We start from the raw sequence: 72,089 nt of genomic DNA on the forward strand, positions 1-72,089 counted from the left end.
ATACTAAGGGAACTCAGAGGCCGATGCCGGCGTGGGTCCTCTGTAAGCACAGCGCAGGTCCCCTGGGTCCCGCTTTTCTTTCTCTATACTTTGTCTCTGTGTATTATTTCCTTTTCTCAAGTCTCTCGTTCCACCTAATGAGAAGCATCCACAGGTGTGGAGGGGCAGGCCACCCCTTCATGCTGCCCTTCAGGCCCCCGAGGACATGGCAGGACAGGCTACAGTTGTTGTGCGGATGACTTACCCAATAGCAGGATGGGTGCGTTCATGGATAACGACCTCTTGGATGGAGAAAGCAGTTAGTAACTGCATATGCCACCCTTCAGACTCATGGGAGCATGATGGGATGGGCTACAGTCATCGATAGTGGGATGCATGTATTCATGGAGAATGACCCCCGAGACTGGGACACCTCAGGCATTCCACTTTAGCAAAGTGGGGCGCCTACTTAGAGCAGCAGAGTACGCTGAGTACAAAGTCCCTTAGCAGAACAGTTGCAAGAGGTCTTGGGACCTGTAGTCCTAATGCAAGATAAGGCCATGGGGCCTGTGGCACCCCTAGACCCTGAGTCTTTACCATTTAAGAAGTGTTCTCCCATTCCCAATGGGGTGTGGTACCCAGATGGGTCTAGCCAAGGTGCTACTGCTGCCTGGACCACTGTTGCCATCCAACCTAGTACTGACACCATATGGTTTGAAACCAGGGGTGGGCAAAGTAGCCAATGGGCTGAATTTAGAGCGGTATGAATGGTGATTACTAAGGAGGTGACACCTATAATGATCTGCACCAATAGCTGGGCAGTTTATCGAGGCTTAACCTTGTGATTAACTACCTAGAAGTTACAAAAGTGGCTAGTTGGCTACTGGTCTATGTGGGGTCAAGCCATGTGGCAAAACCTATGGGAGGAAGAATGACTTCCTCTAACCAGGTATGAGAATGAACCGTAACCTGTTGTTGCCTGCCCCAGGGCTTCTAAGGTAGGGAAATAAAAACCTGGCTTAATGTATAAAGCAACATTGGGGTAACATCACCATGAAGTGGTTGCCTGCCATAACCTGGAGCTGTTGCTGTCTGTATTGTTGTGGGTTATGAATTCAGGACTCTACCCTATGGGCACGTGTCCCTGTCTGGAGGATGCCCTTGGCCTAGCAGGTGGAGTGTAAGGAGGATGGCTGTGCTTTAGTCAGGAGTAGTCTGAGGTGGCTTTCTGGCACATCATGACTCAGTGGGTTTGGAGCGCAGGGGCACAACTCCACATGTTATGTAACCATGCCATGTGAGGCATGTCATGTAACTTTACCACATAAGATGCATTGGGTGATGACTCACATGAGCTTATGCTTGGCTTGGAGTCATTATTGTCTGTAAAAGATGTAATTACCCTGCTGATACTGTACATATGCCTTGTGCCCATGGCTTGCTTGTGCCCAGGCTTACTTGCACCTAGAGATAGAGTAAAGCCATGTCAAAACTCTCTACGATTCTTTGGTGTTTTTCCAGCTACCCACTACTCCACTGACTCCCCTTGGACCTTAGTTGGAACCTGACACTTGGCATGACACCATATAACCTAGGTGTGTAGTAGGCTACACTATTCAGGTTGGTGTGAGAACACAATGACAAAATCACCTAACAAAGTGTTTCTCAGAGCATATCCCATCATTAAGTGAAACATGACTGTATACTGAAATTACTCCTTTTGCTCTTCTGGAGGTTTGTAAGATCACATATATAGGATTTTATGGAGGCAAAATATTACACATAGAATGAAATGCGGTACTAATGTGCCTTGAGTTCATGACATCTGTGGCCCATATCACTCTATAGAGTTAACATCTCATTTCCTGAGAAGGGGAGTTGAGCTCATTAACTGCTTAGATACACGAGGCGATGAACTAGACCACGATTAGCACAAAAGCCCTTGTAGGGATAGTATCAAGTGACTCCTGTTTGCTAAGCTGTTAGAAAAGTTGTTATTGTTTTGAAAATAACATTTCACATGGTGTAAATTCAAACAGTATAATTCAAACTGTATAATAGTGAAGGGTGATTCTGTCTTCCACCCCAGACCCCCAGTTCACTCTTCGAGGGCAAGTATTTTCCTTAGTTTCTTTTTGATTCCTTGCAGAAATCTTCTATGAATATATTGGTTTCTTTATAAATAGTTTTGTTTGAAAATTAGGTAATTATTAAGTAATATTTAAGGCAAAAGTATGAAGATTAATGTCACAAGCATATGTGTTCTCACCCTCTAATAAATAAAGCCAATACGGTTGAAGCCCCTTCCTGATTCCATCTTCCTCCAAGAGGTAATTGTTCTTCTGAATTTGGTTCCTATGCTCACTCCTGATACTTTTATGATATAGTTATGTATCCTACACAATATGTAGAAGGTCATGAGTTGCTTAACAATGGGAGTACGCTCTGAGAAATGTATCATTAGGTGATTTCATCGTTGTGCAAACATCATAGAGTGTACTTACAGAAACCTGGATGGTATGGCCTACTTCACACCTAGGCTACATGGTACAGTCTATCGGTCCTAGGCTATACAACTGTACAGCATGTTACTGTACTGAATACTACAATTGTAACAAAATGGTAAATGTGTATGTATCTAAACATAGAAAATGTACAGTAAAAATATGGTATGAAAAATAATGAAACACTTGTATATGGCACTTACTATCAAAGGAGCTTGCAGGACTGGAGGTTGCTCTAGGTGAGTCAGTGAGTGAGTGGTGAGTGAGTGTAAAAGTCTAGGACATTATTGTACACTACTATAGTAAACACTGTACACTTAGGCTACACTAAATTTATACAAATATTTCTTCAGTAATAAATTTAACTTAGCTTCCTATAATTTTTTTACTTTATAAACTTAATTTTTAACTTTTGATTCTTAGAATAGCACTTAGCTTAAAACACACATTGTACAGCTGTATGAAAATATTTTCTTTATACTTTTATTCCATCATTTTTTTTTTTTTTCTTGAGACAGTCTCGCTCAGTCGCCCAGGCTGGAGTGCAGTGGCATGACCTTGACTGACTGCAACCTTTGCCTCCTGGGTTCAAGAGATTCTTCTGACTCAGCCTTCCGAGTAGCTGGGACTACAGGTGTGTGCCACCACGCCTGGCTAAGTTTTTGTATTTTTTAGTAGAGACTGGGTTTCACCGTGTTAGCCTGGATGGTCTCGATCTCCTGACCTCATGATCCACCCGCCTCAGCCTCCCAAAGTGCTGGGATTACAGGCGTGAGCCACCATGCTCGGCCAGCTTTTTTTCTATTTAAAAATGTTTTGTTTTAACTTTTTAAGCTTTTTTTTTGGTTGTTAAAAAGTTAGACACAGACATACACATTAGCCTAGGACTACATAGGGTGAAGATGATGAAGAAGTCACTAGGTGATAGGAAATTTTTATCTGTATTTTAATCTTATGGGACCACCATTGTATGTGTGGTCTGTCATTGACCAAAATGTCTTTGTGGTGCATAGCTGTAATGTTTTAAAATAACATATTTATGGAATCATATTATATATTATACATATTGTACATATTCTAATCATATTGCATGTGGCATGGAAAATCATGGTTTTTCATTCAGCATTACAAGAGTCATTCATGTAGATGACACCATGATAGAGGCAGGAGGGTGATTTCCCAGCGAGGGCCCCACTCTCAAGCCTGGAACTGTGGCCCAAAGTAAGAACTATCCCTGTTTTTCCACCTGAATGTTGCCTTTTGGCCTACCCTGCCCTGCCCCCTATCCTGTGCCCTTAAGAGTCCCAGACCCCAGACTCAGGAGACTCACACAGAGGAGAGAAGGGTCTGAATGCTGAGAGGAGAAGCAGCAGCTGGATGTCAGAGACTATGGTTGGAGAGGAGTTTGGCCAGGGAGGGCTAGACTCCAGGAAAAGATTATCTTCCTACTCCACCCCCTTTTCAGCTTCCCTTTCCACTGAAAGCCAGTTCCACCATCAATAAAGTCCTCCACATTCATAACAGTTCAATTCATTCATGTGACCTGGTTTTTCCTGGATGCTGGACAAGAACTCAGGTACCAAGAGGGCAGGGTGTAAAAGGCCGTCACCCTGAACTCCACTGAGCTGGTTAACACTTAGCCATCTGCAGACAGCAAATGCTAAAAGAGCACTGATTGTAACACATGCCCTCTGGGGCTCTGGGGGTTGCAGACATTCCCTCCTAAAAGAGCATCCTAACATACTTGGAGGCTGCCATGGGGCCCACATAGAGCCTGCTCCCACCATAGAAGTGGCCGGTTCCAGCATTGGTTCACTCTGGTTCTCGCACTTGTCCACTTGTGTGCTCCCTTCCATACGGAATTGAATGTGGTGGCAGAGTAAATGAGCCACCCCTATCGTAAGTCCTGTGGAGGGGTCAGAGAATTCTCCCATTTCATAGATATATACAGTCTTTTACTGCATTTGTTTGCATAGTTATATGGTATTTAATTATATGAATATATCATAATCTATACATTAATTTTCTTTCTGATGGATGATTATGTTGCTTTCAGTTTTTGCTACCATAAACAATACTGTAATGAACAGTCTTATATGTGCCTCCTGATGTAAATGTGTGAATTTCTCTAAGGTATTTACCTAGGAAGAAAATCGCTTTGTCACAGGATGTGTATTTATTTTAACTTCTCTAGATATTGCCAAACTGTTCTCCAAAGTGATTGTATGTATCCTTTCAAAATGTATTTATTGACTGAGAATGGTATGCATGTATAATAGTCAGGTTTTGGAATTGTATTGATTTATTTATCAATGTCCTTTTCTTTCCAAAGGTGTGATTCTGGCAAGAGGTGGGGCTGGGATTTGAACCCAGGACTTCTACTTCAAACTCTGTGCACTTTCTGTTGCTTCATATTTTGTCTCCTCTACCTGAAGGTATTCTCCGTCCTTGCATATGAGATTTGAGCCTAAGTGAAAGTATGAGTTCATGTATAGCTTGGGTGGTACTTTGTTTATGTGATTGTGGAGGAGACCCTAATCCTTGGCTCCCTTTCTTTTCTAGTGATGGGGTTCGGGACATACTACACCAAAATATGGCATTTTGGCATTTGACAAAACAGCAGAAGCTGGAGGGTCACTCTCACCTTCCCCTTCCCTTCTCTTCTGAAACAAATCATAAACCTAGTAAGGATTCTCTGACCTTTCCCTGAAACAAGTCATAAGACCCTCATGTGAGAGGCAGCCTCCCTATATCCAGAGGAAGGGAGCCCCCTTATTTTTAAAGACACAGGGACACAGAAGAATCTAACCCCTAGGTCTTGCTAAGTTTCCCCCAGTTTGTTACCATTAGATCATACCCTTTGTCCAATTGTATTTCTCTACAACTGTCCACTTCATCAAACCAAGCATAAAAAACACATGGGTTTACCCATTTCTTCAGGTCTTCATTTCCTTATGAAGGCTCCCATGTCACGTAAAACTTACATTAAATTGATTTCTATGCTTTTTTCTTGTTAATCTCTTTTGCTATAGGAGGCTTAGCCATGCATCTAGTGACAGATGAGAAAATATATTTCTTTCCTCCTGCACTGTAATGGAGCATTTCTTTTCCTTTTCCTCTTTCTTCTTCTAAATCTTATCTACATTTTTTTTTTTGAGACCCAAGTAGTATGTGTCTCCTGTTCTACTCTCTCCACTCCAGTCTCATTTTGCTCACTAGGTTAACTACCCAGTAACTTTTTGGTGGGTATCTTTCTTGTAGGGACATTTTTTAAGACTATGTAATGCCCTATTTCTCATCCAAGTGTTACCCACTAGTTTTAGCATCCATTGATGATTACCATTGAACACAGTTATTACTCTGGTGGTTGCCAATTAGTGATGTATAATCTTATTTAAACCTCAGAATAACTTTAAGAAATATGCTTTATTGTCATTGTGAATATAGACAGCAGCAGGGGAATTAATATAAAGGGTTAGTTGTCATATGTTACCATATGTTAAATAGCTTGATTTAGCCATTCCATAAAGTATGTCAAAACATCATATTATATACCATAAACATGTAAGCAATTTTTACTTGCAAATTAAAAAAAGTTAAATTTGTAGAAGGAATACTAAAGTCTCTTTATCCACCTCCAAGAACAGGATTCTATGAACTTTTCAATACCTTATTCTATACCTTTAAAAAAAGGCAGCACAACTCAGAATAAAACTGCCCCAACAACTTGTATTTCATCTAAGGGAATCTATTTGCTAAAGCTGGGGGAAAAAAAACCAAAACCAAAACCAAAAAAAAAAACTTCTCCTACAGGGTATTCTAAGGGCCTGTAGCAGCTTCTGGGCCCAAATTGATGTTTTATTCTAATATAACCTGCAGGGGCCAACTTCTCTTGTAAAGGAAGGCTAAAATTTCACTGTGCATCAGGAGATGTGTTCCTACTTCTAATCCTCATGTTTAAAAACATGTACACTGGGGGAAAGAATGCTTCACGTCCTTATCAAGTAGGGCATAACAAAATTGGAAATTGGTTCGTGATTTATTGCACCTCTGGTGACACAATGAAGTGTGTAGTAAAATTAACTTTTGGTATATACAGTAGCTGCTTGCACAGCATGACTACAGAAAGACCCTATGAGTAGGAGAGGTCACAGATGAATGCGGCCAGAAATGGAAAACTTCCATGGGTTCAAGCAGCACAAATGTGTGTTGTTGGAATTTGCTAGTTGGATTCGATCTTTGTGGCTAGTGGGAATATAGACTCAGAAGGCCCTGCAGGTCCTCCTCAGTTCCTTCCTCCAGCCACCTGGACCTGTGAAAGTCCCTTTGATAACAAGGGTCTCTTTGTTTGTAGTTGAGTCAGGGCTGCTACCAGTCGGCAAGCAGAGAGTTGAACAGAAGTCCAGACTGCAATTGCACAAGACCATATTGTTGCAGCCTCAGGGTTGTGAGGCATTTTTGGCTTGCAAGATACTTTGAACACCCACAGGAGCTCAGAGTTGTGGACATAGCCATGGACAGGGAAAATATTTGATAGCAGAGCGCTTTCTGGAAATTCCCACGTGGTGAACAAGAATGTGCAGTGTAATTTTGGTTTCATATTAAAATCCCTTGAAGTGGGCCCTAAGACTGTGTGGGGTTCTCAGATCTTTCCCTTAATGAAATCGCCAAATGCAACACTTTAGCATTAGGACCGCCTTGCAGTAACATAAACCAAAGACAGGCTAATTTACATTTGTGCCCACACCATTAATGTAAATTGCTTATTAGCTATTTATGCTAAAGAGCAGCAATATAAAACATAAAGGTAGTTTTATTAACTACATCTTGCCCTCTGAAATCTGCTGTGCATGGAGTTTACAATCAGTGATTTTCTTCCCCTCTCCATGCAGTCTGGCATTTACTCTGCCTAATTAACATATTTATTAACAAATTACTGCCCCTTTTCTGCAATTTGCATTTTATAACACATCCCTACAATGAAGTTAATAAGGCAGTCCCATGCCCTGCTTTTGTGATTCTACTGGAATGTTGCATTAGCCTTTTTGTCTCCTCTTGCTTTCGTTTCTCTGTTAGGCAGGGGTAAAGAAAAATGGCATTTACAAACAATGATAATGCAGGAATAATGGGGATGTAAATGAGTTTCAGTCATCACATCCTTTTTTGAGACTATGGACAGGTGTGAGCAGGAATGTGAGTAGGGGAGGAACCTGTCATCCCAGATGCCCAGACTCCTAACTTTACTAGGGATGGCACCAACTTCAAGAGGCTGAAAAAGAGACTTGGAGCCAGCAAACAAGACGTAAGGTTTTATTTGTGGGAACTTACATACAGGGAATATATAGGGATGGTGGGCTGCACAGGAGAAACAACCACTTGTGAAAAGCACACAGTTTATGTAGCACCTTCACTTAGCACCCTCTTCCTAGCAACCTTCTGGTGGCAGCCCTAATTTCTTAAATTGTTGCTGTCAGGTGCATCTGCCATAAGGGTCATTCTCAGGGTATGCTGAAGTTATTGTTGACAGGTGTTTCTACTCTATAGGACCAAATCATGCATTTTATTCTCCACCCCTAGGTCATCTCCTGCCTCACCAATCTGGGAAGGCCATACTTCTTATTTTTTCTCTCATACTGATAATTTCAGGATGTAGACACCTGCTATAAGGAGTCAAGAGCAAAAAGAATGTGGGATCCGTTCTTGGGATATTAAAAAAAAAGTACATATTTGTTATAACAAGTTTCTAGAACTGGTTCTCAACCTTAACAATACTAATGCCTGAGTATATGGCATAAAAATTCAATAAAACTTTCTAGGAGTGGGTCCCAGGAGGTTCTGTTATGCCCAGACCGTTTATTCCCCGAAGAAGACCGCCAGAGTCCAGAGTCAAAGCCAAGCGGCAAGGATCTTTAATGCAAGTTCGAACTTGGTCCCTCCGTTTCACAACATACAAGAGGGCCTCGAACAATGCGCGCGCTCGCTTTTTATAGCCCGATGAAAATAGGACTTGTAAGGTTACAGAGGAACAGGGAACAAGGGAATTCTTTAGGTTACAGCATTACAATTGGTTAACATATTAAGTTTATACATTTAGCAGTTATCTATTGGTTTCCATGCTTTTAGTAAAACTACAAATGGCGGCGCCCTTATCGGGGATTTCCCAGGATTTCCCAAGCTGAGATATATGGAGGAATGTATTTGCACTGGGCCGTGTTTGCACTGGGCCCAGGAAATTGAGAGATATATGGTGTCTGTATTTGCACTGGACCGTGTTTGTACTAGGCCCAGGAAATTGAGAGATATCTGGTGTCAAGCTGAATGTATTTGCTGGGCCCAGGACTGAGGAATGTGCCTGATTTCTTTCAGTTCCAATGTGCAGCCAGGGTTGTGATCTACTTCTCTCAAGGGTTTTCTAGACCTGGAATTCTAAAATCTTTGGGTGTGGCAATACCCTTTTTTTTGTTTTGTTTTTGGACATCATCTAAATGAAAGTATGTAAAACTTGGAAATTTATTCTTATTAAAATTAAACAATGAATTCACTTTTGACAATTTGGGGTGAAATTTAACATGTGGCTTGGAAGTAATTGGAGTCCATACATAAGAATCATCAATTCTGGTTAGGGAACGACTTATTGATGTGAGGGCAGGTCTTATTCTTTCACAAGTGACTTCACTTTAAATCCAACCCTCAAAGCAACATTCACAGCAGGGCTTTCTTAATATCACCTGAACCTAAGAGGAGCAGGTTGCTTCCTGCAATCCTGTTGGTCTCACCTGCGTTTTCCCTTTGAGCTCTCTTGTTGCTTTTTTCTCTTGTTTTATGCCTTAGACTTACACTGTAGGAGATAAGGAAAGCTTTCCCTCCATCCTCTGAAGGTTTGTTGAAAATACTGGCAATGGACAGATCAATAGGAGAAAAGGTGTACCAATTTATTTAATGTGCAGAAGCCCAGGGGAATTGCATGAGCATGAGTCCCCAACAACCCAATGGGGCACAAATGTTTACATACCGTTCTTCACAGGGGATGGGGAAGTTGGGGAATGTAGGCAATTCTTTTAAGGGGTAGTAACTGCCTATTAGGGAGAATGAATGAAGCAGGGAGACAGAAATCAACTTGTAAATGATTCTTTTTGCAATTTGAATGAGCTCAAGAGGCAGGCATTATCTTGTGAAAAAGTCCATCCAGGTGTGGTTGCATTCCTCAGTCTTCCTTTCTGTGATGGACAGTGAGATTTCAGAGCGGGGGATGGAAGACAATTGCATTCACTTTGTCAGATCGAGTCTTAATGTGGAAAAATATCAGAGGAGAGACTCTTTCAGCATCTGCTGACCTTCAAGGGCCTTTAATTTAAAATATCAGTGTACCAGGGTGCTATATTTTGGAGTGGAATTCCCTGGGCTACTTCACCTATACATATAGTGTTGCCTTGCAAACAACTTGAAATGCTACAAAAAAGTAATGTAAATAACTGGAGTTATTTGGAGAGATCTAATGGTTAAAAAGGGAGACATTAGCAAGGATGCAATATTAAGGAATCTTGTTGGTAGCTATGCTTGTTACAGTAGGTAGATAGACATGAGCAGAGCAGGAGAGGGCCCTTGCCCCCAACAGGAATGGCAGGCAACCATCAGGTGATGGTCAGGCAGTTGTTAAGCTGTCTCTCTAAAATAGCAATCGGTCACAGCCAGTGCCAGGGAAAGGCAGTTTCCCAATAATTTTTGTCTCCCTGGTCCTTTCATTCTCCCTAATAATCATTTACTACTCCTTTAAAGAACTGCCTACATTCCCCAACTTCTCCATCCCCTGTGAAGAAGGGTATATAAGCTTCTGTGCCCCATTGGGTTGTTGGGGAATCATGCTGGGTTTATGTACATTCAATAAATTAGTATGCCTTTTCTCCTATTAATCCGTCCGTTGTCAGTATTTTCAGCAATTGAGAAACTGTTTTTCAATCACCTGAAACTGGTGATCAGCAGCTTTCCAATAAGATCTCAGGAGCTGGGCAAATGGGCTCAAGCATGAGCATTAAGAGGCAAAATGGTGGAGTTTAACTGGTATATTATGACCTTCCAGAGGCCATAAAGGGAAGAACATCTCAGGTAGGCATGCATACAACTCCAGTAAACACACTGTACATGCTCACCTCCCGAATGCTAGCAGGCTACTGCACATGTGGGCAGCTCACCCCAAGGGAATAATCAAGAGAGAAGGGATGTAAGACTCTGAAAGAGTGGCAACATATAAAACCCCAAGTCAAAAGGTCAAACCTTGCACTTGTCCTCCAAGATGGCTGCTTGGCCCTTTTCCAAGTGTTTACTTTCTTTTCATTCCTGTTCTAAAGCTTTTTAATAAACTTTCACTTCTGTTCTAAAACTTGCCTCAGTCTCTTTTTTCTGCCTTATGCCTCTCAAATTCTTTCTACTGAGGAGGCAAGAATTGAGGTTGCTGTAGACCTGTATGAATATGCTGCTGGTGGCTTGGATATTCGCCACTGCTAATGTGCTTTTCCCGAGGACCCTCTCTTCCCCTCTTTTCACAGTTTTAGCCTGGGCTGAGAAATTGCTGTAGAGAATGGGCACCACAGTCATATCTTCTCACTCTACCCTTTGTATGATCCCATCACTCGTGATTTCTTTGTCAGTAGCTTATGTCTGTGTCAGGACAAGAGGAAGAGAACTGAAGTGGACTGCTGAAAGATATGTGTAAAACCAAGGTCCACAAAGAAGGGAGAATCAATTCATGGTTTTCCATGATTTCTTAGTTCAGAAAGAGGCTCTAGGTGAAAAGTGCCTAACTTGTATATGAATTGGCTCCATGACACTCAGGTGCAATAAGAAGGCATTTTTCTTTATATTTTAAACATCAAATTAGACATGGCTTATTATATTTATTTTTTAAGAGCCTGTAGTGTATCCAGTTCTTCATAAAGCACTCTTGTCATTGAAACTGCCTTGCAAAAATTGTAACAGAGAAATCTGACATTACTGATTCCATCTTGTAGTTCTAAACTCACAAGCTAACTGCCTTTGTTAACTTTAAAACAAATATGGTAACAGTTTCTTCCCAAAACTAACTCCCTCCTTGCTTGGGGACCAAAATTGCTTTTGTGATACTAATGAAAGGCAATAAGATTAGCATTTTGGGAGGGGCCTGAATTCTGCTGAGATGTAGGTGTAAACAATAACCAGCTATTTTTCCCTAGCTTGCTTTTCTAAAATTGTTTACTGTCAAAAGTCACGTAGCCAGAGATCACAAGATTTGTAACTGTCCTAATTGTTCCTATCTATAACATACTTGAGGTTGGTCTTTGAAATATTTTTCAGGCTTTTGCATTCTGGCAACTGACTGACTCCACCTGGACCCATGACTCACCTGGTCTTGTGACCACCCCCCGCCCCCCAGAAATTGACTTAGCACATAAAGATATTTGGGACATTCCTATGATTTCATCTCTTAGCAATCAGCACCACCCATTCTATAGCCTTCCGGCCACAAAATTATCCTTCAAAACCCTAGACTCTGAGCTCTCAGGGAGGTGGATTTGAGAATTATCTCTCATCCTTCTGCTTGGCTGGCCTTGTGATTATGAAACTCCTCTTTGCTGCAAAACCTGCTGTTCTCAGTGCATTGGCTCTCCTGGGCAGCAGGCAAGAAGAAACTGTCAGGGTGTCATATCATGCTTCTGATTCTAGAGTGAGAGGACATCTTAGAGCACATGTTCTCTATATATGTGTTTTCTCCTCTCTCTGCTAGGTTTGCTTAAGACTAGTTTCAGGAAAAGGCATCAGGACAGTGCATCCTACTTCACTGGAATAAAACTTAAATGCTCAGTCCAGTGACAATTCCATAGAGCTATTTTGTTTCTCTTCAAGCTCCTATTTGTTCAAGAGTGATCCCAGACTAGGGGCCAGATATCTGACTGTCTTGACATGGCCCCAAATACATAATAACATTAATAAGCAACAACCTTACGAGTTTAGCATTTTAATTTCTTACTTCAAATTAAGCCAGTTAATTTTAATTCTGAGTATTAAGGAAATGCAAAAAGACCCTAAAGGAAGTTTCTTAGCTTGGGATTAATTCATAGGTCCCCTGAGGGTCTGGCTGGGCTTTAGTAGGCTTGTGAAGCTGCTGAAATTGAATGAAAAAATTTGAGTGAATTTTGTGTACTTTTTTTTTGGTGAGAGGGTTTGAGACATCTATCAGATTCTCAAGGTGATTTGTGGGCTTAAATAGATTAAGACCTATCATTGATTCTGGATTTTAGGATTATGAAAAATGTGCACTATATTGATAGGGTGGAATCTTCAGGGTAAGTCCTTAAAAACAAATATTTATAGCTTTCTGTTTTGTATTTTGTATACTTTTTGTATACTTTCTTTGGTGAGAGGGTTTGAGACATCAGATTCTCAAGGTGATTTATGGGCTTAAATACGTTAATACCTATTATTGATTTTGGATTATGAAAAATGTGCATTATGGTGATAGGGTGGAATCTTCAAGATAAGTCCTTAAAAAAAATATAGCCACCATGGGTGTGCTAAATTATACAAATCTGACTTCTCAGTTCTTTTTCTTTGAGACAGGGTCGCACTGTGACCCAGGCTGGAGTGCCATGGTGCAATATTGGTTCAGTGTAACCTCTGCTTCCCAGGCTCAAGCGATCCTCCCACCTCAGCCTCCTGAGTAGCTGGGAATGCAGGTGTGTGCCACCACGCCAGGCTAATTTTCATATTTTTTGTAGACGGGGTTTCGCCATGTTGCCCAGTCTGGTCTCAAACTCCTGAGCTCAAGCAATCCTCCCACCTCGGCCTCCCAAAGTGCTGGGATTATAGGTGTGAGCCACTGCACCCAGCCTGACTTCTCAGTTCTAAAGCCCCTTCTGATTCTCATTCCCTTATGTGTCAGGTTACCCAGGATAGGGATCCACAAGTGCCAAATGAATGCAGGGGATACGTGGAACCATAGGATCAGGCATTTCCTAGGTTCAGTCTGCCCTGGCTTCAAAGGAAATGAAAAAACATTTTTTTAAAAGAAGACACACAAATGACCAGCAAGCATATGAAAAAATGTTCAACGTCACTAATCATCAGAGACATACAAATTATAACCATAATGAGATATCATCTTATGCCAATCTGAACAGCTATTATTAAAAAGTCAAAAAATAACAGATGTTGACAGGAAGGAGAAAATAGAATGCTTATACTGTAAATTAGTACAACCTCTATCAAAAAAAGTATGATGATTTCTCAAAGAACTAAAAATACAACTACCATTTGATCCAGCAATCCTTCTCCTGGGTATCTACCCAAAGGAAAAGAAATCGTATCAAAAAGATACCTGTATGTTTATCACAGGACTATTTATAATAGCAAAGATATGGAATCAACCTAAGTGTTCATCAGTGGATGATTAGATAAAGAAAATGTATATACAATGGAACACTATTCAGCCATAAAAAAAGGAAATCATGTATTTTGCAGCAACATGGATGCAACTGAGGGCCATTAACTTACATGAAACAGCACAGAAACATAGTAAAATACCACATGTTCCCACTTATAAGTGGGAGCTAAATAATATATAGATATGGACATAGAGTGTGGAATAATAGACATTGGAGAATTGGAAGGGTGGGAGGAGATGAGAGATGAGAACTTAATGAGTACAATGTGCATTATTTAGGTGATGGTGACACTAAACACTCAGACTTCACCATCATGCAATATCTCTATGTAAAAACAACTCCAGCCGGGCGTGGTGGCCCGTGCCTGTCATCCCAGCACTTTGGGAGGCCGAGGCAGGCAGACTGCTTGAGGTCAGGGGTTCGAGACCAACCTGGCCAACATGATAAAACTCCATCTCTACCAAAATACAAAAAATTAGCCAGTCATGGTGGCACATGCTTGTAATCCCAGCCACTTGGGAGGCTGAGGCAGGAGAATTGCTTGAACCTAGGAGATGGAGGTTGCAGTGAGCTGAGGTGGTGCCACTGCACTCCAGCCTGAGCAACAGAGCAAAACTCTGTTTCAAAACAACCCGAAAACTCCCTCCACTTGTACCCCTTAAACGTATACAAAAAAACCCAAAACAAAACAAAACAAAACAAAAAACAACCTGCCCTGGCTCCTGGTAGAACTGCATAAATCAAGTGAAGCTGAGGGGGACTGGGTGTCATGGGGGGAGCTGGAGAGGCAGTAGCCACGGCTGTGTGATGACATTTGGTACATTTCCCTATTGGAGCAGGTGAATCCTTAGTCCAGTCTTCTGGAAAAGGCAAGCAGTGACTACTGATTCCTTTCATCCCTGCAAAATAATAGACTCGGGGGTTTCTCTGAGGAAACAGGGCCACATGGTGGTACATAAATTTCATTACTCTTATTATCATCACTCTGATTTTAATTTGATTTAAAAATTTTATTGGTTCTAATTGTAGCAGTTATGAATGTTTATGTTATTTTCTGCCATTTCTAATTTCTGCAAAGAATACAGATCTCTTCTTGATAACTGAAAATGACTTCTGCTTAATGGATTCATGCATTCATGTGGGATCTCAATCTTTGGCTTTGACATTAAGGGTTAGTGCATATTATTAGCTCTTTTAAAAATTATATTCTTTTCTAAACCCAGTAATTTCTGATCTGTATGATCTAATAGTCTGATTTTTTTTATTATGGAGGAAAATTAGTCAATTTGGAATGTAAGAGAAAGCTAAATAAACATATTTTTATATGCAAAATTAAGAATAGTGCCTAATGATATTTTGCTAAAGATTTTATTTGAAAAATTTCATTTGAAGTAAGGCCCAATGGGGATCTCTGTAGATAATGGGTAAGAGTGAGTGTTTGCCTTTGTACCAGGCACACTTCTAGGTCTTAAAGGGTTAAAAGATATTTGGTCCACCCTTGTTAGAACAGGCTGTTATATTAGGAAGATTTGGATAAATACTCAGGAAAGGCCTTGTAAGAGAATAACCTGCTGCAGTCTATTTGTGTTATGGTCACCGTACGCATAAGCTAATTTTAAATATTAAAACTCTAATTATAAAAGACTACTTCCCTGAGGGGCGGACCATGTGGGGAAGGGGGAAGGGTGCGGCCCTGAGGGATGAGTCACAGAGCCAGGGAGTGGGTGGGTAGAGTTGATAACTGACCAGCCTGTGTAGGATCATTCCTTGGGGTGCCCTGTGTCCCAAGGGAGAAACTCAAATCGGGTTTGCTCCTCTGTAATTGAGAAGATGGTGTCCTTAGACGGAGGACTTCCATAGATAGCCCTCACATATGGAGAAATAAAAATAAGCTGCAATTTTGACCTGAGGCAGGGAAGTTAGAGAGAAGTACCCTAAATAACATGGTGCACATTGCACTAAGTGGTCTGTGGTTCGAGAGCAGTTACTGGCAGGAGATTTGGGGTTCAGTAAAGAGGTCTCAAGCTTTTACTGAGATTCTTGAGATTAGAGTCGTTTATGTCTCTGTCTGATCCTATTTGCATTTTCTTTACTCATTTTCACCAGTTTCTTTTTTTTTTTTTTAAGAAATGCTGCTTGAACCCAACTGCTTATCTCAACTATATTAAGGCAAATAAGGAAAGGATGTTGTTTCTGGACTTGGACTCAGAGAAGAATGACAGGAGAAGACCCAGGGGCTGTAGATATGGGTCCAAGTGGCCCTTTTCAATTGACTGAGCACCTGCCCTGCTTGCTGTAGATGCAGGTGCGAGGCAGTACTGGGTTTTTGATCTGGATTTGAAGCCCTGTGCTGTCACTTTATAACTGTGTGACCTTGAGCAAAACCACTAAAACTCAGCATCTCAGTTTTCTCATCTGTATAATGGAGATAATAATACTTGCCTCATGAAACTGATGCTACATGAAATGAGATAATGTAGTGAGTACTCAAGCAAGGTGGTTGGTGTGTTGGTGCTGACCTTGGTGTTAATGTTCCTGTGATTCCTGTGTGGATACATTTTCAATTCAATGCTTTAAATGCTATTTGTAATGAAGATGCGGCAAGATACTTAGATTTAAATGGTGTTTTCTCTCTCTATTCCCTGACTCTTTCAAACAGAAAGCTGAGCCTTTTTTTTGTCCCTTTGTCTCAGGAACGGTCCTCTTTTTCGTGAAACTCTGAATAAGGAGAACTGGGAAGGAGGGGTCACACAGAGAAGTCTTAGAAGACACTGGGAATGGGAGGAGGAGGGTGGGTCCTGGAACAGCAGGTAGCAGAGCTTGGCTTGGAGGCAGCTCCCATGTGGAGGACAGGTGTCTCAGAGGCTGGGCTGAGTGGTGCACCTGGGGATGCCTGGGCCTTGGGCTTGAGGCGTCAGGATGTCCATCCAGTCTGGCTGCAGATTTCAGGACCCCAAACATGGCTTGGAAGAGGGGCCATGAGGACTGGGACCACACCCATATGGGTACAGTGAAGATAATGAGAAGGGTCTCTTGACGGTTTGCTAACACTGTGGAGGGCAATTCCTGGCCGGAACAAAGGCTGAGGCTTCTGCCAGCCCGCTAGGGTGCATGCTCAGAGTTAGGCTTCATTTCGTGTAGGTACAATGAAGATAGAGATATTTTTGTATACTTGATTTTGGTTGAAATTCACACGTATTACAGAGCTATGCATAGATTTCAAGAGTATGGAAAAGGCACACCCGACCTAGGCCAGGGTGTAGTGAAAGAGTTCCTTAAAGAGCTGACACCTGAGTTAAATCCCAAATGATGAACGGGGGTTATCCATGGAGAGGGTTGGGAGAAAGGAGTTCTAGGCAGACGGAACAGCATGAGATTGCATGATTCGTGTGGAGAGCAACAGATAATTTAGAGTTGCTGCATGTAACTAACTGCATTGAGGATGTTGAGAAATGATTCTAGACTAGCACTGTCTATTAGAAGTTTCTGCAACAATGGTGTATTTGCTTTCTCTTGAGGCTGTAACAAATTACCATAAAATTAGTGACTTAAAATAACACAGATTTATTGTCTCACAATTCTGGAGGTCAGAAGTCCAAAATGGATCTCGCTCTGCTGGGCTAGAATTAAGGTGCCACCAGGGATATGTTTCTTTCGGGAAATTCTCGTGGAAAATCAATTCTCCTGCTTTTCCAAGTTCTAGGTGGCTGCCTGAGTTCCTTGGCCTGCACCCTTTTCTTCCAGTTTCAAAGCCAGCAATGCTGGCCGAGTCTTCCTCACACTGAGTCACTCCGACGCTGACTCTTCTGCTTCCCTCCCTCACATTTAAGGATTTTTGTGATTATACTGGGCCCAGGCTGGTAGCCCGGGATAATCTATTTTCAGGTCATTTGATTAGCAATCTTAATGCTGTCCACTACCTTAATTCCTCCTGCCATGTATCCACATATTCACATGTTCTAGGGATTAGGACATGGACATCTTTGGACAGCCGTTACGCTGCCTACCACAGATAGAAACATTCTATATCTGTGCTGTCTAATATAGTAGACACTAGCCACATGTGGCTATTTAAATTTAAACCAATTAAAATAAATAAAACTAACCATTCAGTCTCTCAGTCACCCTAGCCGTAGTTCACGTGCTCAGTAGCCACATGTGGTTACTGGCTACTGTATTGGACAGGACTGCTCTAGAAGGTGGGCGCTGCCAGATAAGGTAGGCCCCAGGACTTCTCAACCTCTTCCACTGAAGTACCCTTGAGAGTAGATGAGCCTGCACCCGTGGCATCAGTAGATGTGGGGTAGCTAATGAGACCTAATTCAAACACCAAGTTTCTTGAGAGAAAGACATTTTTATTTTGTCTGATAATATATTCAAGTTTATGTTATTAAACAAGTATCTATATTTCCATGTCTTCAAGTAAAACCAGCATTCTGGGAAAGTCAGCATGTTTATTCTGGAACTCTCCTGGCACACTGCCATACATTCCAGTGTTGATACGCATACTGACAGAAGCCCAGCTGTGGAGATTTCTGGGCAGAGGAGGAATATGGTCCCATTTGAAGAGGGATCCCAGGGAGCAGTGAGAGCAGTGGATGGGAAACGGCTTTGACAGGACGTAGACTAGAGGTAAAGAGACCAGCTAAGAGGCTGTGGGAGGACAACTACATATCCTTGCCCTCTTGAACTCAGGTGGTGGTGTGTTACTTGCTTGGGCCAATGAAATGTGGGGCAGAAGCTCTAAAAGTCAGTTCCTGCTTTGTGATACTCAGTTTTCCCAGAGTTCAGACAGTGTGGGCAGCGCTGCACTTCTCATGGTGGACATACCATGTGAGCAAGAAATTAGCAGGTATTATTGTCAAGATTTTAGGATTATTTGTTAGCAAGGCAGAGCTTAGCTTATCCATATTGGCACAGAGATGGTGCAGGACACTTGCACAGAGGCCTTGGCTGTATACAATGTCTATTAGAGAGATGTTGACTTAAAATGGCTAAAGCTCGTGGGTAATTCCAAGCCTTACGGTAGATTTATACTGTTTGCTTGTCTTTATACAACAATAATTCTTTTTTCCAAGTTAAGATTATTTTTACTATTTAGTTTATGCTCTTAGACAAATCAAATTACGTAGAGCCAAGATCATTTCATGAGAATACTGTCTGATTGGATTTGGGTAGCAAGAACAGAGCATGGAAACATAATTTAGCAGAGACAAGATTTTTCTGTTCACTAGAATTGTCGGAAATTGAGAAGATGGGTTCACATCTTTCATATGACTTTCTTCCCTGGTTTATTCCATTGAGTGGTCATTAGTTTGAGATTACCCTTCTAATACCAATAGATAGAATTTTGGTAGTAATATTTAGAAAGAATTGAGCAATAAAAACAAGTTAATGCTTGACTTGAATATTTTTTTCATTTACCAAACCAGTAATAAGTATACTATCTGTTTCCTCAGAGCAGTAAATAATGGTACTATCACATCTGATAAACAAAACATATCATATACCAGACCCAAAATTGGAATGCATGTCTCACATACCGTGAGTCTGCCTCTGAGGACAGAGATTTTAGTAGTCAGAAGAGACCCAGTAGCAGCATTGAAAAATGCTGTGAATTGCCCACTGTGGTTATGACATTTTTCTGTCCAACTTTGAGGAGTTTATGTTATTGTTACCTGGCCTATTTGTGTGCATAAATGAAGGCTTGGAAAGTAAGTGGAGTTACTGGTGGGGAGGAGAACAAGTATATTAAAATAGGTGGCATTAGCCAAAAGGTGTATAATGAGTTGACTGAGGCCCACTCTTCACCTGGATGGGCGTCTGTTTCCTTTTTTGTTTCTGGTAGGATAATACAAAAATACCCTTTGTTGCTCTTGTTGGCCAAAGCATGAATCTTAAAAAACAGAGGAGCCACAACGAATGTGCTTTTCGTGGGCCCTTCAGTGGTGGTGGTCAGGGGAGGATGGGGGCAAATAGGGTTGGTGTGCAACCTCATCAGGACTCAAAATGTTGTGGGCTGTTTGTTTCTTCTGCTTCTATTGACAAAATTATCCCCTTGTGAAGGGGAAAAATGTCAGCGAGGAAGATGTATTAGGTGGTAACTTTGTTCTTTGTTCTTTTTTAACGTTCTTAGGCTGTTTTTAGAAAGGGACAGGAAAATTTTCATACATTTCCTGAGGATATGGATATGCAAAGACATAAACTCTATATTTTTGATGGGTATTAGTATTTACTCACTCTACACTCAATGCCTAGAGCAGAGTTGATGATTTTTTTCCCTTGCCAAGGAATGAGTTTTGCCAATAGAAGCTTTTCTATGTAATGAGCAAAAAAAAAAAAAAAACTATATAGTAAATTAGAGTGTCTTACGTAAATTGTGAAGTGACTCACATTTGCCCCTAGGAGATGTAGTAAAATAAAAGATTGCTTTTCTGACTGAAGAGTTGACAGTAAGAAAATCACAGCTATATCAATATATTGTAAGGGAGAGATTATAGGTGTAGAATTCTGTAATAGATGATAAATTAATAAGTAATAAAATGAGTATAAATCCACAAGGAGAGGCCAGTGTAATGTAAGGTACATGTAAGAGACAAGAAAACGCATGCATCATGAATTTGACCCCAAATTAATGATAGCTGTAACAAATATTGATTAAACATTAAATTATCTACAATTTTGCATGCCTCCTTAGGAGTAATTTAAACACCCTGGGCTTTTAACAGAGGTAAGCCAATGAAGTTTTAACTTATGTTTTCTTTTTCTCTTACAGTAAATTTCCACGTAGAAGACAGGCACTGTTGACCTTTATCACTGACCTTAAAATAGCAGATGTTTCATAAGCGAGTGTTATTGTTGATTATGAGGCTTCTCCCTCCAAAAATTATTTTCTAAAATGAGACTGATTATTCCATTTGCAATAGCACAAACATATGAAATGGGGATAATCTTAACAAGAAATGTTTAGGTTCAATATGAAAATAATTGTAAACTTTACCAAGGGAAATGAGAGAAGACCTTATGTTCTTTGGTGGGATTGGGGTTAAAAGTTTTAAAGGTGTGAATTCTGTTCATACTTTTAAAAACATGTTTAATAGAATTCTAATTATTATTTGTGTAAGACATTTTGGGGACTTACACATAATAGCAAAATTGTTCTTGGAGAAAAAAATAGAGAACGGCCAAAATATTTTTTGACAAAGAATTATAACGAGGAGCAGCTGTATTTTAACTGGATTAAAATGTATTATGCAACTTCACACCCATTATAATGCATATTATCAAAAAACAGAAAACAAGTGTCAGTGAGAATGTGGAGGAATCAGAACCCTTGTGCATCGCTAGTGGAAATGTCAAATGGTGCAGCAGCTCTAGAAAACAGTATGGCAATTCCTAATAAAAGAATTTTATTTGCTTTACATATATTATTTTTTTCTAAATTTACGATAGAAAGTAAATATTGTCCCTCCCATTTTTTAGAGTGGAAAATTGAGGACCAGAATGACTAAAAATAGTGTAGTGCTCAAACAGAAGAATATTTTGCCAGCTATTTTCTTCCCTTCTTAAAAAATGAAACATAGATTTACCATTTGACCCAGCAATGACACTTCTGGGTATATACACAAAAGAACTGAAAGCAAAGACTTGAACAAATGTTTGTACATCCATGTTCATAGCAACATTATTCACAACAGTTGAAAGGTAGAAATAACTCATGTCCATTGACAGATTAATGAATAAACAAAATGCAGTATATACATGCAATGGAATAATATTCAGCCTTAAAAAGGAAGGACATTCTGACACATGCTACAACATGAGTGAACCTTGAAGACCTCATGCTAAGTTGAAATAAGCCAGACACAAAAGGGCATATATTATATAACTCCACCTATATGAGGTACCTAGAATAATCAAATCCATAGAGACAGTAGAACAGAACAGAGGTTGGGAAATTGGGAAATGAGGAGTTATTGTTTAATAGGTACAGAGTTTCAATTTGGGAAGAATGGGAAGATGAAAAAATTCTACAGACTGATGGTGACAGTGATTTCACAACAGTGTGAATATCCTTTTCTTTTTGTATTTTTAGTAGAGATGCGATTTCGCCATGTTGGGGAGGCTGGTCTCGAACTCCTGGCCTCAAGAGATTTGCCTATCTTGGCTGCCCAAAGTGCTGCGATTACAGGCATGAGCCACCACGCCCAGCCACAATGTGAATATACTTAATGCCACTGAACTTTATACTTCAAAATAGTTAAAATGACAAATTTTATGATGCCATATATTACCAAAATAAAAATTACTACAAATTGTATTACAGAGTTATAGTAGATAAAGTAGCAGAATAATTGCTCAAGACTGCTGCTCAGTTCAACATAACCACATAAAGAGACTCTATTATGTTAATGGATTTAAATCTGGTATAAATAGTCATCATAAGGAAGTTGGAAAAAGAATTATTGAATGATTGGAGTTTGTGTTTCAGTTCAACTGTCTGCTGGCACTGTGAACTTGAGAAAATGCCCTAATTACTGTTAATCTGTAAAATGGGAAAAGAAACAGGAAAAAGAAAGGATGATGCCAAAGAATTAAAATGATAAAGATGATGTTACCTGTCACTGATCTATTCTGGGCTGGAGTGGGAGTGGGAGTGGGTGAGGTGGAGTGGAGTGGGAAGGCGTGGTAATCTGTGGGTCTTTTCTGGGTGGAAAGAAGAAGTGGATCATGAAAATCCCATTTACCCTGGTCAGGTGATGGCTGTGAATGACTCTCTTTGCTACTGAAGATATTCCAGGTGCTTCTGGGATTGGGGGCTGTAGGGAATCATGGGGCGTGGACTATATCCCTCTCCCTGGTGAGCTAACACAAACACACAAAACCCTAAAGAAATTTCTTTCAGTTCCTTACTCCAAGTTCATGATAATAGAGTATCCAGAGTATAAAGAAAGAGCATCGTAGGGGTGAGAATAAAATGTGAGGGGTTGCAGCTTTATTTTGGTTAAATTATCTTTGTGCTGTACAAACAAGGAGGGCTTCCCTGACCAGACATTTGGGATGCTCCCACAAGGGTACTCTCTTAGGATAGAGTATTCTGCCAGACCCTCTTCTCTCTTTTGTCTCCAGAAGTCTCCATCTCTCTTTGTCCCCACTCCTTGTATGCCTCAAACATCCTCATTCCCTTATCACAGGGTGTGAGTCCAGGTAGTCTTTCCAAAGCCCTCCTTTTGCTGGGTAGAGAGAGTAGAAGCTCTAAGACCTGGGGAGAGAGCAGAAGAGGAAGGATGATAGATGGTCTTGACTTCAGGGGCAGCTTATCTTTTCCCTTTTCTGCTTTTTAAAAATATTTCCTCCAGATATTAAAAAAAAAACCCAGATTTTACACTGTGAGAATTTTCTTACTGGATCTCCTTGAAGAATCATTTGCTAGCATAGATCTTGGTTCTCATGCAAAAAGAGTGGATATCTTCTTGCTGACCTTGAGTTATTTGACCAAACCTGCTTTTATTACTATTTATTTTGCTGTAGGAAGCCCACATCCATGTGCTGTTCCTGGTTTATTCCTTTTCTTTCTTTATTGTAGTTGGGAGGCAGATGTCCTGTAGGAGCCCTGCAGTAATAGTAGTAGTTATAATATTGATGTGGTTGCTGCTGTAAAAGAGATGCCAGCTTTTGTCTAAGAGGAATCTGAACAGGTCTGGGCTTATGTGTTGAATTGGTAGAGCAGGCTTGCCAAAAGACTGTTATAAATTAAGGATTCTTTGGGGAAGGGATTCTTTAGGAAGACAGGAGCAACCAGGCATGATAACCAATCTTAGATCTCCAAAGGGGATGGTGATTTGTGCCTCCAATCAAAGTTCCCTCCTCAGAGAGACCTTCTCAGATCATCTTATGTGAACTGATGCTCTCCCTACTCCATATCTCTTATAAAAAGATACTTCGTCACGCTTTAACATTTTTCTCTGTGGCATTTATTATCTAAAATGATCTTACTTATTGCTTTGTTTGCTTATTTATCATCTTTTCTCTCCTTGGCTAGAAAGGAGGTTTTACAACATCAGGGACTTCTGTCTTCTTTATTTCTACTCTAGGCCCCATGGCTAGAAGAGGGCCTGCCGCAGAGTTGGTGTGCAATGAGAGAATGAACATTGTCTGGTGAAGAAGCTGTCTCGAATTTTTCCCTAACTGAGCCTCATACAGGCTGTATAGAGAGAAGTTTATAAGCAAAAACTAAAAGACTGATTTCATAAACTAGGAACCCTGACACCCATGGACCTTAACAGATCCTGGTCCTCATTCAACAGCAGGACTATTAGCCCATACCCTTTTTTCCCTTTAGCTCTTTGGATCTTCCAAGTGTCCCAGCTCAAGCCAGCATAAGAGCCACCTGAAACGTGTCCCACTGTGGGAGCCCGAGGCTTTAAGGCCTGTTCATTCCTTTAGGAGCATTTAGGAAGATGGTGTTTCAGGGTTTCAGAATCCTCTGAGTATGAAACCCCAAACGTGACCTAAGTACCTCCTTTGGGGTTTCATGGCCCCTTTTCTCAATCCAGACCTTGACCATAAGTCAGAGAGAATGACATAGTCTCCATGTTGTCCTCTGGAGGATCTAAGAGGGCCAAAGTATTATGCAGACAGCACATGACTACATAAGGAGGTTGTAGGAAGTAGCGAAAACATTAGACTTTGATCTTAGGTAGGTCCTAAGGTAGGTAGAATGCTAGTTCTTTCATTTGATAACTTTGAAACATACTCAAAGTATTTAACTTTTCTAAGCCTCAATTATCTGTCAAATGTAAATAATATGTTAGTAAATTTGGAGTAATTCCTTATAGTCTGAGTCTCCTTACTGAATTGACTACAGTTCATTCTTTGTATCTGCAGGGGTTGCATCCTTGGATTCAATGTACCAAGGATTAAAAATGTTTTTAAAAAGCCCCAATAAACTACTACAAAAATACATTATAACATCTATTTATTGATCGTTTACACTGCAGTAGGTATTATAAGTAATCGAGATGATTTAAAGTATGTGGGAGGATGTGTATATGTTATATGCAAACTCTGTGCCATTTTATATAAGAGACTTGAGCATCCCCTGGTTCTGGTATCCTCAGGGGTCGTGGAACCAATCCCCTGTGATTATGGAAGGATGAGCATATATGGATTAAGTTTTCTTCAAGTTCGATGATGAGAGTTACTCTGTGTTTCAAGCTATATATCTTACTGGGCAAAAGATTAAGCAGTTCAAACCAGTCAGTTGCTGTGACTATGTTTACAGGTACCCAGAGATGCTTTCAGGGGGTAAGAGTTGGGAGGACAATGGTCAGCTGACCTATCCTCACCTCCCTCTGCAGCCTCATTCAGGTGTCAATACCCACCACTCTACTCTAAGCCCAGCGACTCAGATTCAGTGAACAGCTTTACTGTCAGTTACGTGATATTAGGAAAATGCCTGGTTTTAGCTCCAGTTCCTTTATCTGTACACTAAAGGATAGATTTCAAAGGTCTCTTCCAGCTCTTAAGTTATACGGGATGACTTTTACTATCCAGAAGTGAATCCCCAGGGCAACATAGTTATAGGAAGTTAGAGGTAAGGTTTCCACTGCTATTATGTTAGTTTTAGGACCAGGGAAACAGGAATACCTGAATCTACTTAGCACTCTTCCCCTCAGTTTTCTAGGTGAGGAGCTGTTTAAGAACCGTAGCTAAATGGATATGAAATCTCTGCTATATTAATAGCTAACCAGTGAACACTGACCTCCAAAGCATGCCTCTGGCAGAAGCTGAGTTGGAGAATCCGGCTAAGGCATGAGGACTTAAGCGAGGCTGCTATGCCCTCCTTCTCGATTCTGATATGGCCGCCATTTCTGCGGAGGGGTCCCTACCTTAACCTGGTTAGATGATGAGAAGACCACACAGAGATGTAGAAAGCCTGGTGAGGCCATCTTCTCAGGCTTAGGCCTAGAACAGAGGGACAGTTTAGGTGAGGATTCCAGAAGCAGACTCTTGGGCTACGATACAGGTGCAAGTGACTTATTAAGGAAGGGCCCCCAGGGCAGACCTGCAAGGGTGTGGAGGGAGAGACTAGGGAAGGGGCAGAGCCAAGCAAGGGTACATTCCAGATGAGCTCCCAGACTCAGCCTGATATTGTGGGGGAGCTCTGGAGTGTCACTGACATCTCAGGTTGTTTTCACCTGAGGTGTGGACATCGTGCTTTTCAATGTGTGTGTTCAAGTCACTGGTTAGGCGGCGACTCAGGGGCAGGGGTGGTGGGTGGGACGTCAACTCTTGGGCACTCATGGCTCTATGTACATCCGGGTGGAGTGGCTCCAGGCTAATCCTCTGAAGAAGGTGGTGGACTCCACCCCAGGAGCAAAGCAGCACAGAGAAACTGGAGGATGAGGCACAGAACTGATACAGGGGACCCAAGGTGATCTGGGTGGAGAGGAGGAGCCACAGAGAAGAGGATGTTTCGTATGGACTGCCTGCACAGAGCAAGGAGCGCAAAAGAGTGTGCCTCATGTGGTGTTGGCTGTCATCAGTGACTGTGCTGTGTTCTGACCTATGTGACTGTTTCTCTCCTTGGGGAAGGAGTTCGATGGATGGGAGGGAAGAAAGAGAGGGAGGCAGAAGCATGGGGAGGGAGGATAGAGACACCCCTGTCTCCAAAAGCCATCTCTGCCTTCATCAGAGAGTGGTTGTTGGGGCCTGAAAAGCATGAATGTGAGCATGCTATGGAAAGCACAAAATTCTAACTCATGTAAGCAGTTGTTAATATAACTGTGGCAGAGTAGAGGTCAGATTTTGTGCCTGTAAGTTTAAGGATACTCTTGTTGGATTATGTGATCTGCTTGTAGTTAGCACAGTTCTTTGTAAATTAGGATAAGGGAAATAAACTTTGCAGTGGTTATTTTATGACATAATTCTATAGTTCCTCCACCCCCACCTCCAAAGACTAGTCTCTCAAAAACTCAGCTTTCACTGCTGATGGAGTAATAATTTTGCCATAATATAAGCAGCTGGGTGTTTTTTTTTTTTAAATTAACTCTGATGCCATAGGGCTTGGGACCATTGAACATAAGAACTGGCACTATCCCAGGGACAGGTGATCAAGGCAGAAGACCTCTGGTTTATGATTAGTGGCAAGACTGGCATCATTAGTGACACTAGAATATATGACACAGGGACCACATTTCCTGAGCAAAACAGTACCTCATATGGCCTGATGGTATCGGGACAGTTGCATGGAGTATTTGAGATTGGAATGAACCTAGGATACGCATTATGTCTAATCCCCTTAAATTGGTATTTATCAAACTTTTTTTTAAAAAAACTAAAACTCATAGCAAAGAATACATTTAGGTGAGGCAGACTGGTGCAGTGGTTAAGAGAATAGACTCTAGCACCCAACTGCTTAGGTCTGAATCCTGTCTCTGCCACTTGCCAGCTGGATGATCTTGGTTATGTTACTTAAATTCTCAGTGCCTAGTTCATTGAACTGTAAAACTAGGCTAAAAGTAGTCCCATCTCATGGATGATCTTGAAGATTAAATGAGTTAATACATGTAAATGCACTTGGCGCAGTCCCTGGCACATACTAAACATTACATGAGTGTGCTAATAATATTTTCATATTTGACTCAGTACACATATACTTCCACACACATAACATTTGAAACAGAAATTTATTATGTGTAATACATGCTAATATGTTCTATTATTATATTCTATTTCATTAAAAACATATACCTTACCTGGGTTTTCAATTACAATTTCAAAATATATTCAATATATATTGAATTGAAATATATACAATTTCAGAATATATTCATTAGCATCTTATAGTCTTATGGACAGCAGTCAGCAATGGAGACATTGTTCGATTTTTTATTTTAGTCTTTATCCTTGGTAAATTAACTATTTAAGATTTCTAGACTCAGAGGAGGAGATAGACTAAAGCTTAAGGGCTTGGTATGGAACACTGGGTATTTGAAAGCTGGAAAATGATGGGACTTAGTTATTGGAACTTTGGGCTGGGGAATTCTGAGGGACTTGAAAGAAAACAAGCGAGACTTTCCAAGATTCCTGCTGTGTCCTTTGAACTCCCGCTCTCAGAAAGTACAATGAATAATATCACTCTCCAGCCCCTCTGTCTCCTGTCCTTTCCTGAGGAAATACATTGTTGGCTGAACCTCAGTGAGTTGAAATGGCAGATAAATGAAGACCTTGTTCCCATCCACCCTCCCCCAGGTAAATTGTCTAACTGTAAATAAACGCCTTTGTGTTTGTTAGGGTTGGGTGATTTGTTTCCAAATGGGAAAGAGGTTATGCTTTCATGTGTGAAATGTCTTCTTTCTCTTCTTTTGATGATTGTAAGTGTGTCTAGAGATGAGGTGAGGCCTATAAACCTAGTTCATAAACAGTGTGAATCCACAATAAAATTATATGCGTCTTTAAAACTGGCTCCCTTCATATAATTACCCTGACGCAATGCTATAAACTTTGGACTTGCGGCATTAAATCGGTGAAAGGGAAACCATGTCATACTAACTCAAATGTGTTAGACTGATTAAAAATGAATTTCTAATGAGGAGGCATGTCAGTAAAATAATAATTAAAATAGTGCTTCAAATGATTAGGATTTGCTTTTATTGTATATTTTGTGGCACAGTATTTCCCAGAAGGTTATGAGTGCATATGGCAGAGATGGAAAATGGAGATGTGAAAATGAGGTCACGCCCAAGTGGGTAAGAGGCGATCACCATCAGCAGCCGAGCCAAATCTGCTTCCTATGCAAATGATGGCCCAGGGCTGGCAGAAGAGCCATTAAGGTCTTTGTTAAATCCTGACTCATCGCCATCTGCTCTCAAGTAGCGCTGCACTAAATGGGCAATGTCGTAACATCTGGGGGAGAAATTTTCTCCAGTACATTCTGATTTGAGATGGTCAAGCAGGTTCAGTTTGACTAAAAAATGGTTTAAAGCTTGCTCATCTCTTGAGTCACTTTCCTCCCCTTCCTTTCATGCCCAATTAAAAAAAAGTTTTGCTTACTACTTCTGTTTATTTTTCAGTGGATAAGGAGGGTGGTTGAAATAATGCTGGTCAGAACTGAGGTACATGATCCTCCCTGTCTTGTTTTTAACATGAATCTAGGGACTCTCTTGGGATTCCCTGTGCATTCCTTCACTCATTGACTCATTGCTGATTTATTCAACAAATATTTATTGAGCCCTTCTACTTAGTGCCAGAGATTGTGATTGGGCTGTGGAATAACTGGGGAACAGAATTGAATAGGCCCCTGGTCCTCATGAGGATATTCCAAGTGGGGATAATGGAAAATAATAAAGAATCACAATTATTTTGGGTTTTGATAAAACTATGAAAGAAATAAATCCTCTGATAGAGAATTTTGGTGGGGTTGAGGTGATGGGTAGGGTAATGGCAGATCTGTTTTAGAGAGACTGGTCACGAAGGCCATGGATCAGGTTGCTAAAAGCCAACTAACGGAAAGTCAATTTGCTGAAAGCTAGTTTGTTACCTGGCCCAATTCACTGAAAGACAAATTCACCAAGCTTATTTATGTTATCTATACTATTTAGTTTTGGTTTTCATTTTGATTTTCTGATGGCATTTTGAGAACTTTTCAACAGTTTTTTTATTAGTCAGGCTCAAGAACCTGAGGGGCAGAAGCAGGGGAAATTGAGAGGCAGAGTGAGGGGCCTTGAGGACCATGATAAAAATATATTCATAAGGATATATTCTTGAATAGGGAGAATTGTTATAAATATATTTTTCATTAGGTTATTATTATTCATTAGGATAATACATTCATATGAACTCTTCATATTTAAGAATATATGCAAGAAGGCAGTATTTATAAAGAGTATATTCATAAAAAAATTTTCATTGGATATATTCATAAAACAATATATTCATGAGGATAATATATTCATAAGAAGAACATGTTCAATTTTTCTCTACCCCAGCTCCCAGCTGTTGCTGCTGGAGGCTGAGGGACAGAATCAGAGGCAGTGAGGGGAAACTGAGGCACAGATATAGTTAAGTTTCCAGCTAAAGTGTTAGGGAGCTGCGGAAGAAGCAGTCTAAACATACACTTTCTCAAAGTGGTATTATGAAAGCAAAATGAAAACCAAGTAACTAAACTAGAAAGTGACAAGAAACAATTACATTAGGCAAATTTGTTCTTTAGGGAATGGGTCATTCAAGAAATTAGTTATTTGGGCAATTTGTCATTTGTAGAATTAATAGATTGAGCATATAATTTATCATCTAAACTGGGATGGTTTTGAACATGAAAGGAGTGCTATTAATAATTATACTGGGAAAATAGGTATAAACTAGAATGGTCCTGGGCACACTGAGCTGTAAGATCATCTGCCTCCCTGCCCCCTAAACTAGTCTTCTCTGGCGTCTGTGTTTGTGTAAGATTGGGCAGGCACAAACCTGAGGAACATTCTGGATCTGCTTGCTTTTGCAATATGGCAACTTGGCTGGATTTGAGATTGAATGTGTGGATTGTTTCTCAACATGAATACCATTTTCTGTTTGAACTCTCCAAAGCTGTAGGGTATTAGAATAAGTCTTAAGGAGAGCTGAGATTTTTTGGATGGCATCCATGGCAGTTATTACCTTTATGTGGATGGATGACTTCCAATTCTAGAATCTCTAGGCCAAGCTCCAAACTCAGATTTCTAAACACAAGCTAGACATCTCCTGCAGGCACGTCAAACCCAACATGTCCCAAATCAAACTCCTAGGAAGAAAGTATAGAGGTAAAAGAAGACCTTTGGGAAGGGCTTTTCATGGTCATTTGTTCATGCCATGCTTGTTAAGATTTTTAACAGACTGAGAGGACATTCTTTTTCCTCTTTCTTGCTTAAAAGCTACCCACCTGTTAGAGCCCAGCTCAAATCTCTTCTTTCTGTAATGTCTTTATGAAATAGCTACATTTAATCCTCCCTTATCAAAATTACCAGTTGTGTCTCAATAATAGCCACTAGTGTTGTTGTAAATAAGACCTGTGGTCAGTACCATCCAGTCTGGAATTGTATTGTTTCCTAAATGTTTCAGATGTCTAGATATTTTTACCACAGCACTTAAAACATTATTAAGCAGAAAACAAGGGTCATTTGTTCATTAATTCCTTCAATAAATATTTATTGAGTGCCTGTTATATACCAGGTACTATTCTAGGTTCTGAAATAGAGCAATCACCAAGGCAGAGGCCCTGATGTTCAAGAACTTACGTTTTAGTGGAGAAGATGGACAATGAAAACATAAAGACATGGATACATAATGTAATTACAGATACTGATAGATGCCATGAAGAGAAATAAATTGGTTTAGGTAATCCTATGTCGACTTGGGGGTAATTATTAATAACATCTCCTTTTACTCTCAAAAGCGTTTGGGTTTAGAAATTAATTATCTCATAAGAGACCAGAGAGCATAAGATATGCATTTTCAGTAGTGTAGTCAGAAGGGCTTCTATTGGGTGGGCATAGAGCCATTTGGATGTCTGGGAGAAGTTGTGTTCCAGGTGGCAGGAACCGCATGTGCAAAGGTCCTGGGGCAGGAGTCATTCTTCAAATGATCATGTCTGCTGCCTACTGAAGTCCAGAAAGGAGTCTAATGTGACTGGAGTGCAGTGAGGATGAAAGAAAATGGTAGGATGGTAGGGGATAAAGTAGAAGAGATACCTGTGGGTCAGATCATGTGAGACACTGTAGGCCACGTAAGACTCTGAGTTTTATTCTGTGATAGAAAGCTATTAGGAAGTTTTGAGCTTGGAAGTGACATAATTTGATGTCTTTTAAAAGGATTACTCTGGTTGCTGTGCAAAGAAAATGCCACTGGGAGAAAAAGGGAGACAGCAGGGAGACCAATAAGGAGCTTATTGCAGAGGTCTGGGAGAGAGATGAGGGCTTAGCAAATACTTGTGTATTTTTGTGGCCTGGTGGATAGTTATTGGATTGAAGTCTTTGGAGAAAGAGAACAGGAATGAGAAGTGATTTGGCAAAACTGCTTCACCTCCCTGAGAGTTTCTTGTCTTCTGGAATTGGGAAAGCACCACCGGTCCAGCCAATCTCACAGAGCCCTTATAAAAGCTATTGTTTGGGGAAGTATTTTGTAGGCTCTAACATATTATACACATCTTAACCTCTGTGGTTATTAGCTATGCTGGATTCTTTCCTTCTTTGGATTGACAGCATCCCTATTTTGCTCTAGACTAGAGAGCTCCCTTCCCCCATGGAAAGGTATGCAAACTAATTGCTTTGGGATTTGGATACTGAGTTTTGTGAAACCATGACTAAAGATGGTTAGAGTCCAGTTGTGGTGGTGAGGGTACCTGCCATCTGTATCCCTGGACCTGATTCAAGCTCTTTCTGAGGCCTGGGTTTCTAGGTCTCTTTGATTGTATAAATTACCTCACATCCTCCCAGAGGAGTCAATTTTTACTAAAGATGCTAGAGTTGCTTTCTGTTGCTTATAGCCACGCTGCTCTAAAAGAGATACTTGGGGAATTTACAGGGGATTGGGATTTAGAGAGAGACTGGCACCACTATGGCATTATAGCCTGCTGCTTTTTTGGTTAGGTCGCAGGTTCCAAGTGAGATTTTCTGAGATGTGGAACACTCGGGGGTGGAGAGGTCAGCTCCATAAGGGGGGAAATTCCCATACAGAGTATAGGAATGGAATGTATTTTTAAAACAATACTTAGTGGGAAAGAGTCAGACTGTAATAATAAAGCCAAGAATCTCATTAGCCCAACTGAGGAGTAATAGCCATTCTAATAGCATCATTAGATATTACTGAATAAATAAATCAACGAATAGGTTAATGAATGACTTGAAGGCATTGGAATCCTGAATTTTAGTCCCAGCTCTGCCATAAACTAGTTATGTGAGCCTGAGTAAATCTCTGGGTGTCAGTTTCTCCAGCTGTAAAATGGGCTTAGTAAATCTGCCTTACATATTTCACAGGGGTGTGATGTGACTCTGCATGAACAAATGTAAAGGTCAAAAATGAGGGTATGGAAACATGTTAAAGATTGGGGTTACTAAGAAAAGATTTGGGAAAGGGACAGATTTATACCAAAGAGACAGATTTGTACCTAAAATGAAGGGAGTATACAGATAATCCAGAGTGATTCAGAGTCACCAAGTAATCACATTCCACATGTGCAGCTTGGGAACAAAGCCTGGCTCTAGAAAGATCAAAAGATACATCAGCAGTAACAGGAAGGATAGGTTACAGAAGACTGCTTCAGAATAAAAGCTAAGTATAAAGTCAGGCCTTGCTTCTGCAGCTTTGGAGGTTTGGCTTATCAAGTCATCAAAGACCTGCCCTGGACACTGGAACGTGAAGACCTGCTTTAACCAAGAAATCGAGGTCTCTAGCCTCACCCACAGATTGCCTAAGGAGATGTCTCATATATATGTGTGTGTGAATTCTTGTTACTCTGAGCTTTGGCTAGTTTTTGGCTATAATCTCATTCAGCTGGTGTGTTTCATAACCCACAGGATCTGATGGGAGTGACATGTGGGGCTTTGCAAAATCTAAAACATCATTTGAATGCAAGGCAACTGTTAGAAGGGACTGGTGGGGTATTGACAAATGTTTAACAACCGGCTCTCCAAAAAAAATTAATAATATTTGCCAATTTCTGTGGTGTAAATAGTCCTGCCATGGCAGATTTTGAACTGCCAGTGATTTAACAATCTGCTTGCAAAGTTCCTGAAAATTTAACATCAGTTCTTGTGAGCCAGTATAAATCAAATGTGGCTCACTCTACTGGAAGGAACTGAAAGGAAAAAAGAGACACACTGAGGGGACTGTAAAGATTAAATATATGTCTAATTAGGCAAAATGTGTAGTTTGGAGGTGGGCCTTAAAAATTGTGTGTGTTTTCTTAAAAAAATTCACTTTTAAAGACTAACTGGGGAGAGACAAGATTCATACAGATAAAGTTAAATAAAAATATAAGACATGGACAGAGTGTTACATAATTAATTGCTAAATAGAAGTTCTAGTACAGAGGAAGAAAGGTCACAGTCAATTGGGAGCTTTGGCAAGGCTTCCTCTGGGAGTGCAAATTGATTATTACACGAGGTACGAACGACACCTTCAGAGGGCAGAGGAGGTGAACAGTTTTATCACCCCAGTGCAGTTCTGGGAGGTGGGAGAGGGCCAGTGACGGGGGTAAGAGCCCTCAGAAGGTGGTTCCTCAGCACTCAGAGACCCAGGGGAAGGACATGGCTCCTGGGAGGAGAAGAGAGTGCTTTTCAGGTAGCTGGTTGTAGTGGATATCTGTTGTTTTGCTATTCAGCTTCCATTCCTCACTTTCTCCCCAATTCTTTGTTCTTGTGGTTTGGATGGGACTGACCCCCACCTCCAGAACACAGGGATGAGTTTGTGACTGAGGGCTGGCCAATCGGTGTTCTATTTCTCTGACCACACAGACTGAGTGAGGCCTAGGCATGTGGCGAAGGCACCCACTCCAATGGGTGTGTCTTCTGAGACTTGTTTGGCAAAGATAATCAGGGCTGGAGCTGCTGGCGGCCATCTTGCTACCATGTGGGGAGAGTCTGACTAATAATAAAGTGTGCCCACTGGAAACCAAAGGATTTGGAGAGAGACTGATTCCGGATGATATCATTTAAATACCTGTATCAAGCATGCCTGAAGCTGAACTTTTGAGAAAGTCTTTTCACAGCAACATTAAGAAGAATTCTGGAAGCAACTTGAAAAGTCAACAATGGGAAATTGGGATAAATTGTGTTGTAACCATTTGATGGAATATGATACAGCTGTTAATGAAAGAGGTTATGGTAAAATTAAAATTATGGATATATGAAGGTGGTCACAACACAATGATGAAAAACAGGTTGAATCTGCTTTTATTTTACAGTTTGTGTAATTAATATAGGCAGAATCTAAAAGGCTAAATGTCAAAATATTTAGGATGATTAACTCTGAATGGTGTGGTTCTTTTTCCTTTCGTCTACCTGTATTTTCTAATTTTACTATAACAAATATGAATTATGAAATAAAAATAAAGACATTATTTATTTACATTGTATAGAATTATTAAAGATACAAAAACAAACCAAAAGGGGGTGATGAACAAAGGCAACTTGTCTGAAATTGATCTCAATTCATCTGTCCTTGTCCTCCACCAGTAAGAAACTTACTAATATTGGTGGCTCCAGTGTCACTGATGGCGTGCCGACATGTGGCTCAGGAGGCTAGGGGAGTGTCTGACCACACTCTTGCATGAGTGAGAATGCTAAGGGAGGTGTGTCTGTGTTAGGGTTGGGTGGATGAAGAGGCCTGCCCTGCTCTGAGTGGCTGAGGGGCCTGTGCTGCAATGACTGTGGCCCAAGAGTGAGAAGGAGCAGAGCTGAGCCCAGGCAGCAGGATCCTGGAGTGGGAGCATGTGGCCTCAGTGCACTGGCCTGTGCTCTTCATGCAAGGGGGCACATAGGGTTTTCTGAGGAGCAGATATAAGGAGACCCGCCCCTTGGCAGTTGAGCAGAGTGATTCCCTTGTAACAAAACAGGGCTTCCTTTTGGAAGGAAGGTCAGAGTACTCACACTAAAGTAAGCCTTGCGTAGAACATTCTGGAGGGTGCACTTCATGTGTTGGGCACCATGGGAGTGTTTCGCCTGCTCTGCAATAGCCAGATTTCTGGGCAGTCAAGAGGGAGCCCAGGAGTTTCACCTGCTTCAGGTAAGAAGATGCTTGGCTTTTCACATTTTATTCTGCAGGGGCCAAGGAAGAGCCTGAGAGCTGGGAGTCTGCCACATAAGCAGGAGTGTAGAAAGGTTCTAGAATTCTGAGTGCGCCCGGAAAAGTCTCCTGTCAGTTTTAACCTATAGAGCCTCACTATGGTTTTGTTCTGTTTTGTTTTATTTTTGAGACAGGGTCTTGTTCTGTAACCCAGGACGGGGTGCAGTGGCATGATCACAGCTTACCGCAGCCTCAACCTCAGGCTCAAGTGACCTTCCTGCCTCTACCTCCTGAGTAGCTGGGATGATAGGTGCACGGCACGAGGCCCCACTAATTTTTAAGTTTTTTTTTTTTTAGAGACAGGGTCTCACTATGTTGTCCAGGCTGATTTCAAACTCTTGGGCTCAAGCTATCCTCCTGCTTTGGCCTTCTAAAGAGCTGGAATTTGTCTCATTTCTTTTCATCTTGAGCATCTCAGGACTGATCTCTGTAGGCACTGTATTGCACTTTCCAGTGGCCACCACAGGAAGCCCAGAACCCAACAAATTCTGTCTGATTTCACTTCCGTGAGGCACCTAGTGCAGTGCAATATGGTCACCAGGGTCTGGGGAGTTGGTGAGTGGGAAATGGGGAGTTTCTTAATGGGAGTGGAGTTTTAGTTTTGCAAGAGAGAAAGAGTTCTGAAGATCAGTTGCACAGCAATGTGAATGTACTTAACACCACTGAACTGTATGCTTAAAAATGGTTAAGATGGTACATTTTATGTTATATGTATTTTAACACTATTAAAAAAGAACAACAAAAAAGTCCAGGACCCAAGGTCCTGGGTATGACTATCAGGCAGCTTCTTACTCCAACCATTCTGGTTCTCTTGACCTTGCTCTATCATTCTGCAGAGCATTTATGACAATCCGACCTCCTGTGTGTATTATTTATTTATTTGCCTGTCTTTCTCCCCTCTCAACTAGAATATTCACTCTGTAAGAACAGGGATTTTTGTTTTGTTTACTGCTGAAATCCCAGCATCTAGAGGAATGCCTGCCACGTAGTAGGCGCTCAATGCATATGTATTGACTGACTGCAGACTGGTAAATTTTGTGTGGATCTATGAAGGGGATCTTGCAACCTGTTAAGGACACAGCAAAAGAAAGGTGGGGAAAAGCAGTATCAGTCTCACCGTGATCTCTCGATGTCATATAATTAGACATTGCCATCAGAAAATAACTGTGTGGCATGTTTTATTTAAAAAAATCAAATTAACTATCTTAAAGTATTTGTTCTGAAACATAGCTGGAAAAGAGTGGGGGGGAAGGCTTTTCTTTATGAGTCTATTTCTTGTTACTGGAAGTGTTTCCTTTTTGGGCTGCAGGGTACCCCTTTTGCCACTGCATTTTTTATTTCATGACATTATCCCATGGCTGGTTTCCACCTTCATTTTTTTTTGTTTTTTGAGACGGAGTCTGGCTCTGTCGCCCAGGCTGGAGTGCAGTGGCCGGATCACAGCTCACTGCAAGCTCTGCCTCCCGGGTTTACACCATTCTCCTGCCTCAGCCTCCGGAGTGGCTGGGACTACAGGCGCCCGCAACCTCGCCCGGCTAGTTTTTTGTATTTTTAGTAGAGACGGGGTTTCACCATGTTAGCCAGGATGGTCCCGATCTGCTGACCTCGTGATCCGCCCGTCTCGGCCTCCCAAAGTGCTGGGATTACAGGCTTGAGCCACCGCGCCCGGCCATTTTTTATTAAGAATATATTAACTCTTTTTCTTCATTCACCCCCTCGAACCCATCATTCACTCGTCTCTTGTACATTCTAATGCTTTGAAAATTGCTGCAATCATCGGTAATCTGAAGAATTTTCCTTTATTAGCAGCACAGCCAGGAGCTAATCGGAAGTCTTCATTTACCCGATCCAGTTTAGAGCGTTCGAGGAGTGATTGCTCTATCGCTCGCCTCTTTCTGTTTCGCAGCATTATTTTTTCAGGAATAAATTCATGTGGTTTTGTCCTACTCTTAGGGTCTTTTTCTTTACGACTTCTTGCTGGATCAGCACACACCTGCATGAACTGTTTTGGCTGTCTATGTAATTAATTATCTATTCAATTTCGTCAAAAGCGTTACATCTCTTTTTTAGATGACATTGAACTGTTTGATCGGTTTAATTAATGAATTCTGTCAAAACAGTCTTTTAGCAACCATCAGTGGTGACCTGCCTTGTATTCTGTCTTAAGGAAGTTTACCTTTTCTCCTGACTTTCCTTCATTTTCTTTTGATTCAATTTCTTCCCTTTTCTTTTGTTTCAAACTGATCGAGCTTCTTTGAGATATGGCCTTTTCTTTAATAATGTAGCAGTTAATATGTTCTAGATTACATGATAGACTCCTGCTACTTGAAGGGACAGTGAGGTTTTTCGTTCGTTTGTTTCTAGCCCTCTGTCTAGTAGAATTGCATGTGCTGAAACGAAAAAACTCTTAAATGTATTTATATTAGGTTGGTGCAAAAGTAATTGCAGTTTTGCCATTACAAGTAATTTCTATTAGTAGACTGGTGCAAAAGTAATTGTGGTTTTTGCTATTACTTTCAATGGCAAAACTGTAATTACTGTTGCACCAACCTAATATATGCTATATATGTGTACATTCATAAAACATGCTTTTTTAATACCCTTGATCTCCAGTTGTTTTTCATATAATCAAGTTAAGGTTGATGTTTCAGTTAGACTCTTACATAATTTACTGTCAATAGATGTTTTTCTTTATCTCTTTTTAAAAACCAGAGTATGAATTGTAAAGAGAGACATTAATGACATAATCTTCCCCTCAACTCCTATCCTACTTTGGCCCTCAAGTTAGCTATTAGCAATTATAAGTCACAATGCAGTATCACATTTTGAGTTTGGAATTATTAAAAATTGTTCAAATGAACTCAAATCAACAGTGGTGATGTTTATAAGCATTTCCTTGCTTCTGCTTCTTATACCCCCCGCCCCCACCCCAGATACAAACACAAAACACATGCCCTATAGATGCTTTCTGGGCATTCTTAAGCATTTCTTTAGTGTGGAATGTGTTATACGCTGTACCGTACATCATGTCACAGTAACACCATGGGAGCCTACCATGATTGGGCATAAAGTGTTTGGATGATTGTTTGTTTTAGTCTGTTCAGGCTGCTATAACAAACTTACCACAGACTGGGTGGCTTATAAACAATAGAAATTCATTCTCATAGTTCTGGAGGCTGGGAAGCACAAGATCAAGGGAGCAGCAGATTCCGTGTTGACTAAAGGCCCATTTTCTGGTTCATAGATGGTGGCTTTTCATTGCATGCTCACATGGGGAAAAAGGTGAGCTGGCTTTCCGGGGTCTCTTGTAAGGGCACTAATTCTAAATTTATGATGTCTCTATCCTTATGACCTAATCACCTCCCAAAGGCCCCACCTCCTAATACCATCATACTGGTGATTAGATGTCAACATATAAATTTTGGAGGAACACAGATACTCAGACCATAGCATTGCTGTTTTGGATGATTTGATTTAATTAGCAAAACCATTTCTTCTAGCTTTCTTTTTTAAAAGGAAATTTCCAAAATGATAGTCTAGTAATCAGAATGTAGGAAATATAATTGAAACTTTCCTTAATGATGTAGGTCATCCATTAAAAGAATGTTGGTGGACTGTACAGGCAAGTGCTGTCCGAGCTGGGTTTTGATTCTGTCAGAATTCTTAGTTGCACTCAACAGAAATGGACTTTGGTTTATTAAGGATAGAGGGTGCTCACAGAAATATATGGAGGACTGGAGGGTGCTCACGAAAATATATAGAGGACTGGAGACGCCCAGTCTTGAGGCTGATCTTCCAGAAAAAATGTCTAAATACTAGTCATAGGCCTGGTCCTATAAGAAAAGTACAACCACTGCAGCCACTGAGCACTGGGTAGTACAGTCTTGTTTTTTAAAATTTTAAATCCTTTCTCAGCTATATTAATATATAATTGACAAATAAAAATTATATATATTTATGGTGTGATTTTGCTCTATGTATACACCGAAATTATTAAATCAAGCTAATTAACGTATCTGTCACCTTACATACTTGTGTTTTTGTGGTGAGAACATTTAAGATCTATTCTCTTAGTAATATTCAAGTATACAATACATTATTATTAACTATAATTATCATGTACAATAGAGCTCCAGAACTTATTCATCCTTTCTGGCTGAAACTTTGTACTCTTTGACCAACATCTTTCCATTTCCTCCCTGTCCCGCCCCCAGTCCCTGGCAACTGCTGTTCTACTTTCTGCTTCTGTGAGTTCAAATTTTTTTAGATTCCACATATAAGTGAGATCATACAGTATTTGTCTTTTTGTGCCTGGCTTATTTTACTTAGCATAATGTCCTTCAGGTTTATCCGTGTTGTTGCAAATGACAGGATTTTCTTCCTGTTTAAGGCTGAATTATATTCCATTGCATACATATGCCACATTTTCTTTATCCATTCATCTGTCAATGGACATTCATGTTGATTCTCTATTTTGGCTGTTGTGAATAATGCTGCAATGAATATGCAAGTACAGATATCTCTTCAACACACTGATTTCATTTCCTTTGGATCTATACTCAGAAGTGGGGTTGCTGGATCATATGGTGGCTCTATTTTAATTTTTTTGAGGAACCTCCACATTGTTTTCCATAATGGTTGTACTAATTTACATTCCCACCAAGAGTATACGAGGGTTCTCTTTTTTCTACATGCTTGCCAACACTTATTTTCCATCTTTGTGATAATAGCCAATCTAACAGGTGTGAGGGAATATCTTCTTGTAGTTTTAATTTGCATTTGTCTGATGATGAGTATTAAATCAAGTTTAGCCTAAAGCCGCCTCCTTACATATTTTAAGTTCAGCCTAAAGGGTTTTCTGTACACCAAGAACTATAACAAGTGGAGGTGTAACCATACTGTAACCTACACTTGTGCCAGTCACTGAGTTTTGGTCAATCAAATGTAGCCAACTGTTCAAACCATGTTCAAATAAGGCAAATGCCAAACTGAAATCAATGCAGCTGTTTCTTTTCTTTTTTTTTTTTTTTTTTGAGATGGAGTCTCGCTCTGTCGCCAAGGTTGGAGTGCAGTGGTGCAATCTTGGCTCACTGCAAGCTCTGCCTCCCGGGTTCATGCCATTCTCCTGCCTCAGCCTCCCGAGTAGCTGGGACCGCAGGCGCCCGCCACCTCGCCCAGCTAATTTTTTGTGTTTTTCGTAGAGACAGGGTTTCACCGTGTTAGCCAGGATGGTCTCGATCTCCTGACCTCGTGATCCGCCCGCCTTGGCCTCCCAAAGTGCTGGGATTACAGGTGTGAGGCACAGCACCTGGCCCAATCCAGCTGTTTCTGTACCTCATTTTCCTTTTTCTGTCCATAAATCTCCCACCACATGGCTGTGCTGGAGTCTCTGGGCCCACTCTGGCAAGTAAGGCTGCCCAATTTGTGACTCATTTGTTGCTCAGTTAAACTTCTTTAAATTTAATTCAGCTGACATTTTTCTTTTATCATTAGTGATGTTGTGCATTTTAAAATATACCTGCTAGTCATTTGTATGTCTTCTTTTGAGAAATGTCTACTCATCTTCTTTGTCTATTTTGTAATCAGGTTGTTTCCTTGCTATTGAGTTGTTTGAGATATATATATATATATTATTTTTCATATTCAACACTTATCAGGTGTATGGTTTGCACATATTTTCTCCTGGGCAGTATTAAATGTGTTTTCTGTACCAGGAGCTTTGCCTTGCAGCTACTGCAGCTGCTGCTAGTATGAGAGAGGGAGGAAGAGAGAGAGAGGAAGACACAGAGAGGAAGAAAAGAAAGATTAAAATTGCTTAGTGTGAGAGAATTTTCTGTACCAAGTCTCGTGCGGTTCTCTGATCAGCAGAACCTTTGCTTCGAATGTGCCCACGTGGCAAGGGACTATGTGACATTTTCAGCTCCTCTAGGGGAGACTGTCCATCTTTTCCCCAAAAACTCAAACAGTATGGAATTCCCCAAAGAAAGGGGTTCCTCAGACACTTCTCAAAAGAAGACATTTATGCAGCCAAGAAACATGAAACAAAGCTTGACATCACTGATGATTACAGAAATGCAAATCCAAACCACAGTGAGATACCATCTCATGCCAGTCGAAATGGTGATAATTAAAAAGTCAAGAAACAACAGATGCTGGTAAGGTTATGGAGAAAAAAGAATGCTTTTACACTGTTGCTGGGAGTGTAAATTAGTTCAACCATTGTGGAATACCTTGTGGCAATTCCCAAAGACCTAGAGGCAGAAATACCATTACTGAGTATATGCCCAAAGGAATATAAATCATTCTATTATAAAGACACACGCACATGTATGTTCATTGCAGAAGTATTCACAATAGCAATGATGTGGAATCAACCCAAATGCTTATCAATGATAGACTGGATAAAGAAAATATGGCACATGTACACCATGAAATACTATGCAGCCGTGAAAAGGAACAAGGTCATGTCTTTTACAGGAACATGGATGGAGCTAGAAGCCGTTATCCTCAGCAAACAAATTCAATAACAGAAAACCAAACATGGCATGCTCTCAGTTATAAGCGGGAGCTGAATGATGAGAGCACATGGACACGGGGTTGGGGGAAACAACACACATTGGGGCCTCTGGGGAAGGGGTAGGGGGAGGGAACGCATCAGTAAGAATAGCTAATGAATGATGGACTTAATACCCAGGTGATGGGTTAATCTGTGCAGCAAACCACCATGGCACACATTTACTTATGTCACCTGCACATCTTGTGTGCATGTACCCCAGAACTTAAAAGTTGAAAAAAAAAAAAAAAAGAAAGGGGTTCCTATTGGGAAGCTAAGGTGAACATTAGACTCCCACTTTAGGTTAAATGTGTAATATTCTCAGACAAATCTTGACACTTACTTTCTTGCATCTGTTTTTATAGGAGCCCAATTCCTCATTTTTTCCTCAAGGAAGTGGAGTGCAGCCTGTGCAATTGCTAACAGCATAATGTAGTTGCCGTTTTGCAGAAGTGATACTGAGTCAAAACTGAAATCTCCTAGGGTGTTTTCTTTTCCTCAATAAAAATCTTCAATATTCTTATAATTGAAGTTTGGCTTCGTAGCACTGTTAAAAATATTTTCTTATTTTAGTGCCTAGAGCTACTTGTTTTAGCTTTATGGGATTTTTTTTTTTTTTTTTGGTTATCTGGTAGAATTTCAGGATATATACCATTAAAGATGGGTGCTGCTTTTTTTGTGACTACAAACATAATTGGGGATTCTCTCTTTGGCTGAATTTCCTTAGCACCAGATAATTATGAGATCTAGAATTCTGGATATGGGTTAATTCAAATTTACCGTTGTCTAATTACTAAGAAGTCAGAATAGCATTTACTGTGTAAATCTGGGCAATTGATGTTTCTCAGTTTCCTTTTTTAATGAATGGAAGTGATTCTTCTCAGGCTGGACTCTCAGGTGTTTGGTGATTGGCTGAGATCACTGGCAGAGGGGAGAGGTGGAATGGAGGGGAAACCCAGAATTTCCTGACTCCTGGACTCTGTTGTGCTTTTTACCTCCAAAATCATCATCCAGAAATCAAACCATCTACACTCTTGACTTTCAGCCTTTTTAGTATTTACTGTACGCCCCAAATTGGCCAGTTTTCTGATTTTTAGAAGGATGGATAGTGTATTTTGGTGGGAAGGATGAGAAGGTTAAAAAATATTATCTAAAATTAAAATGCAATATTTTGGAGAGAGAGATCTTTGGTTTAGATCTAGGCTGTAACACTGACTGTGTGAACTTGGGCAAGGTATCCAGCCTCTGTGAATTTCAATATCTTTCTCTGCAAAGTGGGGATAATAATGCTTGTTTTGTATAGCCTAAGTAAATGTTGAATCCGTTCTTCTTTGGAGTTTATTCATGTGCACCAACCCTATCCCCCTTGTGGTGACTTTAATATCTTTTTACAGTGCTGCTGATGGAGGATGCTGTCAATCCAGAGTCTGACAGCCTCTCGCTCCTATGGAAGTCAAATGTCATTCTTGAAATCATAATAAACTTATCAACTTTTTTTTGCATAACTTGATGGGGTTATGGAATTATAACTGTTTTGGAAACATTCCAGCCTAGAAGCTATATATCAGAACAAATGAGATCCTGACACAGTACCTCCTCCAAGGAATTCATTCTGCTTTTGGAGACTACCACATGTATTTGCTTTATATTATGTTTCCTAAATTATATTTATTTCTTTATTTTAGAGTAATGCAATAATTTAATAGAAAGGACTATCTTGGTTTATTCCTCCTAAAATACCACCGCCTTCCTCATTAGGATGTTTCATTTAAAAAATAGTATGTGTGCATTCCTTGCCAACCTTCCAAAAAATTCACTGCTGGGCAGAGGAAGGGGTTGATAAATAAAAAGTAATTTGTTCATAAAATTTATAAGCCGCTGGAAATGAAGGCCCTGGAAGAAAGTGCCAACTCAGCTTTAAGTATGAGATAATAATCAAAACAGCAAATGTACAAGTGCATTATGGTCAGAATAAATCAAATGGCAAGGCTCGATGAGAACAATATGGAAAAAACAACTAAGTGAAGAAATGTCAAATGAAGGATTACTTTCACTCTGAAAGTATCTATTCAAATCATAAATTCAGCCCAGGATTTCTGCTTCCTAAAACCTAAGGACTTCTACTGAACAACAGCACTGCACCAGCAGCAGCTACAACAAAAACAACAGAACCTTTTGTTTTCCTGCCAGCTTCTAGCAGTTTCGTTTCAGAGACAGAGAGAGAAAGGCTTCTTCTGTGGACTGTGTCTTTTATTGAAGATTTAACCCTAAAAGAAGCGCTCCTGCAAGCTCAGCTTACGGTTGGCAGTATATATCATCAATTAGATATAAGGTTGCTTTTTTTTTTTTTTTTTTTTTTAAAAAAACCAACCTTTCCATAAGAGCTTTTGTTGACTATTTCGGTCTTGATTTCCCAAAGTAAATGTTTCATTGAGTGAGCATGGCTTTATTATAATAAAAACCGTATTTTTCTCTTCTGTCCCTTGACATTTATTCCATGGAACTAGTTTTTTTCCTGATCCTAATTGAAAGAAAATTTAGGGCAAATCATTGAATGCCTCTGGCCACTTTTAGTTAACAGTAGGTCTTCCTGTTAGCATGTCCAGTGTAAAAATATAATCGGTAATTTCATTCAATGTTAACGCTTCTTCTCTTCCCCCAGCTTGGGCCAACTGAAGGTTGGCCATTGGCACTGTGCAAAAGGAGGCCTGGTTGGCCTCTTCTCTTTTTCTCCAATGTGCATCATACCCCTCCTCCCTCGTCTTCAGAATGAGGCCACCATTTTGGATCGTCTTTCAGGGAGAAGGTGGGGCGGGCTAGGGAGAGAGGGGTCCAACTGGGGAAGGCCTTAGTTGAGTAGCGATGTTGTCAGCTGGCGGCGGAACCTGGGCTGGCAGGCATTTGAAGCCGATTGTCTGGGAGGCACTTTGGTGGGTTCTTTGGCTCCTACCTCTGCGGAGCTCTCACTTGGAATCCAGCACTAAATCTGTTAGTTCTGCCTTTGAAATGTCCCCCAAATTCAACCATTTTGTATCTCTTCCACCACTTCCCCTGCTCCGAGCCACCCCCAACTCTATCCTGCATGACTGTGGTGGGTTTCCTTGCTTCTGCCTGTGTTCCAGGAGTCTGTTTTACACGCAGGACAGGTAGCTGTTCAGCATGTGGTTCAGATCATGTTATTCCTTTGTTCCGACTGTCTGGTGGTTTCCTGTCTCATGCAGAGTGGAACTCCCAGACCTCTGAGGGACCACAGGCCCTACACTCTTGCCTTTCCCCCACCCTACATTTCTGACCTCACCTTTCACCACTCTTACCCTCCTCACTGTCCCAGGACACTGGACACTCCCCGCCTCAGGGCCTTCCCATTTGCTGTTCCTTCTGCCACAATTCTTTCCCTCAGATATGTACAAGGCTTACTTCCTCACCTTGTCTAGTCTTTTTTTTTTTTATTTTTTTTTTTGAGACAGACTCTTGCTCTGTTGCCTAGGCTGGAGTACGTGATCTTGCCTCACTGCAACCTCCACCTCCTGGGTTCAACCAATTCATCCTGCCTGAGCCTCCCGAGTAGCTGGGAATACACCACCATGCCCAGCTAATTTTTTTGGTATTTTTAGTAGAGACAGGGTTTTGTCATTTTGGCCAGGCTGGTCTTGAACTCCTGACCTCAGGTGATCTGCCTGCCTTGGCCTCCCAAAATGCCTGGATTACAGGCTTGAGCCACCATGCCCAGCCAAGTCTTTGTGCAAATGTCTCTGTCTTAGTAAGCTTTTCCATGATCAATCCATTGCAAACTGCAAACCCTCGCCTCCCCCAGGCCTCTCCCTATTCTGCTTTCATACTTTATTTTTCTCCATAACACATTATATTTTGACCTACTCTATGTTTTACTCACATAGTGTTTTTCTCCTCCGTTAGTATATACTTAATAAAGGAAGAATCTTTATCAGTTTTGTTAATTATTGTATCCCTAATTCTCAGAACTGTGCTTGGCACCTAGTAGGTGCTCAGCAATCCTTTTGAATCAATGAATGAATGTTTACATTGATCCTGTGTTATTGTAACTCACCTGCATACATAACTAGCTCTCTTTCTAAGCTCTTGAGAGTAAGGTCTAGGAATTGGTCATTTTGTGTTCCCTACATCTCTAACTCAGTGCCTGGAACAAAATAAGTTCTCAATAAATATTTACTGAATAAATTGAAGAATGAGTGAATCAGGAAAGATTGCTGGAGATGTGGAAAGAAACAGAAGAGTAAAGCCTTAAGGCAGATAATGTGGTTCAGATATTTCAAGGAGAGGAAACCATGGGATTTAGGATGAGAAAGAGGGCTGGAGACCTTTGAGGAGCATGGAGTGGAGGATGGGCCCCAAGTTGCAGTGGGTGGAGGTGACTCAGCATAGATGGTAGGATGTGGAGAACTCTGTCCAGGAGAAGCCTGTGAGGGAATGAAATTGAAGTTAGCCTGACAAGAAGGTGGTTGGGGGAATATCTATCTATCTATCTATCTATCTATCTATCTATCTATCTATCTATCTATCTATCTATCTATCTACCTACCTACCTACCAGCCTGCAGGAAAACTGAAGGTGTTTGTAAGATGAATCTTTAGTGGAGAGAGAGATTAATTGAGATGGGATAGATGAGGAATAAGATTTGGGAGGAGGCAGAAGGAATGTGATCAAGCTGACAGGAGAACTGGTCCTGGGAGGCAGTATGGCTCCCTCTTTCTCTGAGGTAGGAGACATTCCCTGGTCTTTGCTTGGACAGGCATGGAGAGAGGGAGGGAGGGAGGGAGGGAGGGAGGAAGCCACCTACATACCTATCCATCCATGTGTCTGTGTCTTTCTATTTGTCTAGTCATTCATCCATCTGTTCACCCATCCATCTTTCCATCCATCTATTCATCTCTCTAATGTTCCATTTTTCTTAGAACCCAGTCTCATTTCCCTGGTCCTTCTGACTGCTCATCCTCAGAGATGCTGGGGCAGTAGGTAGTGTTCTGAGGTGAGGCTTACATATGGATAACTTTTCTCCAGGCACTTGCAGCCCTCCATGGCAAGATGGGAGTTTGATGTCTTTTGAATTTTCCTGCACAGTGATTTCTCCAGCCTAAAGATCACTTTGCGTCAGATCTACACAGTGCACGATGAAAACAACAGCTTTCTAGTATTTAGAAATTAGGCTTTTCAAAGTACCTGAAAATCCAAAATATCCCAGCTAATTGTTTACTTTCACTTAGTTTTCTTTCAGACTTGGCAAGATGATTACAGGTAACTCCCACCTTTCCCTACAATATCCAGCAAAAGAATTGAAAAATGCTGCCCCTCTATCCCCCATGATTACCACTTCTATTTATGAACAATGGAAGGGAACAAAATAAAAGTAAATGGAAGAAATGAAAAAATAAGTTCACTCTGACTTGACACTCTGTCCAGTTAATGAACCCTCCAGAGGAACTGCATTCACATCGGCACGAGTTGAATGATGGAATAACTCAATATGTGCATTCAGGACATTTATAGATTATTAATTACTCACACATGGCATTCAAGTCATGAATGTAATTACCCAGAGTCTGTCTTTCCTTGCTAACCCAACATCTTGGACCTGTTTCTTGAATCACCCTCAGGTGGTGAAGCCCCCAGATACAGCTCTTTGACACTCAGAGTCATTTTGGCAAAGCCCTCCCTTAGCCTCTGGCTTGGATTGACCTGGCAGATGCCCCGTGCTAAGCACCCGCTTTTATGTACTGATGCTCAGGGCAAAGATGTTATGATGATTACGACACCTCCTATCATGCTGTAGTCACAGAGGGCCACAGGAAGCAAATTACAGGGACTGATTTATTTCGGAGACTTAGGAGAGATTCTTGCTGCCCTTGCTTCTGAATCTGTGCTTAGAGACAGTTTAAAAATAATGAAGCTGTTAGCCAGATCAGAGGTCTGCTGAGCAGATGGTCCAGGAGGGGCCAAGAGTCTCAGCTGATGGTAAACCAGGGTGGAGATTTGGAAACAGGAGCTTCCTTGGGGGAATGTACTCTCATTCCCAGATGTGGAGTAGTTATTTCAGTAGCAATAAGGATGACTTAAAGAGAGTCCAATCTCTGACATGACTCAAGGCTCAGGTGCATGGAACTTTACACTGCAAGATTTATTTTCACAGTGCTGGCTGAGTTTTTGACCCAAGTCTAGTGGCTTTGCCTGGGTATGTCTTGAGGAGCCCATTAAGATGGAGCAAGGACTTTGTCTTCATTAAGGAGAACGCAGGATCCCTCTTTCTCTCTCTCTGCAATGTACTAGTATTAGTTTTCTGATTGCAAACATAATATATGCTGATTACAAAACACTAAAATTTTAGACATACAGTAGAAAGTCCCCTTAACTCTACCCCCACAGATATAACCACTGTTATAATTTGTTGTATACTTTTCCAGCAGTTTTTCTATACATCTATAAACACATGTATCTTTTTTTAGATAAAATTATACCTACTCTTCTGTAAGCTGTTTTAATTTAAAATATTTTTCAGACTTCTTTCTATGCTAATATGTAGAGTTACAGTATTTGTTCTTTCCAAGTGCTTAAGAGTATGTGGTTATATGACTCTGGCACAACTTATTTAATTGGTTATTTAGATTTAATTAAAAAAATTATAAACAATACTGCAGTAAGAAATAATATAGATTCATTTTTACCTACTTGCTTATTTCTCTCACACATATTCTAGAAGTTTAACAGCTAGATCAAAAGGAATATTTATGTTTCATTTAAAAATTTTGTTACACATTATCTAATTCATGACCTCCAAAAGTCGAACTAGTTTGCACTTCATCAGCACAGTATTTTTACACCTTTGCCAGCTTTGAATATTATTGTTCTGTTTAATCTTTGCTAATCTGAGACTGAAAAAAATATTTCATTGTTTTTCTAATTTAAATTTCTTTGCCTATTAATTAGACCAAATACTTTTTAAACATTTTTTTGGTGGCAATTTGTATTTCTTTTTTTTTGAAATTGTCCTGTTCATGATTCTTTACTTATTTGGGGGCAAGAGGAGATTACTTGTCTTTTTAAAATATGGATTTATGGCTGGGCATGGTGGCTCATACCTGTAATCCTAGCATTTTGGGAGGCTGAGGTAGGAAGATTGCTTAAGCCCAGGAGTTCGAGACCTGGGCAACATGGCGAAACCCCGTTTCTACAAAAAATCTGTAAATTAGCCAGATGTAGTGGTGTTCCTGTAGTCCCAGCTACTCAGGAGGCTGAGGTGGGAGGGTCACCTGGGTCTGGGGAAGTCGAGGTTGAGTGAAACGTGATGACGTCAGTGCACTCCAGCCTGGGTGACAGAGTGAGACCCTGTATCAAAATAAATGAATGAATAAATAAATAATACTGATTTATAAGAACTCTTCATCAGATAGAGATACTAACCTTTTTACTGCTCTTTGTGGTACATATTTTCTCCTCAAAATATATTTTGTTGTTGCTTTTATTTTTTTAAAATCAAAGGTTCAATGAAGGTTCACCCATTGCTTTTGGTGTTTAGATCTCTACTTTCTTTTTAATAAAGAACAGCCCCTTAATTTTTTCCCCCAGATAATAGTGACTTTTTAAAGAGGCTGTTACTGGCTGGGTGCAGTGGCTCACGCCTGTAATCCCAGCACTTTGGGAGTCCAAAGCTGGCCGGATCACCTGAGGTCAGAAGTTTGAGACCAGCCTGGCCAACGTGGTGAAATCTTGTCTCTACTAAAAATACAAAAAATTAGCCAGGCGTGGTGGGGACACCTGTGGTCCCAGCTACTTGGTAGGCTGAGGCAGGAGAACCACTTTGAACCCATGAGGTGGAGGTTGCAGTGAGCTGAGATTGTACCACTGCACTGTAGCCTGGACAACAGAGTGAGACTCTGTCTCAAAAAAAAAAAAAGATCTGTATCATATTAAAGTTTCCTTCTATTTCTAGTTTACCCATAAGTTTAATCCAGAATGGATTTAGAATTTTATCAACTGCATTTTCTGCATTGATCAAAATGACCATCTGGTTTTTAATCTATTAATCTAGTGAATTACACTGACATATTTTTTTCTAACTACCTATCCTTGAATTGCTAAAATAAATCCTAGTTAAAGGTGTTGCATTGTACTTTTAATGTGTTGTTGGTTCTATTTGTAAATATTATATTTAGGGTGTTTGCATATATATGTATTAATAAATGAATTTGACTTTTGGTTCTTTTTTTACTTTCTCAGGTTTTGCTATCAGGGTTGCAATAGGCTTGTGAAATGAGTTCTTGAAAGCATTATATGACTTTTTAAATAAACCTAACATCTGGAAGTTTTGAGGAGAGTTGATTTCACTGATCATTTCAATTTCAATTTTTTTCAGTAGTGGTAACTTAGAAAATCGTTTTTTTGACTTTACATTATTGTCATAAGGGTATAAATAGTATTATTTTAATAAAAGTAGTCTCTTCTCTAGCTGTAGTTAGACATATGTTTTCATTGCTAATGTAGTGTATGTGTTCTCACACTTTTTTCCGTGTTATCAGATTTGTCAGACATCCCTTAATCCTTTTTTTTCCCCAAAGAGCTAGCTCTAGGTTTTACTCAACAATTCTAGTTGTTTTAAACTTCCTAATTCATTGGTTTCTTTTGTTTATTTTGTTGTTCTTTTTCTAGCTTCTGAGTCTAATGTGCCAAAAATATTTATTTTAGACATTTCTTGTTTTAGAAAAAAACCTATTTAGGGATATGATTATTTTTTTCCTGAGTAAACTTTGGCTACTTCCCATGGAATTTTCTATTTAGTGTTTCAACATATGTTAATTTTCAAATAATTTATAAATTAAGTTTTTATTTATTCTTTGACACAGACTTATTTAGAACAATGATGTTTTGAATTTAATTCTGTTTTAATCAATAAATGAACCCTATGAGAACTCTACCTTCAGAAACTTACGGAGACATTTTTCTGTGGCCTAGTAAGTGATTTCTTTTTATGTGTTTTTTTTTTTTTTTGAGACGGAGTCTCTCTCTGTCGCCCAGGCTGTAGTGCAGTGGTGTGATCTCAGCTCACTGCAAGCTCCACCTCCCGGGTTCACACCATTCTCCTGCCTTAGCCTGCCCGGCTAATTTTTTTGTATTTTTAGTAGAGATGGGGTTTCACCATGTTAACCTCGTGATCTGCCCGCCTCGGCTTCCCAAATGGCTGGGATTATGGGTGTGAGCCACCATGTCCGGCCTCTCTTTATGTATTTAAAATTTTAAATGAATGTTTCATAAACATTTAGAAAGAATGTGTCTCATTTCTAGAGAGATCATAATTTGCTATGAATTCAAGCTTATAATATGTATTATTAACATCTTTTATATATTTATTTTTGTCATCTTGACACAACAAATTTTGGGAATAGTTTTCTAACTTTTTCCACTATACCTATGGGTTTGACAATTTTTTTAAAAAATTTCTTTTTCCTTTTAAAAAAGACAGGGTCTCACTGTGTTGCCCAGGCTGGTCTTGAACTCCTGGGCTCCAGTGATCCTCCTGCCTTGGCCTCCCAAAGTGCTGGTATTATAGGTGTGAGCCACCACACCTGGCCAATTTTTTAAAAAAATTTTCTAACACTTCTTTTTACTTTTTGGAGAGAATATAGTAAAAAAATTAAGAGCATTGATGCTAACACCAGGCTGCCTGGTTTGAATATCAGCTCCACTCTCATGAGTTGACAGACCTTGGACACATTTCCTTAACTGTAAAATCACATCATCTACTTTACTGGGTTCTTGGGAGGATTGTGAGTTGCTATATGCAATGACCTTGGAATTGTGTTTGACGTGTTATAATTACTCTCTATGTATCTGCTGCCATGATATTCAGAGTGAAAATGTTCATGGTTGCTATATATTCTGATAAATCTACTGTTTATTAATATAAAACAATTTTCTTTGTCCCATATAGAGCTTTTTGCCTTGAATTCTATTTGAGGTGATATTAATATTGCTATATTGTTTTCTTTTTGTCTATATTTGCCTGCTGTCTTAGTCCCTTCAGGCTGCTACAACAAAATGCCATAAACTAGGTGGCTTATAAACAGCAGAAATTTATTTCTCACATATCTGAAGTCTGGGAATTTCAAGATCGAGGTGCTGGCAGATTCAGTGTCTGTAGATGGTCTGCTTCTTGGTTCATAGACAATGCTTTCTCACTGTGTCCTCACATGGTAGAGGTGGAAAGGGGTCTCCCTTGGCTTGCTTTTATAACAGCCCTAACCCCATTCATGAGGGTTTCACTCTTATGCTCTAATCAACTCTGAAAGGCCCTCACCTCCTAATACCATCACCTTGGGAGGTTATGATTTTAACATATGAATTTTGGGGGGATACAAACATTCAGACCATCGCACTTGGTCTCTCTTTGGGCATGTGCATGTTTTCAACCTTTCAGCATTATTTTGTGTTACACACATCTCTTGTAAATAGCATATAGCTGAAGCTTGCCTTAAAAAATGAATTTGAAAGTTCTTTTAATAAGGGAATGTAACCTGTTTACAGTTGTTGAGATTATTGATATTCCTGTCATCTTTGTGTTTTCTGTTGGATATGTTTCTAGATCTTTTGTCAAGGTTGAATCGTTGCCCCATGATATTCTTGTACTAGTAGCTCAGCTTAGATCTTTCTAGCTGGTGCGGCCAGAAAGAAGTCTGCTTCTTCTGCTTCAAAGTAAGAAAAACCAGAAGCTAGCCGGGGGCATGGTGTCTGTGGTCACACTGTTTTTGGGGATCCTGGTACTCAATTTTCTATTAGCTATTATTCAGTGAGTCCCTAGTATAAGCCAGATGCTTTTTTAGACTGAAAAAAAAAATATTGCTTCATTTAACTCTCACAACAACCTGAGGAGGGAGGTATTAATATTATACTTATAAATAGGGAGGTGAATTAAAGAAATGAGAGTGTGTTCCTGAGGGACTGAAGAAGACATAATTTGTTTTTTTCAGATGGAATCTCACTCTGTCACCAAGATTGGAGTACAGTGGCATGATCCCGGCTCACTGCAATCTCTGCCTCCTGGATTCTAGCGATTATCCTGCCTCAGCCTCCCAAGTAGCTGGGATCACAGGCACCCACCACTATGCCTGGCCAATTTTTGTATTTTTAATAGAGACTGGGTTTCAGCATGTTGGCCAGGCTGCTCTTAAACTCCTGACCTCAAGTGATCCATCCGCCTCTGCCTGCCAAAGTGCTGGGATTACAGGCGTGAGCCATTGTGCCCAGCTGAAAGACATAATTTGTAATATATAAACTCGTTCCCGTCACCTCCATGTATGCATGGAACATGAAGTTGGCTAAGAAGTGGGCTTCTGAGTTGACTTTTACTGGATTTCTAAATGAATTGGTTGCCAATGCTGTTGGGAACGTTGGGCCTTCTTATTCTGGTTCAACCATTTTTTTTTCATGGTAGTGTAGGTTTCCACTCTAAATTGATCATTCTGGAGTGGATAATCCAGAGTTTAGTCATTTTCTTTTCTGCTAGATTAAAAAAAAAGTTTTAACTCAGTGGTGTGTCCCATTAACTCAATGGTGTATATTTAATCCTGCTGGTCTTTTTTGGGTACTGGGTCTGGAGTTAGGGGGATCTGTGCCTGCTGGTCTCATAGAATCTGAAGAAGGGCAGGCTCATGCTTTATCCATCTTTGTATCTCTAGTGCCTTGAAGAATATATGGTCCATAATAGGTGTTATCTCTTAAAATGACCTGAGCTTGGGGAGGGGATTTGTCTTATATTCATATTTGAATTATAAGGTTTTAGAAAGAAATCCATAGAATATAAATGCATTATCTGAAAATTATACTTTCTGTAACCCCTATAGTACTATGCAATAGAAATTAAGTGTGTTGCATGGACGCTGGGAAGGGAACATCACACACTGGGGCCTGTTGGGGAGTGGGGTTGTTAGGGGAGGGATAGCATTAGGAGAAATACCTAATGTAGATGACGGGGTGATGGGTGCAGCAAACCACCATGGCACATGTATATCTGTGTAATGAACCTGCACGTTCTGCACATATATCCAAGAACTTAAAGTATAATAAAAAAATAAAAAAAAAAATGATGGCTGTAATCCACCCAGGGCAAGTGTTTATCAGTCTTAGCTTCAATGATCTCCAATAAAATTTTCACTATTAAAAATAAATTAAGTGTGTTCCAAGTCCTGATTACACAGAGATGTTAATCACGTTTCATGCATCTCCAGTGATCATGTTCTATCTGCCCTGCAAAGGAGGAACAGGTAAGGATTAATCCCAGCACTTTGGGAGGTTGAGGTGGGCAGATCACGAGGTCAAGAGATCACGACCATCCTGGCCAACATGGCAAAATCCCATCTCTACTAAAAATACAAAAATTAGCTGGGTGCGGTGGCATATGCCTGTAATCCCAGATACTTGGGAGGCTGAGGCAGGAGAATCACTTGAACCCAGGAGACGGAGGTTGCAGTGAGCTGAGATCACACCACTGCACTCCAGCCTGGTGACAGAGCAAGACTCTATCATAAAACAAAACAAAACAAAACAAAATAAAATAAAAGAAAATAAAATAAAAAGTGTATTTATTACTTTTTCAAGAGCTTATTTTGGACTAAAGCAGCATGTGGTTTCAGTAGGAGAAGGTCTGTGTCGCCATGGCAGGGTGGGATGACATTGACGTATGAATGACCGTTTGCACTGGTAATTCCAGTGAGGGCATCCAGCCAATAAAAGTGCTCCTGAGCCAGCTGCTGGGGAGAACTGTAGCCCTGATCTCACCGGGACTCCACATTTGAAAAGAAAAAAAAAAGCCAAGTGAAAACTCCCAGCTTTAATGAGATCCCTAGGTGAATCCAAGTTTTATATGGTCTGTTTGACTTCCACGGATATCTGGCTAGACTTTGATTGATTGTCAGGCTTTTTAAGTAGCATTGATTTTTACTTCTGCAACATTGGGATGATGAGGTCATTGCATTTTGCCGTGTTATTGAAGTTCTTGCTAAAGCAACCTGGAGGTTATGAGCATGTCTAGGCACTGGCTTCCCACTTGTGCTAAGTTGGAGAGGTGGGAAAGTTCAGGTAAGTAAAATGATAAAGGCAAAAAAGAATTCTCGCTGATTGTGAGAGGGAATTTCAGAGTTTTAAGAATCATCGTGATAATTGGTAGCTTTTAATCGTAGCTTGTTTCTTTTTATTAGCAATCATTTGTTGAGCATGTAACTACACAGGGCAAGGACTATGTCATAAGCCCTTTGTGTACACATTAACTCTCTTTTCCTCACCATACTTCTGTGAAGTAGGTGTTATTATTCCCCACTTTATAGATGAGAAATTGAGTCTAACAGAGGTAGGCTAGCTTGCTAGAGGTTGTTTAGTCAGAGAAAGAGCTAGGTTTTAGATCAAGCTGTGCCTGACTCCAAAGTCTGTGATCATAACTGCTAGTTTACTATATGATGGTTGTGTGAACAGTTAGAGGTTTCCTTTAGGTAAGATTAGAAAGGAAAATTTGAGGCTGCTGCATTAGTGACAATCCCCCTCTCATGTACGGACCTCAGTCTTGGGGAAAACTACAACTAACACAGTGCCCTAGAACCTCCTTTCTGCTTGAGTGAGGTCGTGCCCATGAAGGGGCTAGAGAGAGCTTTGAACATTTTGAGATTCCTCCAGCTACCACCTATTGATTAGAGGCTGCCAGGAGCTTTAATCCGATTAGAGTCTGTAAAACTGGTTTCCATCTCTGGCGCCTGACTCAGGTTTCAGAGCAAGGGGAAAAAGTATGACATCACCCCTGCTTGCATCTGTGCTGGGTGGCTAATGAAATTACGTGATGGGCTTGAGGACTATTAAAGTCAATGTTGATCCTTATTATTATTAAGAGTACTTTTAAATTTACTGCACCATGAGGCAGGTTCGAAAGCATCATTTTTCAGAGGTGTATTCATTGCTCTGGATTTCAGCGCACAACTCCATGGGATATGGAGAAGGCTAGCAGCACAAATAATCAATTCTGAAATCTGCAGGATTAAAGTGCATGTAGCTCCTTGCTGGAGGGAGGACAGGTTCTGGGATTTTTCCATAATAAGGCATCAGGATGACCTTGGATTAAAAAAACCTGAAATGTAACAAAACATGTTTGTCAAGGAAAAGTGAAGCTCTACTGTTGCCATTAGCATCAGCAATAGTATGTATTTTTAAAAGTTTAAATGGTTAGTATAAAAAAAGAAAGCTCAGTTCAGATTACCAACCATTTACTGAGTATAGAGACTGAACTGGTACCAGGAATACACTACACCAAATCAACATATCTCTAAGGCCCAGCTAAATGTCAGGCATGCAGAAATTATTCTCTCTCTCTTTAAATATACGTATAAGTACACATATATATGGATTAAAGTGCATTGATTTTAACTGTACAATTCAATTAATTTACACACACTCACGGCAACCAACATGTGCACACTGTTGAATCATCACTCAAATCAGGTTGTAGACAATTTCCCCTATCTCAGAAGGCTCTCTCTTGCCATTTTACATTTCCGCAGCAGAGATAATCACTGCTTTGACTTCTATAGCGACAGACTACTTTTGTCTATAACTAATACACTTCATATAAATTAATATAAGTTGAATCTTCTTGTAAATGGAATCACGTGATATTATATCTCTTATGTCTGGCTTCTTTTGCTTATCTTTTTATTATTATTCTAGTTTAAGTCATTGGTTCTGTTTATGTGATGGATTACGTTTATTGATTTGTGTATGTTGAACCAGCCTTGCATCCCATGATGAAGCCCACTTAATCTTGGTGGATAAGCTTTTTGATGTGCTGCTGGATTCGGTTTGCCAGTATTTTATTGAGGATTTTTGCATCAATGTTCATCAGGGATATTGGCCTGAAATTTTCTTTTTTTGTTGTGTCTCTGGCAGGTTTGGGTATCAGGATGATGTCGGCCTCATAAAATGTCTTATGGAGGAGTCCCTCTTTTTCTATTGTTTGGAGTAGTTTCAGAAGGAGTGGTACCAGCTCTTCTTTGTACCTGTGGTAGAATTTGGCTGTGAATCTGTCTGGTCCTGGGCTTTTATTGGTTGGTAGGCTATTACTGCCTCAATTTCAGAACTTGTTATTGGCCTATTCAGGGATTCAACTTCTTCCTGGTTTAGTCTTGGGAGGGTGTATGTGTCCAGGAATTTATCCATTTCTTCTAGATTTTCTAGTTTATTTGCATAGAAGTGTTTATAGTATTATCCGATGGTAGTTCGTATTTCTGTGGGATCAGTGGTGATATCCCCTTTATTATTTTTTATTGTGTCTATTTGATTCTTCTCTCTTTTCTTCTTTATTAGTCTGGCTAGCGGTCTATTTTGTTAATCTTTTAAGAAAACTGGCTCCTGGATTCATTGATTTTTTTAAAGGGTTTTTCGTGTCTCTCTCTCTTTCAGTTCTCCTCTGATCTTAGTTATTTCTGGTCTTTTGGTGGCTTTTGAATGTGTTTGCTCTTACTTCTCTAGTTCTTTTAATTATGATGTGAGGGTGTCGATTTTAGATCTTTCCCTGTTTCTCCTGTGGGCATTTAGTGCTATAAATTTTCCCTAAACATTGCTTTAGCTGTGTCCCAGAGAGTCTGGTACATTGTGTGTTTCTTCTCATTGGTTTCAAAGAACTAATTATTTCTGCCTTAATTTTTTTATTTACCCAGTAGTCATTCAGGAGCAGGTTGTTCAGTTTTCATGTAGTTGTGCCGTTTTGAGTGAGTTTCTTAATCCTGAGTTCTAATTTGATTGCACTGTGGTCTAAGAGACAGTTTTTTTGTGATTTCCGTTCTTTTGCATTTGCTGAGGAGTGTTTTACTTCCAATTATGTGGTCAATTTTTGAATAAGTGCGATGTGGTCCTGAGAAGAATGTATATTCTGTTGATTTGGGACGGAGAGTTCTGTAGATGTCTATTAGGTCTGCTTGGTCCAGAGCTGAGTTCAATTCCTGGATATCCTTGTTAATCTTCTGTCTTTTTGATCTGTCTAATATTGACAGTGGGGTGTTAAAGTCTCCCACTATTGTTGCGTGGGAGTCTAAGTCTCTTTGTAGGTCTCTAAGAACTTGCTTTATGAATCCGAGTGCTCTTGTATTGTGTGCATATATATTTAGGGTAGTTAGCTCATCTTGATGCATTGATCCCTTTACCATTATGTAATACCCTCTGTGTCCTTTTTGATCTTTGTTGGTTTAAGGTCTGTTTTATCAGAGACTAGGATTGCTACCCCTGCTTTTTTTTTTTTTTGCTTTTCATTTGCTTGGTAACTATTCCTCCATCCCTTTATTTTGAGCCTATGTGTGTCTTTGCATGTGAGATGGGTCTTCTGAATACAGCACACTGATGGGTCTTGACTCTTTAGCCAATTTGCCTGTCTGTGTCTTTTAACTGGAACATTTGGCTCGTTTACATTTAAAATTAATATTGTTCTGTGAGAATTCGATCCTGTCATTATTATGCTAGCTGGTTATTTTGCCTGTTAGTTGATGCAGTTTCTTCATAGTGTTGGTGGTATTCTTTACAATTTGGTATGTTTTCGCAGTGACTGGTACCAGTTTTTCCTTTCCATATTTAGTGCTTCCTTCAGGAGCTCTTGTAAGGCAGGCCTGGTGGTGACAAAATCCCTCAACATTCACTTGTCTGTAAAGGATTTTATTTCCCCTTCACTTATGAAGCTTAGTTTGGTTGGATATGAAATTCTGGGTTGAAAATTCTGTTCTTTAAGAACGTTGAATATTGGCCCCCACTCTCTTCTGGCTTGTAGGGTTTCTGCAGAGAGATCTGCTGTTAGTCTGATGGGCTTCCCTTTGTGGGTAACCCGACCTTTCTCTCTGGCTGCGCTTAACATTTTTTCCTTCATCTCAGCCTTGGAGAATCTGAAGATTATGTGCCTTGGGGTTGCTCTTCTTGAGGAGTATCTTAGTGGTGTTCTCTGTATTTCCTGAATTTGAATGTTGGCCTGTCTTGCTAGTTTGGGGAAGTTCTCCTGGATAATATCCTGAAGAGTGTTTTCCAACTTGGTTCCATTCTCTCCATCATTTTCAGGTTCACCAATCAAACGTAGGTTTCATCTCTTCACATAGTCCCATATTTCTTGGAGATTTTGTTCATTCCTTTTCATTCTTTTTTCTTTAACCTTGTCTTCATGTTTTATTTCATTAAGTTGATCTTCAGTCTCTGATATCTTTTCTTCCACTTGATCGATTCAGCTATTGATACTTGTGTATGCTTCATAAAGTTCTTGTGCTGAGTTTTTCAGCTCCATCAGGTTGTTTATATTCTTCTCTAAACTGGTTATTCTAGTTAACAATTCCTATAACCTTTTATCAAGGTTCTTAGCTTCCTTGCATTGGGTTAGAACATGCTCCTTTAGCTCGGAGGAGTTTATTATTACTCGCCTTCTGAAGCCTACTTCTGTCAATTCATCAAACTCATTCTCTGTCCAGTTTTGTGCCCTTGCTGGCGAGGAGTTGTGATCCTTTGGAGGAGAAGAGTTGTTCTGGCTTTTGGAATTTTCAGGTTTTTTTTTTTTTTTTTGTGCTGGTTTTTCCTCATCTTTGTGGATTTATCTACCTTTGCTCTTTGATGTTGGTGAGCTTCGGATGGGGTTTTTGCATAAGTGTCCTTTTTTGTTGATGTCAATGCTATTGCTTTCTTTTTGTTTGTTTTCTTCTAACAGTCAAGCCCCTCTTCTGCAGGTCTGCTGGAGTTTGCTGGAGGTCTACTCCAGACCGTTTGTCTGGGTATCACCAGTGCAGGCTGCAGAACAGCAAAGATTGCTGCCTGCTTCTTCCTCTGGAAGGTTTGTCCCAGAGGGGCACCCACTAGATGCCAGCCGGACTGGCTGTTTGAGGTGTCTGTTGACCTCTGCTGGGAGGTGTCTCCCAGTCAGGAGGCATGGGGGATCAGGGACCCACTTTAGGAGGCAGTCAGTCCCTTAGCAGAGCTCAAGCACTGTGTTGAGAGATCTGCTGCTCTCTTCAAAGCCATCAGGCAGAAAAGTTTGTCTGCTGAAGCTGAACCCACAGCTGCCCCTTTCCCCAGGTGCTCTATCCCAGGGATATGGGAGTTTTATCTGTAAGTCCCTGACTGGCACTGCTGTCTTTCTTTCAGATATGCCCTGTCCAGAGAGGGGAATCTAGAGAGGCAGTCTGGCTACAGTTGGTTTGTGGTGCTGTGGTGGCCTCTGCCCAGTTCAAACTTCCCAGTGGTTTTGTTTGCACTGTGAGGGGAAAACCGCCTACTCAAGCCTCAGTAATGGTGGATGCTCCTCCCCCCATGAAGCTCGAGCATCCCCGTTCGACTTCAGACTGCTGTGCTGGCAGCAAGAATTTCAAGCCAGTGGATCTTAGCTTGCTGGGATCTGTCGGGGTGGGATCTGCTGAGCTAGACCACTCGGCTCCCTGGCTTCAGCCCCCTTTCCAGGGGAGTGAACGCTTCTGTCTTGCTGGGGTTTCAGGTGCCACTGGGGTGGCAAAAACTCCTCCAGCTAGCTTGGTGTCTGCCCAAATGGCTGCCCAGTTTTGTGCTTGAAACCCTGGACCCTGGTGGTGTAGGCACCTGAGGGAATCTCCTGGTCTGGGTTGTGAAGACCATGGGAAAAGCATACTATCTGGGCTGGAATTCACCATGCCTCACAGCACAGTTCCTCACTGCTTCCCTTGGCTAGGGGAGGAAGTTCCCCGATCCCTTGCATTTCCCAGGTGAAGCAACTCCTCACCCTGCCTCTGCCCACTCTCCGTGGGCTACACCCACTGTCTACCCAGTCCCAGTGAGCTGAACCTGGTACCTTAGTTGGAAATGCAGAAATCACCTGCCTTCTGTGTTGGTCTCGCTGGGAGTTGCAGCCTGGAGCTGTTCCTCTTCTGCCATCTTGCTGGCAATCCATTGTTCATCTTCATGTATGTGAGATTCATCCATGTTGCTCCATACAAAAATATGTAAAAATAGTTTGTTCTTTCTCATTGCTGTGTAATAGTCAATTTCATAAATATTCCACCGTGTGTTTATTATTCTATGATGGGTATTTGGGTTGTTACCAATTTTTAGCTATTATAAAACAAAGCTGTGTTATGAAGCTTTGTTATAAGAATATACGTTATATAGAATATATGTTATTCTTAGTTATAAGAATATATGTTGTAAGAATATATGTGTTATAAGAATGTTATGAACATTCTTATACATGATGAACATTGCCAACTATTTTTTTGGAGCATATCCACAGAATTGGAACTGCTGGGTCATTTAAAATATTTTTGAATTTTCAATTTGCTATTACTGAGTGATTTTCTACTGAGAACAGGTGGGATAATTTTGAATAACTGTGGTTGAAAACCATGACCAATTGAAGACAGCATCAATGATAACACTATTCACAAATTGTCTTTCCTGAAAACTACTGAAATTCTGTCTTATGTACTCATGCTTGATAGAAGTTTTACAGGATTTCCAAAAGTATGGCTGCCAGATTTCTTAACTGAATATGTAATTAAATATTTAGTAAACTCTGTTAGTACTTTCAACTTAGAAACTACTGCTAACTCACTGTCTTAGTCCATTTATGTTGCTATAGAGGAATACTTGAGGCTGGGTAATTTATAAAGAAAAGTGGTTTATTTAGCTCAGGGTTCTGCAAGCTGTACAAGAAGCATGGAGTCATCATCTTTTCCTGGTGAGGGACTCAGGCAGCTTCCACACATGGCAGCAGAAAAAGGGTAGCTGGTATGTGCAGAGATCACATGGCTAGAAAGAGAGAAAGAGGAGGTGCTGGCTCTTTTTAACAACCAACTCCTGCAGGAATGAGAGTGAGAACTCGCTCACTCATTACCTTCAGGATGAACAAAGCCATTCATGAGGGCTCCACACCCAAAACCCAAGTACCTCTCATTAAGCTCCACCTCCAACATTGGGGATCAAATTTCCACATGAGGTTTGGGGAACAAACATATCCAAACTATAGTACTCAACAGGTTATTAGTAAGTAACATTTGATTGTAGGTAAAAATAAAAGCTAACAGAATGGTGTCATTTGCTGTCAGTATGAAAGAAAGATTTGCATTTCTGGATCTGTTTGTGACAATTGAAAGGACTCTCCAGATAACTGAAGTCCACTTGGGGAATCACTGAACTGAGGTGAAAGAAGATACACAAAGAAAATTCCTAAGCAACATGCTGAATACTGTGGCTACTGGTGTATGTTGGGGTTCAGTGGGGTCTTATAAATAGCATTTCTATTTCCCTCTAGAGTTCTGAACCAATTAGGAAATAATCAGGAAGTAAGATAGAGGGAGATAAAAATACTGTTGTTACTGGTTAAACTGATAATGGAGAACTCTGGAATAAGACAGACTTATGTATCTGGGCACAGTAGCACCGGCAGATAAGCTTTTCCCAGGAGTGGCAGAGTACCCTCTGTGTCATGGAAAAGCAGGAGAAATACATATTCCCTGTGGCCAGTTTGCTCCCACGAGTGAGAGAAGGAGCTAGACTCCTCCAAGTTGCTTCATCTCCCATGGGGAGGAGTAAGTAGGAGTAGAGAAGGGCCAGTAGTGTTATGATAGCAGAGCTCCTTCCTCATGGAAGAAACCATAAGTCTTTGGGAGGAAACTTCTTTTCCTGCCTCTACAGAATATATTCCATATATATTCCTATAAGACTAAAAAGAAAGGGTGAACCTGACCAGTCATAGGAGAAAGCACTCTCCAGAAGGTAAGGTGCTTAGTTTTGTAGGAGAACTAGGAGGTAGCGAGGTGGAGATTGGGAAGGGAGGATGTTGTAGATCAGGGTTTGGCAAAATACAACCCACAGGCCAGATCTGATGGCTGTTTTTGGAAATAAAGATTTATTGTAACTCAGCCACTCTTATTCATTTATGTATAGCCTGTGGTTGCATTTGTGCGATGATGGCAGAATGGAGTAGTTGGCACAGAGACCACATGGGCTGTGAAGTCTGAAATATTTGTATATGGTCCTTTACAGAAAAAGTTTGCTGACCTCTGCTTTAGGCAGAGGGTAATTCCCAGGTGATGGTGTTCCAGGGACATAAAGTTGGGGATAATGGGTGGTTTGATAATGTTGGAACATGAAGCAGGAGGAGGAGAGTGAGACAAGTGGGAGGTGAGGGTGAAGTGGTGGCAGACCGTTGCGTGTTCAGTGTGGGCAAACCCTGCAGCCACCGTGATAAGAAGCCTGGAAGAAGTGATGCAACAGACTTTACAGTCTTCTATGGAGAGCGTGCTGCAGAGAGACAGGTTAATTATCTTAACTCAATGCAGACGAATGGACAAACATTTAACAAACAAAGCCTTTAAATTCATAAAGAATTTGCATCATCTACAAGTCCAAAGATATATGTGAAGAGAGAGCTATTTAAAATGATGAAATGGGTCATTTCTCTTCTAGTGGCTTGGGAGGGGTTGAGAAGAGGCCAAAAATAAAACAAAACAAAAAAACCCAAACCAAACCAAACCAAAACAAACAAAACAAAACAAAACAAACAAATAAACAAAAAACAAACAGCAGTAGAAAGAGAATGGGCAGGGTGTGCTGGAAAGGGGCAACGTGTTTCAGAGATGGGGATGCAATTTAGAGTCGGAATAGGAAGACTGAATGGAGCAAAACCGAGTCTCTTTGCCTGTGAGAATAAATGAGGAGGGACATGAGCAGAAGGATGATCTCTGAGCAGAGAGGAGACCAGGATATTGGGACCAATCTTTTCCTTTTAGAATAAGAGATTCCCCTCCACCACCCAGCTGTTAATTCTCGGCCTTCCTCTCTACCTCTACTCATTCTGCTTCCAAAGAAGATTATTTTTACTTTTTGGCCTCTGGGGTTTCAGTTATGCTGCTTAGGATAATGGATAAAAATTGCTGAGCTAGAAGGATTAGGAGATCAGAGTTGAGAAGAATAAAGGTGCTGGGGGAGACAGCGACAGAGTGACTGGAAAATACCTCCAGGAAGGCAGGGGAAAGATGGGGAAAATGACCACAGTCAGTTTCCAGGGCAAGACTGAGGAAGAGAGAATTTGGGGTGTTTAGAGAAGGAAAGAGAGTCTTTTAGGGGCAGCCCTGGGCATCTATGAAAGATAAATAAGATGAGGAGATGGTGAATTGAAGGTGTTTTACTATAGGTTATGAGTTGGGTTCCATTTGATGTTCTTCAACAGCCTCACTAAAGATTAAGACTGTTGTCTTTTAATTCTCAGCTATCAAACAACTGTTTACATATGACACTGTAGAGACTAGACCAAATAAAATTAATTATCCTTCCTAAATACTTCCTTTTGAACTTTTTCAGTTTTATATGAACAACTTTATCAAAGTATAATTGACACAGTAGCTCTGGCAGATAAAGTACCCATATTTAAAGTATACAGTTGGGTGGATTTTGACATGTATGCACCTGTGAGACATTATCACAATCACTATGATGAGCAGATCCAGCACTTTCAAAAGTTTTCTTGAACCTTTTAAATCCTTTACCTTGTTGCATTGTCCCCAGGCAACAGTTGATCTGATTTCTGTCGTTATAGATTAGTTAGTAATTTTTAGAATTTTATGTAAATGGAATCATTCAGTATGTACTCTTTTTTGAGGAGTAGGGGCTGGGCTCCTTTTACTCAGAATAATTATTTTGAAATTCGTGGTTTTTCATAGATCAATAGTTTATCCCATTTTACTGCTGCGTAGTATTCTATTGTGTGGATATACCACAGAGTGTTTATCTGTTGGTAGATATTTGAGTTGTTTCCAGTCTTTGACTATTTAAATAAAGCTACTAGGAACATTCATGTTCATGCCTTTTTATGGACATGTGCTTTTGGGTAAATACTTAGGAACATAATTGCTGGATGATCTGGTAGGTATATGTTTATTTATGAAGGTGCCAAACTGTTTTCCAAAGTGATTGTACTATCTCACACTCCCACTTGAAGTGTATGAATGTTTCATATGTTCCACATCCTCACTAGCACTTGGTATGCTCAGCTTTTTAAATTTTAGCCATTCAAATAGGTACGTAGTGGCACATCAGTCTGGGTTTAATGTTTATGTCCTTAATGATTAACGATGTTGAATATGTGCTTATTTGCCACCCATATATCTTCTTTGTTCAAATCTTTTGTCCCCTTTTATTGATTGCTTGTATTCTTATTGATTTTAAGAGTTCTTTACATATTTTGGTTAAAAGTCTTTTAACAGACTGTAAATATTTTCTTCCAGTCTGTGATTTGTCTTTTAATTACCTAACAGTGTCTTTTATTTATTTATTTAGCTTTTATTTTAGGTTTGGAGGTACAGGCGAAGGTTTGCTACACAGGGAAACATGTGCCATGGGGGTTTGTACATATTATTTTGTCACCCAGGTAACGGGTGTCCTTTAAAGAGCAGATGTTTTTAGTTTTGATGAAGTCTACTTTATTGATTTGTTTTCCTTTTATGAATAGTGCTTTCAGTGTCATATTTAAGAAATCTTTGTCTAACTCAAGATCACAAAAAATTTGTATGGTTTCTTCCAATAGTTTTATAGTAGTAGGTTTATTTTCATATAGTTTTAGGTATATGAACCATTATTGTATATAGTGTGAAGCATGGACTAAAGTTCTTCTTCTTCCTCCTCCTTCTCCTCCTCTTCCATATAGTAATTCAATAATTCCAGTGCCCTTTGTTGAAAAGACTATTTTTTCTCTACCAAATTGCCTTTGCCCATAAAAAATCCATATATTTATGGGTAAATTTCTGGATTCTTTATTCTGTTCCATTGATCTGTTTGTCTATCTTTGCACCAATAGCAGAGTGTTTTGATTACTAGCTTAGGGTAAGCCTTGAAAATAGGTGCTGTTAATCCTCCAACTTTGTTCTTTTTTGTCAAATTGTTTTGGCTATTCTGTTCTTTGCACTTTCATATGAATTTTAGTTTGCTAATTTCTGGGGTTTTGATAGGAATTGCATTGACTCTAGATCATTTGGAGAGAATTAGCACCCTAATATTATTGAGTCTTCCAACTCATGGGTATGGTTTTTATTTAGCTCTTTTAAAATTAGCCTAGTAATGTTTTATCATTTTCAGTGCAGGCCTTGCACAATCTTTTGTCAGAATTATCCTTAAGTATTTCATTTGTTTGGATGGGTTACAAATGATATTTTTTTTCAATTTGTGATTTTTTTGTTGTCAGCATATAGAAATATAGTTGATTTTTGTATGTTGATCTTGAATCCTGTTGCCTTGCTTAACTCACTTATTAGTTTTGGTAGCATTTTTAAAGGTGAATACCTTTTGATGAGAATACTTGTCAGGATTATGTTTATGGGTGAAATACAGCTTTTGTCAGCACTGGTCTAGAGGTTTTTTTGTTTTTGTTTTTGTTTTTTTCTCTTATCAGTGATGTCCTCCATGTGCTCTGGGAATGGCTCTGTGGTGACCCTTCCAAAATAAAGGGTCTTTCATGGAGAATGGTTGGGGGCAAAATCATAGTAAGTCATTACTCCCAGATAGAAGCCAGGGAGTAGGTCAAAGATATCCACTGGTGGGCAAGAATTATGAGAATTTAAATTAATATGAAAAGTCTATCCAAGGACACTCCTCACATACCAAATGGAGGTATGGCTACAGGAGGTGCTGTGCACCCTTACAGATAGTCATACTAATGGGGCAGGGAGAAGGCTTATGAGTCACAGCAGTGGTTCTTGTCCCCAGTGGTGAGAACATTCTTCTGAACCAACCCGGAGAGGAAGGGCTGACATGGAAGAGTGTTGGCTATATCTATATGATAGTGATGTCTAGATAACTGGAAAATTTAGTCAAAGCATCTAGAAATTTATTTTAATTCTTGGATTATTGTTCTTATATAGATGAGTTGTTGGGGTGGCTTTATCTGTTTTTAGCTGCTTATTTTATATCACAGAAGCGCAGCTGTAAAATAAAAAACAGCATGCTGCAGTAACAGATTGATTATGGTAAAGGAAGGATTGAAATGAGTCAAATAGAATATCAGTGTTTCTTTAATGGGAATTGGATGATACTGTCTGCTGTAACAAAAAGCCTGGCATAGGCAAAGAGAGTGATCAAATGATTGATGTCTCATGTCTCCTCTATAGAGTCCCTTTGTTCCAAGAAGATCTTTTGGGGGAACTATCGAGGGCAAAGATGATGGATAAGGCAAGTGGGCAGAGGTCTAGGCTCTCCATCTTCCTCCATCTTACTCTAATTTCTCCATTCAACCAGAAGACCTTCCTCTCCTTTGAGAAAAAAATCTAAAATGAGGCATACCTCATTGTATTGCATTTTACTTTATTGCATTTTATAGATATTGTGTTTTTCCAAATTGAATATTTGGGGCAACACGGCATTGAACAAGTCCATTAGGGCCATTTTTTCAAAAGCGTGTGCTCACTTTGTGTGTGTGTCACATTTTGGTAATTCTTGCAATATTTCAAAGTTTTCATTTCATTCATGGTAGTCTGTAATTAGTGATCTTTGATGTTACTATTGTAATTGTTTTGGGGCACTATGAGACACGTCCATGTAAGATAGCAAACTTAGTCTACAACTGGTGTGAATGTTCTGACTGCTCCACCAATTGACTATTCCTCCATCTCTGTCCCCCTCCTCAAGCCTCCCTATTCCTTGAGATACACCAATATTAGAATTAGTATAGTTAATAACCCTACAATGACCTCTACATGTTCAAGTGAAAGGAAAACTCTCACATCTCATTTTAATTCAAAAATTAGAAATGATTAAGCTTGGTGAAGAAGGCATGTCAACAGCTGAGAGAAGCTGAAAGCTAGGCCTCTTGTGCCAAATAGCCAAATTCTGAATGCAAAGGAAAAATTGTTGAGGAAAATTAAAAGAACTTTTCCTGTGAATGCATGAATGATAAGCAAAAAGAGCTTTATTGCTGATATGGAGAAAGTTTTAGTGGTCTAGATAGAAGATCCAGTGATAACATTCTCTTAAACCAAAGCCTAATCTAGGGCAAGAGCCTAACTCTATTCAATTCTTTGAAGGATGAGAGAGATAAGGAACCTATAGAAGAAAAGTTGGAATCTAGCAGAAGTTGGTTCATGAGGTTTAAGGAAAGAAACTGTCTCTACAACATAACAACGCAAGGGGAAACAGCAAGTGCTGATGGAGAAGCTGCCGCAAGTTATCTAGAAAACCAAGTTAAGATCATTGACAAAGAGAGCTATACTAAACAACAGGCTTTCAATGTAGATGAAATAACTTTATATTGGAGTCAGATGACATCTAAGACTTTTATAGCTAGAGAGAAGTCTTGTTTCAAAACTTAAAAGGACAGGCTGACTCTTGTTAGGGGCTAATGCAGCTGGTGGCTTTAAGTTGAAGCTCATCTATTCTGAAAATCTTAGGGCCCTTAAGAATTATGCTAAATTCATGCTGCCTGTGCTCTATAAGTGAAAGAACAAAGACTGGATGACAGCAAATTTGTTTATAGCATGGTTTGCTGACTATTTTAAGCCTACTGTTGAGGCCTATTGCTCAGAGAAAAAGATTCCTTTCAAAATATTACTGATCATTGACAATGCACCTGGTCACCCAAGAGTTCTGTTGGAAATGTACGAGGAGGTCAATATTGTTTTCATGCCTGCTAACACAACATCCATTCAGTAGCCTGTGGATCAAGGAGCAATTTCAACTTTCAAGTCTTGTTATTTGAGAAGCACATTTCGTAAGGCTATAGCTGCCATAGATAGTGATTTCTCTGATGGATCTTGGCAAAGTAAATTGAAAAAACCTTCTGGAAAGGATTCAGCATTATAAATACCATTAAGAACATTTGTTATTCATGGGACGAGGTCAAAATACCAACATTAACAGGAGGTTGGAAGAAGTTGATTCCCACCCTCATGGATGACTTGGAGGGGTTCAAGGCTTCAGTGGAGGAAGTAACACAGATGTGGTAGAAATAGCAAGCGAACCAGAATTAGAAATGAAGACTGAAGATGTGACTGAATTCCTGCAATCTTATGATCCAACTTGAACGAATGAGAGGTTGCTTTTCATGAATGAGCAAAGAAAGTGGTTTCTAAAGATGGAATCTACTTCCAGTGAAGATGCAGTGAACATTGTTGAAATGACAACAAAGGATTTAGAATATTACATAAAACTAGTTGATAAAGCAGCAGCAGGGTTTGAGAACATTGACTTCAATTTTGAAAGAAGTTCTACTGTGGGTAAAAGGCTATCAAATAACATTGCATACTACAGATAATTTTTTTTTTGTATTAGAAGAGCCAATTGATACTGCAAACTTTATTTCTTATTTTAAGAAATGGCCACAGCCAGAGACATAACAAAAACAACAACAACAACAACAACAAACTTCAGGTCAATATCCTCCATGAACATTTTTACAAAAATCCTCAACAAAATACTTGCAAACTGAACCCAGCAGCACATCAAAAAGCTAATCCACCATGATGAAGTAGGCTTTATCTCTTGGATGCAAGATTGGTTCAACAATATGCAAATCAATAAATGTAATCCATCACCTAAACATAACTAAAGCCAGAAATTACATGATTATCTCAAAAGATGCAGAAAAGGCTTCTGATAAAATCCAGTGTCCCTTCATGTTAAAAACTCTCAATGCACTAGGTATTGAAAAAACATACCTCAAAATAATAACAGCCATCTATGAGAAATCCACAGCCAACATCATATTGAGTGGTCAAAAGCTGGAAAAATTCCCCTTGAAAACCAGCACAAGACAAGGGTGCCTTCTGTCACCACTCCAATTCAGCACAGTGTTGGAAGTCCTGGCCAGAGCAATCAGGCAAGAGAAAGAAAGAAAGGGCATATAAATAGGAAGAGAGGAAGTCAAACTATCCCTGTTTTCAGACAGCATGATTCTATATCTAGAAAATCTGATAGTCTTGGTCTATAGCTACTTCAACAGACAATACTTCAGCAAAGTTTCAGGATACAAAATCAATGTACAAAAATCACTAGCATTCCTATACATTCCTATACAGCAGCCAAGCCGAGACCCAAATCAGGGACACAATCCCATTCACAAGTACCACAAAAGGAATAAAATACCTAGGAATACAGATAACCAGGGAAGTGAAAGATCTCTACAAGGAGAATTACAAAACACTGCTCAAGTCAGAGATGGTATAAACAAATGGAAAAACATTTCATGTTCATGGATAGGAAGAATCAGTATTGTTAATATGGCCATATGCTGTCCAAAACAATTTACAGATTCAATGCTATTCCTATCAAACTACTAAAGACATTCTTCACATAACTAGAAAAAAAACATTTAAAATTTACATGGAACCAAAAAAGAGTCTGAACAGCCAAGGCAATCCTAAGCCAAAAAGAACAAAAATGGAGGCATCACACTACCTGACTTCAAATTACACTACAGGGCTACAGTGATGAAAACAACATGGTACTGGCATAAAAAAACAGATACACAGAGCAGTGGAACAGAATAGAGAACTCAGAAGTCAAGTCATACACCAGAGCCATCTGATATTCAGCAAAGCTGAAAAAAACAAGCAATGGGGAAAGGACTCACTATTCAATAAATGGTGCTGGGATAACTGGCAAGCTGTATGCAAAAGATTGAAACTGGACTCTTCCCTTATACCATATAAAAAATAAACTTAAGATGGATTAAAGTCTTAAATGTAAAATCCAAAACTATAGAAACCCTGGAGGACAACATAGGCAATACCATTCTGGACATAGGAACTGGCAAAGACTTCATGATGAAGACACCAAAAGCAATTGCAGCAAAAGCAAAAATTGACAAATGGGGTATAATTAGACTTAAGAGTTTCTGCACAGCAAAAGAAACTATCAACTGTCGTCATGTTTGTTTAAGAACTTTTGCTCATAGCATATCCTCATAACCTTCCTAAGCAGTGACATAGGTAACAGCAGGTATATAAAGAATGAGTAGTGTTAGCATACTTTTTCAACAGTAAAGAACATTAGAGTGGGCAGTGTCATCCCTCCTGCTTTATTTTTATGGTCTCTTAGCTTCAGTTGGATTCCTTTTTCCAGATCAGAATCTCTCTCGCCATATACCACATGGCTGTCTACCATTTCAGACACAGATGTGCTGCTAGCTGAGTGGGACAAAAGTAGGGTTGTTACTGTTGATATGGGAGGTCACATCAGACTTTGGGAAACTGGACTTGAACATCTGCAGTGATCACTCATGGAATGGAGAAACATGATTGGAAAAGATGACAGATATATGCAGGTACCATTTGAATTCACCTTATCTCTTAGAGGTGCACATTCCAATCTACAGAATGGGAGACAATATTTGCAAAATATGCATCTGGAAAAGGTCTAATATCCAGCATCTATAAGGAATTTGTACAAATTTACAAGAAGAAAACAACTCCATTAAAAAGTGGGCAAAGGACATGAACAGACACTTTTCAAAGGAAGACATACACATGGCCAACAGTCATATGAAGAAAAGCTCAGTATAACTGATCATTAGAGAAATTCAAATCATTTCTGTTCTTTTACATTTGCTGAGGAGTGCTTTCCTTCCAACTATGTGGTCAGTTTTGGAATAAATGTGATGTGGTGCTGAGAAGAATGTACATTCTGTTGATTTGGGGTGGAGATTTCTGTAGATACCTATAGGTCCTCTTGGTGCAGAGCTGAGTTCAATTCCTGGATATCCTTGTTAACTTTCTGTCTCGTTGATCTGTCTAATGTTGACCGTAGGGTATTAAAGTCTCCCATTATTATTGTATGGGAGTCTAAGTCTCT

This window comes from Colobus angolensis, unplaced genomic scaffold (assembly GCF_000951035.1).
Source record: "Colobus angolensis palliatus isolate OR3802 unplaced genomic scaffold, Cang.pa_1.0 Scaffold49, whole genome shotgun sequence".
NCBI classification, from domain to species: Eukaryota; Metazoa; Chordata; class Mammalia; order Primates; family Cercopithecidae; genus Colobus; species Colobus angolensis.